Source organism: Pholis gunnellus (genome assembly GCF_910591455.1).
Source record: "Pholis gunnellus genome assembly, chromosome: 11".
NCBI lineage: Eukaryota > Metazoa > Chordata > Actinopteri > Perciformes > Pholidae > Pholis > Pholis gunnellus.
Window position 1 is genome coordinate 5,614,163 of NC_136538.1, and position 72,089 is coordinate 5,686,251.

The 72,089-nt window shown below is 43.5% G+C and overlaps 3 protein-coding genes across 3 annotated transcripts; 1 reads left to right on the forward strand and 2 right to left on the reverse strand.

Annotated features, from left to right (window-relative positions):
- Window positions 1-2,156: 2,156 nt before the first annotated feature.
- Window positions 2,157-12,204, reverse strand: LOC306703182 (L-threonine ammonia-lyase; the record flags this gene model as incomplete). Its single annotated transcript, XM_079169053.1, has 11 exons — window positions 2,157-2,561; window positions 3,894-3,951; window positions 4,085-4,252; window positions 4,667-4,792; window positions 5,094-5,169; window positions 5,292-5,391; window positions 6,539-6,704; window positions 7,471-7,712; window positions 8,599-8,715; window positions 8,915-9,242; window positions 12,089-12,204. 11 exons carry the CDS (start codon window positions 12,202-12,204, stop codon window positions 2,463-2,465), a joined length of 1,596 nt encoding a protein of 531 aa, XP_079025179.1. The 3' UTR covers window positions 2,157-2,462.
- Window positions 12,205-16,257: 4,053 nt separating this feature from the next.
- Window positions 16,258-21,015, forward strand: LOC306703186 (placenta-specific protein 9-like). The gene is made up of 3 exons (XM_079169058.1): window positions 16,258-16,507; window positions 20,234-20,325; window positions 20,731-21,015. The coding sequence occupies exons 1-3, from the start codon at window positions 16,444-16,446 to the stop codon at window positions 20,878-20,880; spliced, it is 306 nt and encodes a 101-aa protein (XP_079025184.1). The 5' UTR covers window positions 16,258-16,443; the 3' UTR covers window positions 20,881-21,015.
- Window positions 21,016-25,267: 4,252 nt separating this feature from the next.
- stk32c (serine/threonine kinase 32C) lies at window positions 25,268-48,651 on the reverse strand. Its single transcript, XM_079169055.1, has 10 exons — window positions 48,518-48,651; window positions 40,444-40,617; window positions 35,039-35,076; window positions 33,947-34,036; window positions 33,255-33,358; window positions 33,016-33,132; window positions 29,753-29,878; window positions 29,292-29,420; window positions 26,480-26,547; window positions 25,268-25,699 (listed from the first exon to the last, which is right to left on the reverse strand). Exons 1-10 carry the CDS (start codon window positions 48,634-48,636, stop codon window positions 25,498-25,500), a joined length of 1,167 nt encoding a protein of 388 aa, XP_079025181.1. The 5' UTR covers window positions 48,637-48,651; the 3' UTR covers window positions 25,268-25,497.
- Window positions 48,652-72,089: the final 23,438 nt, after the last annotated feature.

Consider the following 72,089-nt stretch of genomic DNA (forward strand, 5'->3'; position numbering starts at 1 on the left):
ACCCCGGGGTGGGGACAGTGTTCATCACAGAGTCTGTTAACAAAGAAAACCAAGAGGCCCTGAATAAATTCACATCACTGGGTCTCAATGTAATCTGTGTTTCTACTGATGTTCTATTTGTTCCCTGTTCACTGTTTATATGGAGCCTAATATTATTTATTTTAACTATGAGTTCATTAAATACTCATAGACATCACACAGCAGCAGAGTCCATAAGTGCGTCTCCAATTCTTCGCATGCACGTGGCATGCAGACTGAAATCTTTATTATTCTAATTCAAGCGTTCTTCTAGTTAAATCTAGGAGCTTGTATGAGTCCCATAGCACTCTATACAACAAAGGTCACCTTCCCTTCATTACATGTATGAACCCTATTTGGAGAAGCGTCGCTCCTTCAGGACATCGTAGCAGACCTCCACCACCTGAGGGCGCCGCCGAACAAGACTTGTTTGGGAGAGAAGAGCTCCTAACAGAAGAGGATTGAGAGCAGATGCATACCATCCTTGATGAAGGATCTCAGTGGAAGAAACCTTTAATGACCTCCTAACATTCATATCTGCAGACCTGATGGCTCGTTGTAAAACTAGAGACTCGTGATTCTTTTTAATGATCTACTTAATTCACTTTCTAAAGAGCCAAAGAGCTTTTTCACAGCAGACATGTTGAGTGCTCACAGTGTCTGATCTTAGTAGGAAACGCACAGGTGTTACTGACAACATTAACATGGCTGTGTTGTGGTCAAGTGTCCCAGAGAGCCGTCATTCATTGTCTTCTGTGGAAAAGGCTCATCGAGTCAAAACCGTTATGGTCGGAGCAACTGACGTGGTCTAAAGAGTGAGATAGTCCACACAGGGTGTGCAGGTGTGAAAAGCCACGTCCAAAGCTAACGCTAGAGGGGAACCTAGAGCGTCAGAGTCTGAAGCGTGGGGCCGCTGACCAAGCGTTGGTATTAGACGAGTTGAGAGTGAGAACGTGTTGTCTAGTCACAGGTGTGATCCCACGACTGAGCACCACGGAGGCTTTGACCTGCTCCATCTCAGACCTGGGCCGGTGCTCCCCGTCATAGAGGACCTGGTAATCCTGGGCTCCCCCAGGAGAACCACATCCATACCGGACTTAGATTTACAGTTTACAGTTACTCTTTTTCAGAAGGCAGTGTCGGACCACTCCAATATTTAAAGTCCAATAACTCTTCACTCAACACATTCATGGAAGTTTTTTCAAATATTTTTAGAAAATAATTGATTGTGTCTGTAACTCAGCAGGAACAGCTACTCGTGACAAAAACTGATCATCTTGTAACTGAATAATCACATCTGTGTGATACAAGCAATAGTATTGTTTCTGATAATATATGTATGGTATGTCTAATATCCTTGCTTAGATTTGTAATAGACTGAAATTATAATGATTATGGGATGGGTTATAGTCTTTTATTATGACTCTGCATTATTTAAGCTGCTCTGTGCTCTAGATTAGAACCAACCCAGCACTCTTTATCAGTTTTAATATGAGCGGTAATACGGCCGACAACCCATAAAGGTTTTTAAATAAACTTTGTATTGAAAAGCCTCTGAAGTCTAGTTTTAAAATGAATACATATCGTTTTTATGTGGGGGGCAGAATTTGAACTAAAGCCATGCAATAGGTGAAAAATGACATCGGGTGAGTCTTTATAGTCATCACTTCTATTTTTTATTTTTTTGCCACACAGGTAAACAGTGTGACGTAGTCCGGACCGAACAAGGTTCAACCGGTGGCACGGGGTCATGATGTCCTCTGCTCATGAACGTAAGAGCATTAGCCCGTCTTAAAAAGACCAGTCTCCACTCGAGCCGTCTCCAGCCATTAATCAGGGACGGGCAGCGTAGAAACAACTTCATTTCACACCCTGCCTCACTTTCACCCACGAGAAATTACACCAACCATCCAGAGAAAGAAGTTTTACTTCCCTCCAAAACATCAGAAAAACCATCAGAACAAGACATACAATTTGACCATTTTTATTTGGAGAACACCTACTTTGGATTTGACTCTACCATCTCGGACAGTATAAATACAGAAATATATACAACAGTTGAAAAACAATATAGATTGAAAAATACATCTTTTATGCTGTTGGTTTACGGGAGGTGTAAGTCTGCATCTACAGCGGATACATCATGCTCTGTGATTAAAACATAAGAACTATATATTCATCTTCTGAACACGGCCTCACCACGTTACCGTAATTACAAGGTGCCGTGATTCAAGAGCAACAGCAGCATAAGTAGTAGTAGAAGTAGTATGAATAGTATTCGCTAGGTAATCTCAAGGCTTTTCTGTATACACTTAGGTTTGCTTAACAGCCATTGCCTCTAACAGAGTTCATATATGGTAGCAGTGTATGTTACAGGAAGTCTTGTCTCCTCTTCTGTAGGGGGGTTTCTAGTGTAAATGTTTGTGTTCATGTTGCTGTGGTGATCACCGGTCCAGCCAGCATATAGACGGGTAGCGCTCACTCAGCGTCTTGCGCAGCTGAGCGCTCTGTGTCTTATCCCTGGTTTCCACCACACACTCCACCTGTTAAAACACACACAATTAGCCTTCTGAAATCACACACACACTAGTATATCGGCAGGGAGCGGTTAATTATGCAACACCTTTCACCTTTTGACACGGCTGGTGAATTAACAGCACGGGGCCAATTTGTCAGTGTGGAGCGCAGACGATACGACGATGAACCAGGAGACAATGAGACGGCTTCTTTCGGAGGCAATTTAACAGTTTCATTGGGTTTTGTTTGTTTAAAGCAAGATGGAACGAGGCAATTCTCGTTATCAAGAGAAAAACAATTGGTTGGAGGAGATTCATGAATCATGGAGTCGTCCAGCGGCAGCTTTCTTCCATTTGTTTCGTGGGAAAATAAGAGATAATGTGATGCTATGTAACTTTTGCTGAACAGCTGCCAAAGCTAAAATGCTAACGCTAAAGCCTCATGGTAGCACGTGCTGAGTCACGAAGTCTACAAACTGACTCAGCAATACTGTATCCGGAGTTTGCTAACACAAGCTAACACGAGCTAACATTAGCCAACATGAGCCGCTGGTCACACCAGACCACTGAATATAGCGCAGGGTGTGTTTTAGTGTTTATGAATTAAACTTTTCATTTGTAAGAGGGAGAATATTTCCTCTATCAATTGTTAAAGAGTCCCACTTTAAAACCTTATACCAGGCTAAATTATTTACAATGATTACAATAATATGGCCCCCTATGAAAAGGTTTTAAGAGCTGTAACTAATGTCTTTATTATGGTACATAAGTAATTTGTTGATTTGTGTTTATATTTTATATTTTGTATTAATGCAGTTATAAATATTGATAATCCATTAATAAATGCTCGCTTTGAAATAGGCCATCTAGTCTGCAGTTATAAATATTATATAGGGTTTTGAACCATAACTTATGCAGTTGTAAATAAGTTGCTGATGAATGGATTGTGGTCTGGAGCCCTTTTCCAGATACTGGTCCAACCAGTCAGAGATTTATTAAAAACCTGGCAACCCAAAATTAGTTCTTTTTTGATGGATTATAACTGATCTATGAAGCATTAATACATTATTTTTTAATTATTGATAAATCCATTAGTTACAACTTTATGAAGGGTGCCTTATTAGACAGTGGTACCAGTATTTCTTGCAGTGTAAGCGTAGGTTCTTCCCGGATCTACAGAAAGCAGCATATATATATATCTCTATATTTCACTTGAGTTGTATTCTTGGCCCTCTGAGTCACTACATTTTGTCCTGCTAACTCTAAGCCATAAGTTCCACGGCAGTGACGGAGAAGCAGATGAGCTGATTGAAGAGGAGATCAAAAAGACGAGGTGAAGAGGAGAGATGAGTCGCCTACCTTCGCCTTGAAGAGGTCTGACTTCTCACTTTGTCTCCGATGGCAGACGTCCAACAACCTGGGAGGAAAAAGACAGAGACGGCGAAGAATTCAAAGTGACATAGAGGGTACAATAACGGTCAAGCAGGTCGGACCTCGGCATGAGACAACGGAGCGAAAGATCTTTAAATAGACGGGTGTTGGCTCTGTACCTGACGTCTTCTCTGGACAGGAAGTCCAGCAGCTTAGCCATGTCTCCTGGCCATTCTCCAAGCTGCACAGAGAACTTGCTGACCCGGTCGTCCAGCACCAGGGCTCGGTCCACACACTGCCTCACCAGCTCCAGTTCCATGTTAGCGCTGCTCACCACTACAGCGACCCTACAGCACACACACACACACACACACAAACACACACAAACACACACACACACACACACACATACACACATACACACACATGCACAGGGGAAGTCTTGTTTCATCTGCAGCCAACAGATTAGCTCTGCTGACATCGCCGTAATGCCAAAATGTCAGCTTCTCAGGTATGGAGGAAAATGCCTCGGCCCTCACACAAAGGATTATATTAAAAATTATACAAAGGGTTTTTACTTCTTTGGGAAAAAAAGAAAAAAAACTAGGCCTCCTACACAAGAGAAAACCTTCCACAAACATGAAGTGCTTCAGTTACAAGATGTTGAAAGCAGTGAACGAATGCCGCTGTCTGTTCCTGACTTCTGTCAGAGAACAGACAGGGCTCAGTCAGGTTTGACAATATTAACAAGTCTGACCCACTTTTTGCCTTTCAGCTCTGGTAGTTGTCCGGCCAAGATGGCAGCCAGCCCCATGGCTCCCTCTGTGTCCACCGTGGAGCGTTCAAACTCCTGAAACCGCAGCATCGCCACCAGAGAGTCCTCCTCGCTGTGAGGCAGAGAAAAGGAAAGAAAAAAAGGTACGGCAGCCTTTTCAATTTTCTTTCACAACTGGTAAAATGCAGATGAGGATTTCCACAGTGCATTACTTTTTAAAATGAGGTTTTTGATACGAGAAGATTCTGTCAAAAACAACACTCAATATCTGCATTAAAACACCTGAAATACAAATTCCGAATTTCAAAACAGGCATTGCTTCATAGCAGTGAACCATCATCTGATTTTTAACACATAGGGCATATTTTTTCACACAAGCATGAAAGTGTACAAGTGCTGTGGAGATGCAGTACCTGACAGAGATGACTTTATCAACCAGTTTCTTTGCCAGCTCAAAGGTGTTGACACCCAGCGAACGCTCCATAAGATCTGAGAAGAGACGGAAGATCAACAGTGAAATATGAAGATAGTGATGAAGTTTATTCAACTTTCACACGACAGTTCTGTACTACAAACCAGAACCAACTAGCACATGTTTGAACTGTGTTTACCTCCATAGAGTTTCTTATTGGGTTTGCTCTGCATGTCTTTGATTGGACCATCGGTTTTGAGAGATTGTAGCAGCAGAGGGAAACCTTCTGGTTCAATTCCCTGCAGGAGAAAGCCCCATGTAGTTTCACCATATTACCACATGTATAAACAAGAGTCCTCTGTGAGGCTGTGCAACACAACGGTGCTTTGAGCTACATGCTAACGTATACATTCTAACGATCTTTATGTTCGTAGGTATGTTTACCGTGGTCGCCATTTTAGCGTAACGTGTTAGCATGCTAGTATTTGCAGCAAACAAAGTACAGCGAGCTTTTAGTTTTGCAGGTGTTTTGTCATCACCCAATGTATTGGTAAAATAATATATTTTGACCTGATGGTGGCGCTACATTAAAAGTTAAAGGACCACCAAAGTTATTAGATTTAAACCTGATGGGGACATGAATGTCTCGAACAAATTTCATAACAATCCATCAAGCAGTTGTTGAGATATTTCAGTATGGACCAAAGTGGTGGATCAACAGAGCAACCATCTGTAATTACCATCCACAGAGGCCTTTAGTGTGATTAAAGATATTATCTTCCATTGGAACATAATATATACTCTTCCTCGTCCAGAAGTGGAATCCAGGACTTTTAAAGCAAGATATGTTTGCTTGAATTCACCTGGGATGCATACTCAGACAGACTGCATTTAAAAAAAATTGCTCATGCAACATTAATAAAATGTAAAACATTTGTATGATTACTATGATGAAAACACGACCATCTACAGGAAGATTGGCAGCCTTAATCAGCCTCTAAATTGCATTTAATAATGTTCACTACTGGGATAAACGTCCTCATACACAGGGTTATCTATTCATGACTGATAATAGAAGGACAGGGCTGTTCTGTTCCTCCAGTGTAAACAGAGCTAAAGCTGTCAAGAGTTTCAGCAGTGAGCATACATACAGTGGAAACAAAGGAGACACTTCAAATACATTTATCTTGTTAAGTAAAATCCAAGCAGTAGGGAAAAAAATCACACTTGGATCACCACCAGGGAGATGTAAGAGGAGACTCGTCTTTGCAACCAGAAGTAAAGGTTTATGGGAAATGTGACCTGATTTTGCGAAACAGCACTAACAATACCACTGGTGTGAGGTAGAGGCAGCTCGTCTTATACATTGCAGGCATTGTAGTTCATAAGACGATGATGTACAGATGTTTATGAACTCTAAAGTCTAACTTCTGAGCGTCTACTTACTATGACAAGAATTTGCGAGTTGAGGTGCTTGATGGCTGCAGCTGTACCGGCCAGTAGACCGTACTGTCCGGCAGCGGGAACGACCACTGCATCCAGTTTGGACACTTGCTCATAGATCTCCACGCCCACGGTGCCCAGACCTGCCAGGTACGCTGCGTTTTCATCTCTGGGCAGGAGAAAACAGAGATAGAAAGAAAAAGGAATGTGATTTGAATTTGTCGCAGACTTCCGTTACAGTATGCAAAAGTAACCATAGTGTTACCATAGTAAACAAACCCCTGAAGTTCATTGTGTGCTGTAGCTGTATTTGCATGAAATAGCTCTCGCAAGGACATACCATTCACTACTTAAAGGTACACTGTGCCGTATTTAGGGGGACCTATTGGAAGAAATGGAATATAATATTAACAAGAATGTTTTCTTTAGTGTATAATCACCTGAAAATAAGACTCCTTCTTGTTTTAGTTACACTAGAATGTTTATATCTACATAAGGAGCCGGCCCTCTTCATGGACGCGGCCGCCATGTTTCTACAGTAGCCAAGAACGGACAAACCAAACATTAGCTCTAGAGAGACATTCACTTCTCCCATTGGAGGTACTAGACTCAGGACTGGCCCCTAGTCTCCTAAAAGGGCGTGAGCAGTGGTGAAACCCAGATGACAGGAAATGGCTATGCTAGTAGCGGCTAATGCAGCCTCTGGCCCTTATCCCTTCTTTTTAACTCCACGCCCCCAGAGTCCTTTTACCAGACTTCACACAGCTCCCTCTGGAGCCACAAAATGCTTACAACATTTTTGTCATATGCAGTAGTAATCTTTCTGTAGCCTGTAAACAGGCTTTGATGTAAAAACGTAGTGGTGGTGCTTTTCCTGCTCTGACAAGTCAAAATGTCTGCCTGTTAAATCAAAAGTGAGCATGGTGGGGACTGACTCTTCCAGGTAGAGGTATCCGTTCTCCGTGGCCAGATGGCGGGCGTGGTTCTGCGAGTCGTGGCTGGTGCCGCCGTAGGAGATGACCATGGCGCCGTAGTCTCTGTAGATCCTGAGGCGAGGCGAGGAGCAGCATGACGGCATGATGACGAACACCGGGATCTTCAGCTCCACGGCGTGGTGGGCCACGGCCATGGAGAAGTTACAGTCACTGGCCACGATCACGCCCTTCCTCTGCTGCGCCTAGACGGGATGAAAACACAGGCTTGATATATATTCATAAATCCCAGATATGTACACACAGAAAACATCAATAGATTTGGTGGAGGTCAATGAAGAATCCTCTACAGTGTGCACTGAACAGTTTACTGTTTCACAGGGGGCTATGTACGGGACTCTTTCTTGGCGCATTGTTGCTTTTTACACTTTTGGACGTGTTTTAAAAAGTTTTTCAATAATTGGTGAATCTGACGTACTTGTAGGTGGATTTTGTCAACCAGTTTCCAGTCTTTATGCTAAGCTAAGCTAACCTTATATTTAGCAAACCGATATGAGATTTCCCAAAATGGCAAAACTATACCTTTAAATAGATATTACATTACCACACAATTACCGTTTTTGTTTAGGTGGATTTCTGGCCTTTGCAAGCATACATGTGATATAACCGCTCTCTTAAGCCAGTGTTCCTCAAAATGTAGACCACGATTCCCATAATCCCTGATGCTTCCTGTCACAAAGAAGATCTCTGCGCGGGCTTTACTGACGAGGATAAAGTCATTTTTCCATCCGTGTGCTCAATCCGTCACCACTTGTCCTCGCCAGAAACTCACTAGCTTAAACCTAAGAATTCATAAGGAACCGAGAGGCAAAGTTTTGCTGGTAGTCCATTCATATGATCAAAATTCATCTTAGTTCTTTCACTTGTGTCACTTGCTCACAGAGACACAGCATACGCACACTCAAAGGGACACGTTCCTGAGCCACTGTCCGTTAAAGCTGCAATCTGACTATTTTTGTCACTACGGGTCAGCAAAGTTCACACATGAGTCTGCACGAACACACAGATAGTAGATCGCACTAGCTGGTGACCTGGAGGACAGGAAGGGATCGCTCTCTCTCTCTCTCTCACCTGTGTGAGGGAGGTGAGCAGGTACAGGACTCCTCTCTCCTTCACAGAGCCTGTGTAGTGCAGGTGCTCCTTCTTCAGGTAGATGTCCATCCCGTACTGTTTGGACAGTCTGGAGTACTGCGCACACACATGAAAGGAGAAGCAGCATTTTGAGAGCAGCTCAGTGTTTATGATATTACTTATGTGTAAACTGAACTGTACAGTATGTTAATCTGTTAGGAAATTCCCCATTAGGTGTCATTCCTTATAGCCCTTAGATTGCTTCTATGAAATGGGTTTCTGAGAAACCAGGTAAGGTCACGGCATGCTATTGTACCGTGCAGGGCGTCTTCTGGATCCCCGTCTGGATCCTGAAGGCCGCAGCGCTGATGTCCTCAAAGCGGAGATACTCGACAAGAGGCCTGGGGACGATCCGGAACTCGCTGACGCGTCTGGTTTTGGGGGGCTCCATGAGTATGATCTCGGAACCCCCCACCACCTTGGTACCAAGAACCCTCACATCCCCGTTGACAAGCTCCTCCTCACCAAAGTCCTTCAGTCGCTCTGGTTCAATGAGGGGGGGTCTGCGGCACACGGTGCCGTTGCTGACGTGGCCGCATTTGGACGGGCCGCCGGGCTGACTGGGGCCAAGACGCAACTCATCTCTGGGAGAGAAGACAACAGATAGACGTTAGGAAAACTGACCTGTACTTTTGCAAAAGTCTCGGTCTTTGTGTTGCTAGCTATGACACGGATCACTTTGTGCCCGAGAAGGTGAGATTGTAGATCCGGTTTGCACAACCTTGTGCTCAGGTCAGGGAGTTGGAACCTCCCCAAAAGACCTGAACGCACCATTTTACATCAACTTATGCTTTTTCAACTGTATTTGCATGTAGGAAACCAATTGGCTTCTGAAATGTAGGAACAAAATTATTAATCTAGACTGCTATAGCATACTTTGTTTGGCAGCTATGGGCTATGTTAAGTATTTGCTTTGCATAAAACAAATACATAGACTTGATTCAGAAGAAAGAACCTACCTTTCCAATCAAAGTGTTCTTATACAGAGAACATATTCACTGTACAGTATATCATTTCATTCAAAACTAAATTACAATTGCTTGGATATGAATCAGAGAAGAAAGTAGCAATGTCTCTGTGTGGCCTCCAGCCAAAAATATCAGTGAAACGCTTTCTTGAGAATACACTTTTTGACGATAGCATCTAGTGTCATCAGTCTGTTAGAGCTGTTAACTTGCCTACCCACACATCTTGTTTCACCTAATTCACATTCGACACTGAAACCATGATAACAGGTATCCCTGTTAGAGCTCCCGGTCCTGTTAACATTTGGGTTGGGAGTGACATTTTCTGACCTGATTAAATTGAAAACGAACAGACTCTGCATGAATAGACACACACACATACACACACATACCCCCGATCCCTCAGTCTAAGATGAATGGATTCACCTTTCATGTCACCCCAGCTTCCACCCACTGTGACAGATTACATCTAGAGTAGTCAGTCTATGATTCATTGGGTCATTCAGCTCTTCTTTTTAGGAGATGCACAAACGATTAGAGTGTCAATTTAGGGCGAAAGGCAGGACAGTTTGATTTATAACAGCTCAGTTACATGGCCATTGAATACAATCAAATGGCACAAATCATTTAAAAAGCTTCATTTCTTCTACTGACTCGACGTGAATTTCTCGTATGACGTTACACAAAACTGGATTAATCCTCAGACTCGATTGTGGAAGTTTCTCTGACTAGGCCCTTTACACAGCATGAACAGAATGATAGGATTACACCCTTCGGAGATTACCCCGTCACTTAGCCACAAAAGCAGATCACACATGGTTAAGTTTGAATAAGTTTGTGCAGTGGAGTCATTTTCAGATCCACGGTACATGCAAAAAGGGCAGAGTTTGCTGCATCATGGTAGTCCAGATACAGCTGAATAACTGAAGAAGAGTCAAATTAAAAAGAATCCAGTGATGAAAGTGCTTCAGTGCTTTAGCTTTTAGTGTGTTCAAATACCAGGAGGCCACCAGGTGGAGCAGTTCTTCCAACAACCATCTGAATTGGCCTCACTCTGCAGAGAACATCCTAGTCTATTTATACCCCAATGATCTGCCATAAACAATATGATAACCTTTCACCTCATCTCTACGGTCCATTACTGCCCTCTGCCCCACTTGTCAGTCCATTATATAGAACAGTCAGAGGCTGCACCTGTGATTAGGGTGCTTTGGTTCAAAAGCAGAGTTAAATAAACAACATCAAAGGGACGAAAGAGCAACATGGCAGCCAGTATCAAGCTTTAAAAAGCCTCCTCCAAAGAGATGAAGAGCTGAGATGGTCAAAAAAATAGGCTCTTTTAATTCAAATTGGTCCCCCCCCCCAATAAAAGAAGAAAAGTGGGGACAAAGCAAAAAGTGATGGAGACATTTCAGTCCACCAGGCTTTCTCTCAGCTTCTTCATGTCCCTTTAATGACTAAATGCCCTAACAGACTGCTGTATCGCTTCCTTTTGCTACTGGAACAATGTTCACTTGAGAGGAGAAAATGTCTCCCAGCACTATATGACCCTGATTGTTGGTGTCAGTTCTGCATCTTTCTGTCTGACTCTTGCATTCTTTGTCTGGTTTGTTTTAGCCTACTGACGTATCACAAGCAGCACCAGAAGATTTGGATCCTCACACCAAAGTATTCGAAAGACGTACTTTGTTTTTCTTTAGTATGTCAGTTATGATTGAAGACATGTCCGTCCAAATTCCTTCCGACAATCCTTACAATCATGGTGTTCCTTGTTGGCTAAGACAACCCCCCTGCAACTCCTATATGTGACATTACTTATATATTGCACAATTGCACTAAAAGGGTTCGTGAACAGCCTACCTCTTTGATTCTATGCCACTCTTTCACTTCCCTCTGTCTTTCTCTAAGTCTATGAGAATTACCTGGGGACGAAGAGGAGAACAAGATACAGGACCAAGCGAAGGAGCAAGTCTACAAGGGCTTGGAAGGTTGGAAGTTGCTCTCCTCTAAAAGGAGCAGGAGCTGAGGAGGAGGAGGAGGAAAGAGAAGACGAGGAAATCGAAGATGAGGAGGCCATTTCTGCTGGGGACCTGGATGGAGCAGGAGAAGGTTTGCGGGGAACCATCTGAACAGAAAGATTGTCCGAGGGGAGTTCGTAAAACCTTGATTTGGGGATCGCAGCAGCCAAACACGGAGTTGGAAGACAAGTGAGCGGTTGTGTTGATTTCCTCTCATGGTTAAGGTGAAGAGGAGGTGGCAGAGGAAGAGAATGGAGATCTGAGGGTGTGTCTGTCAGGGTTGGCTGCAAACTAAGTGGGTGAGGAGGAGGAATGGAAGTAACTGAAGAGAGAGGCACTGAGGCTGTCTCTGAACTCCAGGCAGAGGGTAGATCTGTCGCTATGGGACTGAGCTGGTTAGGGGAAGGGTCTGGAGGATCCAAGGGGCTACGTGTTGTAATTTCCCACCTCTGCCAGAAGGGGTCCTTCTCCTCGCTGGCTTTAAGTGCAGGCCTGGGTGAGTACAAACGCTCAAGTCGCTCGCTCAAGTAGCTCGAGTAGAACATTTGGGCCGCAAAGTTCATCCTGGTCGAAGCACTGTCCTCCTACAGTCCAACAAGTCTCTGTATCCGAATCCCTCTCCTCCTCCGACTGCTGTGTGTCCCTGGCATAAGAGGACACTGGCTAGAGCTGCTCCCACGGTGTAACATCCCCTGCGCCAGGTCCCTCCTTCTTTCCTTGCCCTAGGGCTATTTCAGAAGGGATTACCCAGGGACACATGGTGGCTCTACAGTGTCTCTACAGTGGCCTGTCTCCTCCCAGGGCTCTATTCATGGTCCCAGACCGGGATTACTTTCCAATTCTATGACGTAGTGCTAATCAGACAGTCTAAGGAGATAGATGCAGACTTAAGGTTTATCTAGGGAGCAGTGATCTGGAGGCTCAAACACACAGAGGAGACGACAATGGAATATGAGAATAAGGATCAAATAATTGTACCTGCAAAATTTGTTAAAAGGAACCATAAGTAACTCCCATCTCTATGCATATTATGTTGAATCCGGATGCATTGCACCTCATCTTAAAATACTCTCAATGGAATCAGCAATCAGATGCACCTGTAAGAAACTAAAGCATTATGTTGCTGCAGAAGATCAAGGATTTCCTGGATAAGCAGTACATGTGCAGTAACTGTGGAGAGATTCAGGCTACCAGGCAGCCAGATAATAGAGCCTTTAGGGAAACTAGAAGAGGTAAATTGGCTGCTGCCAACACTCCGCAGGCGGTCCAGATCCTATTCAGCTCTGATCGGATGTCCAACGTGTACCTCAAATCTGAACTGAGCAGCGACAGTGATGCCAGCGTTCACTGGACAGGTTCCTTCCAGATAATGAGTGTGCCCCAAATCAAATCACTTCAGGAATGTGTATAATCAGAGATAATCCCTTCAGTAGACATCGCTCAAACTGTATTTGCAGGTAAATCTGAGCGTAGTGAATGGAGTGTAAGATGGGTGGAGCTTACAACCTCAGCATGGTACAGAAAGTGTCGAGTAAAGTGTCAGGCACAGCAAAGGAAATTAGGTTTTTACAAGTTTTACTTGTGACAGTTTAAAATCTCCAGTAGTGATGGTGTTGTATCATCTGATAACATTCCACACACATCTGCCCCAGAAGATCTTCGCCACTGCCTACAGAAACTGACCTGAAATATTAATTTGTGTCATAAAATGAAATTAGAAATAGCCAATGCTATTGCCTTTTAGAACAGATCCAAACACTTTCTACATGTCATACAACCTAGTTTACCAGTGATACTGATGCGTTTTTTTTTATTCAATACCCATCTCGTGGACGGAAACTGTGTCTATCCCACTAGCTAGCTAATCGCCACCGCTCTGCATTGTGATCATATGCCGATCACCGCTGACAATGCTGTCCCACGACTGACAGTGGCAGGACGGTATTTTCTCCAAAGTGTAACACCAATCCTATGAAAGATTTGTCTTCATAATTTGGAAACTATGGTACTATAAGAAAAGGCAGAAAAGATTAGTCCCAGTCTTCTCATCATATAATATTATTATATTGAATCTGACCACTTAACAAACCTTAAAATAGTCCTTTCAGTCAGGCTGTTAGTTTCTGTAAGTACAGCAAATTCACAATAGGATTAAGACGCAGTCAAGGGAAGCCAAAGGTCAACGAATGACCCGTGCTAAAAGCAAAGGGCAGAGCTCTGTTTCTTTTGATGGAGTCACATCTCAGCCAAATTAGATTTAGCTCCTTAAAAAGTGTCAGGAAGACGGTGTATGCCAGAGGCCACACAGGCGCCGGCAGCTGAGCTCACTTCTTGGCAACAACAAGGTGAAGATACCTGTTAGGCTTGATAGACTGATGGTCTCCTTCATCTCTTCATGCTTGTGAGGACATTTGGTCATCAAAGCGACTGGCAGTCATTACATTGACCGAAACGAATAGACAGACGAGGACCGGACAGGAATAGACGAAGACCAAGGTGACCCCGCCTCCAGCAGTCTGTCACACCACAGATCAGCGTGACGGCGGCCCACTGGATGCCATGATCCTCTGGCTCTGTGTTGGTGTCGACGCACACCTGACTGAAGGGTCACAAGATGAACTTTGACATACATTTACATTTGATATCATGCTGGTTTAGAATACTCTCTCGTTTCTACTACGCATTCATACGACTTCGATATTTTTGGTGACACGCTCTTGTGAGAAACAAAACCACATTTGATTTATATGATCATTACATTGATATATTTTGAGCTCTCTCCGTTTACAAATATGTTAATACGCTATGTCACATGACAACTTGTCAACGCTTGGCTCATGAGGATTTTGGGATCTAAAAATATAGTACGCTTTTTGTCTTAATAAAGACTGATATTGTAAACTTTGAACAACTATTTTATTTAAAAGAAATATGTTTCCCCCCCCCCCCCCCCCCCCCCCCCCCCCGGCCATGTCAGCTTCATTTATTAAATATCAGCTTTCTCTCCATCTTGCTCTGCCAAAAATATTCTTTCAAGGAACTAGTCGACAAAAACCGCAGTCACTTACTGTGCAACCCCCCCCCCCACCTAAATAAAAAGAAATAGCAATAGTTATGTAACATTAATACTCCACATTTTACATTAAATGCATATCTCAGATTTATTGCTTTGTTTATTGTATGTTTCTGTTTTGCGTGTTTTATTAGGACCTCACAAAGCAGCACATCGGTGTAGCATTCTTATTATTTTTTTAATTATTATTATTGCTCTGCATGCTTTCAAACCATTTGAATTACCTTTTATTTTTTTCAATATTATCTTCTTTTTTTAGAGTGACCTTGTAATGTCTGTGCCGGGACAGGAGCAGTGCATATTAATGCACGCTGTCTGTGTTACATGTAACTGATAAACGTTTTTTAAACAATTCATGAGATAAATGCGAGAAGGAAATAGCAACCGGCATTTTAAGTTGATCAGCTGAGGAATAGCTTCATTTTCCTGTTAAATGTTAAAAATGAAAAACGTGTCTCCCATTTGTGAGATCTAACAAATCTAATTCATTCTGACATTATGAAGTCATTATTCTGTTACTTAGTAGTGAGCCTTCAAATGTGATTTCTAATCCTTTCGCTTCGCCTAAAAGGACATATGAGTTTCCACTAAGTATAAATCAGTGACCAGGAAGATCGGTCATGTGTGAAAATATATAGAGTAATTCTTGGCACATATTTATATTTCCTTACGTCCTTGGCCTGTACCTCCTCTGGTTTCTATCTACTGACAGAACGACTGCTTTAATCCCTTCGCTCACTTTTTCTCCAGTTTTGTTTTCTGCTGCTTAACTTGCAGATCTGCTTAAGAGGCCGGACAAAGAGAGCAGAAGAAAGCCTGGCTTAATGAAGATAACCACTTTTACGACGTAACAGTCTTGGCTGTGTTGTTTGTGTGTGTTGAGTCACAAAGACAGAGAGAAAGAGAGAGAACGAGAGACAGAGAGAGAGAGAGAGAGAGAGAGAGAGAGAGAGAGAGAAGTCAATTCAGTGAGAATAACAGGAACCAATCAATGCGATTATAAAGGGCATTCTGTGCTGCAGAATTGATTTTTGACTTCTCCGACTTCCTGCTGAACAGAAACGCGGGGCTGATTTTCCCAGAAAGTGCTGGGCAGCTTTTGTTATTCTCTGAATTTCATCGGGGGGGGGGAATACAGTTTAAAGTTATTAAAGAAAAACAAATATAAGCTTGTGTAGTTCAATCTTACCTTGTGTGTAGCTGGAAATAAGTCATCTTTGATGCATCGCTGCATTTCTTTACATTTAGCTGCAGGTCAAAAGATTTATAATACAATGCAATACTGGATTAGGTTATGCATACAACATTGAACAGCTAGTCCCCTTATGTCATGTTTTCTTTATAAAGTCTGTACAAATAATTCTTTTATTAACTTAAGTGTGACCACTATCAAACCACAGCGCCCCTCTTTAAAAGCCAGTCTGTCTGTGGCTGAACTTGAGATCTGAGTCCCCTCCCCAGTACTCCCCTCCCGCCCCTTCCCAGATACTGAGCTTTTTGTTCTGCATCTAATGTTTTCATTTGGAAACTGGCCGCAACCAAGTCCACGAAGGAAGCGTACGAGAGCAAGAGAGCGAGCGCAGGGCAGAGAGCGAGAGTTGTGGAGGAGAAAGAAGTCTTTTTGTTGTTCAGTCTGGTCCTGAATTGGGGGAGATTTCGGGGGCTGTTTGTGCCTTTTCTTTCAACAAACTCTTCACTCTTCATCACCAGCCGCTCGCCAGGTTTCACCATGACCCGCCCCTCCACCTATTCAGTTGGACTAATCCTCCTTCTGATTGGCTACGCTGCGGCAGGTAAGAGACGTAGCCGGGTGTAGTCGGGAGGGCGGAGGGGGGTCGCAGGTCAGACAGGAAGGGCCACGAGGACACACAGCTGGTTCAGTGTGTTGAGTTAACAGAACGGGTGATTTATGGGGTGCAGTGGATGTACATCATCTGATGCCGATGGTGACCGCTCCATCCATTATGTCTTTGTTGCATTACATTTGTATATGTATTTCACAGATGTAAGTGTGTGTAGTGGATGGCTGGGTGAACACACACGAGGCTGAACATCATGGGCGTTCTCACACATACATGCGAGTCTGTGTGTGTGTGTGTGTGTGTTCAGGGACCGCCAGCACATCTGTTACTAATTTCAGCGCAGCTCTGGCTGCACTTAATCCAATATTGTGTCAGCATAGTTTCTAACAATCACTCTCTTCCCTTCACCCATTACGTTCATCTGCCTGCTTCTAGCCAGCGTGCTTGGCTTTGTTTTCCCAGCGTTACTAAAGTGCAATGGAAATTCACAAAAATGTGGGCAAATCCCTCCAGAGCCAAATCTGTGAGTGACGGCTTCACGTGTGAATTACACTGACTTCATACTGCAAGAATGGCCAACTGCAGGAAGCACGCAGCGCAATGAACGCTCGGGGTATGTAGCGAGTAGAGGGCTCACGCTCACAAAGCATCTGACCTCATGTTTCTTAAAAGCTACATTTTAGGTAAACATGGGTGTAATGGTTCCAGTTTAAAGGCTTTTTTTTAATGCTTTTTTATTCTTTTACAGCTACAGTTGCGGTTGTTCTCCCAAAATACCGGAACAATCTTCAAAGACTTTTGTCACTTGGACACAAAAACAGGGTGCAGGTTGAAAAATACCTAAGTCGCTCTGGAAGTGTTGAATTGAAGGCTACGAAAACAGTTGAAGTGTTAAAAGCAGAAATATCAATACAAGCTATAAAAGTTGAAATATCAGTTGGTGTGTTTGAAATAACTAATAAAACATTGAAATATCAGTAGGACTGTAAGCGCTGGAGACAGTTGAAGCGTTGAATAGTTGAAGTGTGTGCAATTTGAGGCGTCAGTTGCCATGCGAGCTATCACAGCAGCTGAAATGTCTGTTAAGGTGTCAGAGCTGAAAGCAGCCGCATTGTCAGTTAAATCGAAATTACAGTTGAAGTTAACACACTGAAGGTGAAGTGTGCGCATTGAAAGCAGTTGAAGTGTCAGTTGGCATGTAAGCACTAAAAAGCAGTTGAAATGTCGGTTTGAGCTGAAAGCCGTTGATCTATCGGATAACAGAATGAAATCAGTTGATGTGTGAGTGTATGCTCTGAAAGCAGTGGAAATGTCCCTTGACGTGTGTGCATTTAAGTCAGCGGAACTGTCAGTTAAAGAGCGCAAGGTGAAGGCAGACGAAATGGGTGAACGCATTCGAAGAGTCACGCCACATTTGTCACACCATATGCAGTTTTTTTCCCCCCACACATTGAAACAGGCCGCCACGCAGTACACACATCTTAGGACGGGATTTCGTCCTTCGTTGCTCATGCTTGTAAACTGCCTTTAATGTTTGGGCGTCTCTCAGATTGTACAAACACCGTTGTTGGGAACTAACGCTCTGACCTGCACTGACTTCTCAATTTTGCACTTGGCTGAACACCCTCTCTCCTGTAGAGAGCCATGACTCTGCACAAACCCACAGAGTACTGCGCACACACACACACACACACACACACACACACACACACACACACACACACACACACACACACACGGTCATTCACCTTTGTCCTCGAGTGGAGTCAGTATGTTAGATCATCATATCTGTTTGCTTTTCCTGTGGTGTGTTTCCTTGGAGTGTAGGGGCTTTCTCATGTGATTGCTCAACCTCCTGGAACAGTTCTGAAAGGGAAAAAATAAAAAAAAGGTCTTCATACCAGCTGGACAAAACACAAAAGCCAACACAAACGGGAACGACCGCCTTCTCGCAGACTGGCGACAATATGAACAATCTCCGCCAGTCAGCTATTTTGAATGGGCCACATTAATCGCATCTGTTCATTGCACACGACACAGACACTTCTTCCTTTTCACAACGGCATTCATCACCAACATCAGCATGTAGCGCTCTGTTGCCGTGTACACACTGATCACACAAACACCTCGACGGAGGCACAGCTGTGGTTTGAAGGGGATTTGTTTTTGTGTGTGTGTGCTGATCGTTAAACCAGCAGCACATTCTGCTACAGCTGAAGATTGTGGTTGTTTTGAAATACAGTAATAAAAAGCGATGTTGTGTTGGAGATCTTCATGAGTTAAACAGACTGCTGATAACTCATCTGTCACCAAAGCAGGCGAGGTCGGCCAAATCCTTTCGACAAAACCTCTATCACGGAGCACGCAACCAGGGCAGTACGTACGGTACCATCCATCCATCCGTCCCTCTTTGCTGGCCGTCCTTCCCGCATGTACTGAACTTTGCACCCCTTCAGTCGGTGTAATGGAGCTTGTAAAATGTTTCCATGGGATTATCCTGTAAAAATCAACGCAGCCTGATGCAAAGGCACGGCTGGACATGGGAGCACAAACGTGCATAAATAAGTTGTGGAATGATTTCTGGCCGCTTTTTATTGCTTAAGAAAAAAACGATGTTCAGACTCGGTAGTGCATTAAATGACTTGTTAGGATGGATACCGTTTGTAGCGTGGTGATCGGCAAAATATACAATTCCTACGTCTTTATCAGTCAAAAAACAACAAAAAAAAAGAAAAATGTCTGCTCATGTAACACAGATTCATCTTCTTTGGTCCGTGCCAGATGTGAATTTGGTGAAATTAACAGCTGCAGTTCTGCTGAAGAGCTTCGAAGACGGAAACCTGAACAAAGCCGCAGTCTGTGTTTATTGACAGCAGTCCTTGGGTGTTTTTGTTTCAAATCAAAATGGTATTTCCAATGGCACATGTTCAGCTTGTATTCCCACGAGGACGGTGAAGCAGAGAGGGCAAAATGAGTAACATGAAGGTATGAAATGGAGGGGAAAAGGTACTGTCGGGAATTAGATTAAACCAGAAAGCTTAAAAATTGAGCAATCTTTCTCTTAGTGCTCAAACAAGTGTCCAATTAAAGCTGTGAAAACCAGTTTGTGGGTGTAGAGTAAAGTTTTTACAGTTGGAAAGCGCTCAAGGTATTCTTGGCTCATTGGAAGTCACTAGCTCACTGTTGGTAATAAGAGAAAGTGTATTTATATGGAATGAGCTCCTAACTTTATTTTTTTAATATCCTTGTTTGGGCATTGGCAAGCAGCCACGCTCCGAGAGGAATGATATTGACAAAATCCCGCTCTGCAGAGGTGACCTATAACACCGACTTAGCAGCGTTAACGTCCGACAGCACCGCGCGCTCTCAGGCATTAGCTTCCCGCGTATAGCCTCCAATCTTTCATTTAAATATCAGCGGTGGCCAGCGTTCAGTAAATGATTTGGAGGGTTCACTCATTTTCTAAAGTATAAATGATATCAATGGGAGCTTGGCCCGCTGCCACCGAGAAGGTGCTAGAAAATGGAAGCAGAGTCCTGCCAGAGAATGCAGCCCGGCTTCTCCTCAAAATATGTGGGCTTCAAAGAGAAACAGATAATGGGAAACATAAGTGTGAGGGGAAAGCAGCAGGAACAATGTATGTTGTGGTTTAAAGCGGCCTGCTTGCGTAGATCGTACACTGTAAATCACTCTGATGTGCATGTTTTCTGTCTGCAGGAGCCGAGACTGACGTGCGGCCTCGGGGGGTGCGTTCGAGTGCCTGTCAAGAGCACACAAACCTTCACAACCGTCTGGATGTGGTGGAGAAGGTGCCGTTTCCGATAATAAAAATTAATAAAATAACTCACATTCAGCACTCAGCAGTTTGAAACCATCAGGGCTCAGGATGTTTTTACCCCCCCCCCCCCCCCCGGCGTGTCAGCTTCATTATTAAATATCAGCTTTCTCTCCATCTTGCTCTGCCAAAAATATTCTTTCAAGGAACTAGTCGACAAAAACCGCAGTCACTTACTGTGCAAACCCCCCCCCCCCCAAAAAAAAAACCCGCTGACCTCCCTTACTTTGACCTTACTTGCTTGTTTGGGTAACTGTAATAATCATATGAATAAGTGATTGTACTATTTCTGGGTGACGACTCTATTATCAACCACAACTTATTAATGCATTATTCTAGTGTCAACCACACACAACTATATGTCTCCCGTCTGCTGCAGAAAGTGGAGGACACGGTTGAGAAGTTGGAGGCTGAGATGGCTGCTCTTCTGGATGCCATCGAAGCCCCACAGTGGCGCCCCCTGTTGGACAACGCGGGAAACACGGCGGTGGATATCTTGGGAGACCCAGGGCAAAAGGTCTTGAACTAACCAGACATCAATGGAGGAGGGATTCAAGGGGCATCTTGAACTTGGACTTTAAAAGGATTCAAACTGTTTCCATGACCCAAAGAAGTGTTTATACATTTACTGTATCTTTTTCAAAATGTTCTTTTTATCTTAAAAGAGGAGGCACAAGGCCGAGCTTGTCTGCGTTTCTTTACTCTTACTAATGCCGTAACAGCATCATCTTCTTTTTCCAGCCTTAGATTCAGTTCCCCCTGCAGTCAATAGTGGTACAGCTCATGTTTACAGTGCTATTCAAAGAGATGAATTCTCTTTACTCTGTCAATTTACACCCCTGCTCTCTGTCGCCTCTACGGTCTGCAGACAAACTGTGCCTCTGATGCTATATTTGAGTAAGAATGACAAAGACACGGAGACACCAAATTACTGGGAGATTTATTTCTTTATCAAAGCAGTTGAAGCAGCATTCTTTTCTTTTTTTTAAACACACGGAGCAGTTTCAGTTGGTACAGTAACAAGGCTTCTCACTGATTCCCCCTTAAAAATCCTGCAGCACAATAACATTATGCAAAGCGGGACAGAGAGGAGGAAAAGAGTGGCACAAATCACATCTTCTTAATCGATTTGTTTTCTCAACAGGGCACTGAGTTTCAAAGTGTATCCACAAAGTTAAGACATCTACAGTATGGTACAACTCGAGAACATCCATCGGGACATGGCTGAATAGGAGACATGCTGTTGCTGGTCAAATATTAGCACAAGGCCTAACATTAGAACACATAAAGAAACATGTCGGGAGGGTTTGCAAGCGAGGAAATTATCACCGATACCAAGGAGCAAATGTTTAAAAACTGTTGATTAGTATTGGAACTCAAGAGAAAAGCGACGCTTAAATGAACAAAATCTGTTATTATCCACTTGGAGATGATTAACATATAATTACACATCCACTTCAGGCCTATGTTGACTCTGACGGCGTGTAGATTGGTTTAATGAGTCTTTCAAATGACTGAGCCTTTTTTCTTTTTTTTCTTCCCACGAATGGAGACATTCAGTGTTTTTAATAATGCAGCAAAGTCTGTGTTGGGGTGAAGTGAAAACCTGCCCCAGTTCCAAATCTTCTTCCTTTGCTGCAGTCAGTAACGCAACACTTAACGCACAACGGAGCGTCACACACACACACACACACACACACACACACACACGAACGCTGACCTCATTCCACTCATCCAGCAAGGGTACGAGCCTGTGTAAGAAGCGTTAAGACAACCTACAGGATGCCAAAAGGTACTGCATATCATCTAAAAAATATCATGCCGTCCATCTAACACTGGGATTATACAATTTTGTACAGTTTAAAAGTTCACAAAACTCAATGTCCAGAAACGGTCACGCAGGCCATACTCTGATTTGGACTGTGTCTATAATCAGGTGCGCTGTTACCAAAAGCTTGTGCATGCACAAATCAGCCAGTAAGGCTCGAGCTCCAGGCTTTGGCAAAAACAGGCTTATACTGTAAAGGTACATGCAACAAACAAAAAACTAAAAGCGCAGGGCTCGAGACTATTCAATTCATCATATATTTTGGCGGACTTGGAAGAGGCCACTTTATATCCCTTTAAAGAAGCGTCTTAATCTAATCATAGTGTATAGTGTTTTTAGAGAAATACCTCGACATTTTGGAAAATACGTTTATTTGTGTTCTTTTTAAAAGAGTGAGATAAGAAGATGGAGGCCACTCTCGTGTCTGTGCTTTAAGTTCGAAACTGTGGCAAGAAGGCGACTAGCCTAGCTTAGCAAAAGAATACTGGAAGCAGAGCAACCGCTGTGACCTACAAGACGAGGGTCACATGGTCGTCGGAAGGAGCCAAGCTAGCACTGGTGCTAGCAAGCTAATCTGCTGCTACATTGGTGGTAGGAACTATTATTACCAGTGCTGGCTAGGTCACTGGAAATGTAATAATTACATATTGAAAATGTACTTATAACACTTTACGAACTACTAGACAGCATAAGTAATTAGCTACATTACTCGATACTCACTCAGCCGTGGTCCTTTAAAGGTGCCTTCTAACAACTTAATGTTAGCCAGCTAGCTTAATGTTAGCCCTGCTGACTGCCTGCAAGACTGGCTATTCCTAAATGTGGATTTACCAGAAGCTAACATTAGCAAGCCAGCTAAGAACACACATGTTAATAATACAACTTTTCAATGAAAAAATAAAACAATATGCTGTGAAATGATTAATAAAATGGAGTTTCTTAATTAAATAAGATGTATTTGGCTAGTCTTTTACTGGGCCCCCCTCATAAATAAGACACTAGAACAGAAATCAAGAACAGAAATGTAAGTTATAGGCTACTGAAGGCAATCGTAACTGTGGTTTTCAAAACAGTTGAGTTGTAGCCCAGCATTACTGTTTGTGTATGGACTAAACACAAGAGACAACGTGTTAATTATATCTAGGGGCTTCTAGCTGCTTTCCGGGCTTTATGTGAAGCTACGCCAATCACCTCTCTGCTCCAGCTCTTAACGCACAGTCATGACAGTGGTATCCTCCTCATATCGGTCTTATAAAAACAACCATTGGATATGCATATTCAGCGTTGCCAGATGGGAAATGTTAAACTATCGTAGCAGTGGCTTAAAATCATTGTATTTCGAAGAAAATTATCATAACCACTAGAACATTTTTACAAAACACGCATTTTAACGACTTTCTGATACACCTACGATGCAGTCCGACAATTTTTGTAATAGTCTACTATTACAAAATTAAATCACAAGACAGCACGACAGGAAGAATGTTCACATTTTGCCTGAAAATAAGCTAAGCTAATTGAATAGATGGCTGGAGAGAGGTCACATCAGAAGAGATGCATAAACGGAGACGTAGGATTCATCTGGAAATTAATTGAAATGACTAAAACAAACTGCTAATAGTAAGCGTCACGATATGGTTAAATTATGGTACATTATAGCACTATGGGTATTATTATTCGTACATCGTACAGTCGGCAAAATTATCAAACAAATGCGATGATTATCGTACATCTGGCAACGCTGGGCGCATTTCCCAAAATGTTTAACTATTATGTTAAGGCCCCCCCCCTTACCTGAAATAGATACTTTATACATAATCACAATATGATTGTATAAATGATAGCATTTTCACTGGCAGAAGGAACATTGACTTTACGTTATACTGGGAAAAAGAGACAGACACTCACACATTCAAAGTTCCTTAGAAATGGTTATGCAAATGGTAGAAAAGCTTTGGCATATTTTGCCTACAAGTTGTGCCTGCACACTTGGAAAGAAGAGCAGAGCGAAGCAGTGTGAAGCTTCACGCAGCTCTTCCTTTAGTTTGTATGTCGAGTTCGCAGTCCCACATAAAACTGTGGTGAGTTTAAGTTACCTACACTGTATGCTATTTACATGGTTTTCATTGTAATAGGCCTTAGGGTTTTAAGGTGAACCTTTGCTACAAGTTCCAAGGCGTTCAGACTGAGGTCTAACGGTGCCACCTTAAACGTACCACTATCACTGTGGCAGCAATAGACTAGCTCATCTATACAAATTTCGAAGTACCGACAGGGCACAGCTACAACATTTAAAGAACAGCCCCGGAACAAGCTCGACCGGGAGATGATCTTCGCGCTAACCAAAGCACTTAAAGAGCTGACGGCGTCTAGAGAAGTAAACGGAGCTTTCTAATAGATTCTTAAAAGACGTGACTGTTGGTGATTGGCATTTACAGTATTCCCCCAGAGTTTCTGAAGTCTCTATGAGTCCACACAGAGCACGGGGGCGGAGCTTAAACACTTCATCTTGGAAACCAAATGACAAGCGAATCCTTTCAATCTGATTGCTGTACTGATTTCCCATAAATGACAGTAGCTTATCATCCTAAAAGAAATAAAAGTTTGGAAAAAGAATAGCTGTCTAACACTTAGAGGAAAATCAAACTAACATTTTGGCTACAATGTGATTAACGAATGCTGATTATCGTCAGCAGGCACCACTTTGAACAGGACGACAACATGAACACTTACTGTAAATGTGTCTGCAACAGGAGGAAGGTTCTCCAGGAGATACAATTGTTCAGAATTAGGGCACACATTACATGAAACGGGGGGGGGGGGGGGGTTTGTTGAGTGAACTGAAGACACAGGCGACAATATAAAGTGAGTGCCTGCTGTGTGTGCTGAATAATTCACTCGTCCCCGTCAGATTTTGAACGGCGAGGCCGAGAGGGGAGGCGTCTCCACCAAAACCGCCAACCTCGCGGACCCCTATTGCTCGGGATGTCATCATGCTCGTGAACGACACCTCCTCGTAAGTAATACCTTATTTGTCATGCTATACCGTAACATTGCATAGAAGTTAGAGCTTACTCTAGGGCGGGGAAATCTCTGTGGAAATCTGCTTTAAGGATGCTACAGGAAAAAAAGAAAAAAGGAGGGAAATGGTGGGAGCCATTTTGGGTCCTGTTGTGCGTCAGGCGCCCGCTTGTGTGCGTTCCCTCGGCTCCCGGCTACGACAGAGGACAGAGTGTATCTATTGGCGTGGCGCAACAACACTGCAGGCCGGCCAGAGAGACCCGCCGCCGCCATCGTCAGCCGCGAGGCGGTGCGGTGCTAGCAGCTGCCGGGGGAGGAGCAGACCGAGCCGCACATGCTCAGTTTGGAGGAGGACTCGGGCTCCGGCTCCGGCTCCGGATCGGGTTCTGGCTCGGGCGCGTCGTCGTCGGTGGCCCCGGCCTCCGCCTCTCCGTCGCCGTCCCCGCTGGCATCATCGCCCCCGGGCTCTGACTGACCCTCCTCCTGACGCCTTTTGAACCTGAGGCAGACGGAGAAACAGACACAGAAACACATATTTAATCACACAACCTGCATGGATATGGATAGGCATACATAGCCTACGCCACATAGACCACTCTTAAACTAATTGTAATCTATTTTAATCTACGGGCAGAAAGAGACAGCAGACTTGAGTCTATTATATAGTACTAATTCCACAAATTATGCCCTCCATTATAAATAGAAGTAGATTGCCATTAATTAGAGCAAAAGGATAAAATAAGACTGAAGGATTTCAGTAGCGCTGCAGTGGCAGGACCCGGTCAATAATAAATGAGGCAATCATTTAGAGCAGCACGAGCCAATATTCCTCCCTTTACATTGCAGAGAGGACACATACTCAATGATATATGAGATTATAGGCTGCATTCCTGACGGACTGCGTATATTGTCCTATAAAAGATTAGATGCTTCGTATTGAGCCACAGCAGGGTGGGCTCTCAAAAGCCTTCTGCCATCTTTGATTTACATATCAAAGTCCTTTCATTGAAGGAGCTCGGCTGTTATACAGGTTTGGAAAAAATATGCAATCCTCTCCTGTAAGAATATACCAGTAACTTTATCGAGACACGCTGCATGCTCTATGGTTTTATACCGGACAAAATTGATATTATAATGGCTTTGTTTTATGTTCCCATGCACCCATAAAGACACTCTGGATTTGTTGGTGTAATGCTCGTAATTTTCCCTCTGTTTTGGTTCATCACTGTGGCTGAACCAACACAGAAAACGTGTGTTTTAGGCGGTCGGCTGCTCTTACTTCTCCCGGTTGAAGATCATGAACTCTTGCTGCACCACTTCAAGGCACTCCTGTAGGTAGTCATTCTCCTGCAGGCGGTCAACAAAACAAAACATCATCATCATCATCTTCCACATCAACCGTGTTATCACTAAGAACGGCGCATGAAACTTCTCATCAACGTGACTCAGTCGACTGCATGACCTCTGAGGTGAAAACGTCTTTTTTTCCTCAATTCCTTTTTCATCCTTCGTTGCTCTTTTTTTTCCCCATGAATTGTTTGCGAGCCCTCCTCAAATTGGATGTTTGGCCCGAGACAAAAATAGAAGCTCATATTTCCGAAAGCACTTGAGGCCATGACAACAGCAGTGAAGGTTTCATAATTTAATAATCTTGGTAATAACAGAGTATGGGCACACACGAGCAGGCGCACACACACACACAAACAGCAAGTCTCATAACCCTGCTATTGTTAGAGGTACACACTCCTTGCACGCGCTGATAAGCGATAACACGTGACGCACACACACAAACAAACACACAAACACACACACACACACACACACACACACACACACACACACACACACACACACACACACACACACACACACACACACACACACACACACACAGGACTGACGTTAATAACACTGATGTCATGATGACTGTCAGATGGGAACGGGCTGCTGCTCATAAATACAGAGAGGATATCTCCTGTCTGTGGTAAATAACGTCTCAACCAAACATAACAAGGCAGAGGAGCCAACGAGACTCCGGTGCCGTAAATAATTCTGGTCCCAGTATACACAGGCTTTATCATTTAATAGTTCTCATTCATCATTTTTAGTATAAAGGCGTCTTCAATTCTATTGTTAAGAAACATTTACACCGGGGCACCCTACTGTAAATTTATTTTCCCCATTGTTCAGGATGGAACGGGAGAAATCACTGTTGGGCCTGAAGCTAACCGATGTTTTCACCATCGGTTCATCCTCGAGGCTATAAAATGTCAGAAGCTAAAAGCAGTATATAGTTGCACTTAAAGAAATATGTCGCTTTCTCACTGAGAGTTAGAGAGATGCAACTCTCACGTCTTTACGGTAAATGTTTAGTTGGAACCAGTAGCCAGCTGGCTACGACAAACTAGCTTAGCTTAGCATGAAGACTGAAAACTGTGGGGCAACAGCTAGCCTGGCTCCATCCGAATGTAACAACAATCCACTTATCTGCACCTCTGGAGCTCACCAATCCCTACTGGGTATCTTTCTATCTTTTTACCTGAAGTGTAAAAATGACAATGTACCATTTATTCAGTTCACTGAGCCGTTGCCAGGCAACCAGCCTGACTCCAGAAATTTGCTGCTCCCAGCCGAGAAATAGTCTGGCACATAACATAAAGAGCGAGACAGACGTGAGAGTGGTATTGAACTTTTCATCCAGCTCTTGCCGATAAAGCCCATCTCTCAAAATGTCTAACTACTTATTAAAGGTGCTTAATCCAAAATTCAGCGCATTAATATGAATAAGGCTAATGCCAATATGATGACCCAAACAGGTGAGAATCAGATAAAGTAAAACGGTCACAACGTTTTTTTACTCTCATCTTAACTGCAGCCTTTAGAGGTGCTACATTTAAAATGAGTACATTAATATAGCGGTAAACTAGTATTAGCTATTAGCTATGTAAAGACGTGGTGGTGGTTTAATGTCATTCTGAGCAGTTTGTGCTGCCGGCTCAGCCGCCGCCATGTTGAGAGCCGTGTGGAGGCAGTCCCTCGATCATAGATGTGCTCTGAATTTTGAACATAGCAGCTTTAAATTTCAAAATCGTTTTGATTTGGTACAATAATTTTGACTTGTATAATGAGTCATGACCTACTTGTAATAATCTTATTTGCCCCAAAACAGGAGCAAAATATACAGTATGACAGTGAAGGGGACAATACTACTTACTTGCATGTTCGGAAATACGTACGATCTGAAAAGATCCAACTAATCAGCGTACTTGCAGGACGCCCGCAGCTAGCATGCTTGTACATTAAGTCTCTTTATATCCAGTCGCACAATTAGCTATTGATTTTGTCTGCTGAGCTGAGAGAATTCACAGCAGCCTAAGGAAAGAAAAGATGCTGTGCTTTGGCTCACTTCCAATCTAAAAATATGCCGTTTTGACAGGAACTGACAGACCGGAGACTGAGGTAAACCTGAGCTGCATTGTTATCTGTGAGACTGGTCCTGCCTCTACTGTATCTATGAGTATCCCTCCTATGCGGCAGGTTATAATTTACTCAGACACGCCGCGTGTGCTGGTGTCCTCTCCATATAATCATTTGCTTTTAGCACTCGCACACTGAAAATCACACTTACCTGATCTGCACAAGCCCTACAAACATCAAATTAACAGTGAAACAGCAAATCATAGCATTGTGAAATGGGAAATAACCATTTTCAAATGTGACCAAAGCTATAAATAGCACGTTCTGTCATCAGAGCGAATAAAGACATTTTGACAGATGCAGTGACATCTTGCATCCCACCTTCATCCTCACAGCTCATACATGAATAAAATGCTTTTAATGCTGCAGCATTTCACCCTTTTATTGCCCGTATCTAAAGTCAAAATAGGAAGATGGTGCAGATTAATCTAATCGGACAAATGTGACCTTTCATTTTAAATATTATTTTAAGAGACACACGTGCATGTACACACAGAGTGCTCCTGTAGTCCAGGACCCATGATGGATAGACATTTGTCTTTCTATTCCAAACCATGTCCGATTTGATGTATTTGGGATTCATAGATCTCTGTGCAGAGGACGACGTCACTCACAGACTGAGAATCCTTGCTGTTGTCACGAGACCGGTTCTTGGCCAGCCGCTTCTTCTTCTTGTGCAGGGGACGCGACTCCAGGATCATCTCTTCCAGCTCAAAGGTGGGGTCGCAGTGGAGGCGGCCTTTCTGCAGAAAGGGAGGTGCGCAGGAGATAATTAGAAATTGCAAACACTCACACACAGGATCATAAATCAGCTGAGTGCACAACCGCATATGTGCACACTGAGCTGAATAGCACACATGAATGCACTCCCATGCGGACAGAAATGTACTTTAAGTCTGTGTGTTCACACATTATAGTAGAATACAACGAAGCGTCAGTTTGCTTTGCATTATTTAGTTGCTACACATGCTCATTATGATCAGTAAATGTTGATGGAGTGCCAGTGTGTGCTTTTAAGTGTTGTATGTACATATGCGTGTGTGTGTGTGTGTGTGTTGATATCTGATCGCCTCACATTAGGAACAAATCCGGCGTCCAACTTCTTCTCGTACACGGCGTCCCAGTTGATGTCAGCGAGGTAGGGAGATGTCTGCATGTCCGACAGGCTGGAGAAACGATGCTCTGGGTTCACCGTCAGTAGCTGGGAGGTAGACACAGACACACACACACACACACACACAGACACACACACACACACACACACACAGCATGTCACCTTCCGAGTAGCAACATCACCTTTACAACTTCTCTCCTCGCACACAGCCAGACTCTTCTCGACAAATTGCAGGTGAAAAAAAATTATTAAAAAAATGTGTTTCTTTCCTTTTTTCAGTGTGCAGTTCACTAAAAACATGTGCCACAGTGCGTGTCTGGGCTTGGTGAAGTGAACATAACAAGAATCCAAAAACATTCCTTTAAAATTGTAATCCTTCCTGGTCTCCCTGAGACTATCCATGTCATAAAAACTTCCACGTTTGATATATTAGATTTTCAACCATAAACACTGTATAAATTCAGATTGTAGGTATTTTTATAGGCAATTCTACTCATTCTCTTTTCTCTGTTTATAAGCATGCACAAGAATATGGAGGACAAAGTGTTATATTAAATAAATACATTTAAAAAAAGACATTATGGGTGCTGTTGTAATTCAACACAGTACACACCTTAAGTAACCCTTCCTAGCTTAACATAACTATGAATGCTACTTAACTTGCCAACTAACTAGCTAGGCATAGTGTGCGAGCTTGGATTATAATTAGCATCAAAGCAAAGAGCCAGTGTTAGCCGTGTTAGCCAGCTCCTGTTGGCTAGCGCCACCACAGACACTTCACAAAGTTTTGTATCTTTCTCAGAGGAACATCTTCAGACTAGAAACTCTCAAAGATAACCAGCTAGCTGCTGCTAACACTGGCTCTTCTCTTTGATACTGAGAAATAAAACAAGCTATATAGTTAGCTTGCTAGTTAGCCAGCTAGGTAGGAAGCATGTGCAGCTTTGTTAAGCCTTACAATCTTTATTTATTATGTCTGTGTACTGTGTTTATTTACTGCAACAGCAAGTTGGTAAATTTATAACTACTCTGATTTTGTTGTTGCTCTAGCTAACGTGGGCTAACTGGCTACATTTCGCAGCAGTTTTTGACCTTGCTGGTCATGTAAAGGGACATTTTTAAATAAAAGGTGACATGAAATAGTTGGAATTAAATTCTATTATGCAATAAAAACAGACTCTTGAAAAAGCTAATTAAAATAAAACGTGTGAAATGAAATAATAAGACTAGAAAACCCAGTTATTATGAAATCAGAATAATTAAAATATTTCACAATAATTTACAGGATTTGTTCATTTATGTGATTATTTATTCTGCAATTACACATTTTTCAAATATCTGTATTACAATGCTGCCACAAAACACTAACGGGAATACTGTATAAATTAAAACCCTTACTGATGAAGTGACCAATAGGGGGCACTATTAATCAAATCAGCCATTCATCAGGTTTCAATCAAAATTGCGATCAAGACAGATGAACGCCACACATGAGTGGAGTTACTTAGTCCAGAGAGGAAACAAAAACTGGTTGTGTTTTTAATGGAAGAGTACCATCTGTTTCATCTTCCTCCTCAGGGTAAACACTGGAAACAATAATGGGTTGTGGCTGCTGTTGTCATGTTAACTCTCAGCCTGTGCTTTATTCTCTTCCTTTGATCACAGGTTGATTGGGTTTCCTCCTGCAGGGCCAGTTACGTCTGTCTCGGCGGAGTCCAGACACGGTAATCGATCAGCAGCAGAGCGCAAGAGCCCAACGCTCCGTCCAGCACACTCAGTCACTCGGACACAGAGCACACATGCTCACGACAACAACAACAAAAAGCCTTTATAACAAGCAACGTTCTTTCATACGACCTCTAGGGGAGGAGATGATTTGTTTCCAGCACCGTTTCACTAGTTGGAATGAGTAAGGTAGATTATTATTTCAGAGAAAAAAGTCTGATTGAGTCAAGAACGTTGCTAAGGATATATTTCCATTTGAGGCAAAGGGAATTATCTCATCCAACTGGCAGATTTTCACTTGCAAAACAAGAACAGTTTGAGCGTCAGTATGAGGTTAAATTACTTGTTAAGATGCACATTATCAGCAGCAATACACTGGTTGAAACACACAGACACACACACACACACACACACACACAGACACACACAGACACACACAGACACACACAGTCTCTTCTGTCAGCCACTTGCTCCGTTTCTGTGCTTCCATCCTTCAGATTCCCATCTGTCGTTTTTCTCATCCTTTGCCCCGAGGGTCTCGGCTCATCCTCCCTCCCTCCCTACAGCACCGGTCCCCCTACAGTACCTGCATCCTCTGTTCCTGTGGCTTCAGTGCTTTTTACTTCAACATGTAACCCAAAACCACCTCTATACCCCCCTGCTCTCCCTCCCTCCCTCCTCTTTCCAGGGACGACCATCTGTGTCCAGGCAGAGGAGTCAGGGTTCAATTTAGTTAAACAAAAAGGCAACCTGAATTTCAGTAAATTAGGATATACATACATACATATATATATATATATATACACTGCAATTTGAATTCCACATTCCTTCATGAATTTATTTTTCCTATTTATTTACAGTATGTACAGGCACAGCCAGCCACATTTAAGACTCATTGACATGATTGTTGTCTTTGTTAATGAATTGATTAATCGTCTTGTACATCAAATATGAGCAAAAGGCTAATCCCAATTTCCAAAGTCCAAGGTGATGACTTCCAATTGTTTAAAATTCAAAGACATACAATTTACTATTACAGAAGACCAAGCGAAGCAACACATGCTCCCAAACGACAAGTTGGAGGTAGGGAAAGTTTGGGATTTGTGCTTCAATGTTTTTGTTTTTTTCTGTCAATTGACAGTTTTAAGATATTTTATGATATTTGGAGTAAAATAAGTCCGCTTTAGCCGCCTAACAACAGGCACATTTATGAAATGAAAAAGATATCTTCCACAAATCATGAGTTAAAAAAGAGACTGGCATGTTATATGTTCATGGGCATCTCTGGCTGTGTTCATTCAATCTAAGAAGTTCTCCTTAATCTAAGAGACATTCACCACTTGTATTGGTGACGTAAAATCAACATCTTAATCACTTCCCTATTTCATGATACTTATCTCTCAGTGGGAAGAGATTTCCAAGTTTTTAAATAATGACGTGATACAACTATCTAAATGACAGAGCTGAACGTGAATGGTACCCCGCTGTGTCCGGCTTACCTTCCTCAAGAGGGAAACCAGGTCCTTGGGCCAGGCCGGGCTGTACTGGACACTGACTGTACTGAAGAGCTGAATCAGCGACTCCACAGAGTTACTGGCGTGGATGTCATAGGGCCTCTGGTGTGGAAACAGGATGACACAAAGAGTAAAAATACACAGGTGAGGACGAATGAATGCATGAATGAAGGCAAGTTCAGTTTTGCAACCCCACAAGATGAAAACTCCCCATGATGCCTCACCCATCCACGCAGCACTTCGAAGATCGTCACCCCTAGTGACCACCAGTCTACATCAATGGCGTAGCCCGTCCCCCCGCTTACGAAAGACTGGAAGATCTCTGGGGCTGAAAGCACAAACGGAGAACCACTTCTGGATCAGTAAAAAGCTTTTCAAACCGCTGCCTGTACATGTGGTAAAAAAAGAAAAAAAGGGAAAGAAAGTGTTCCTTTGCAAAATGTCAACAGAAATTGTTCATTTTCCATCAGCTGTGCAGTGTAATCACAAGACGAGACGGGACATTTTTGCCTCAGCTTTTACACAAATAGACACAAGGTCTGTCATTTCTTCTTCATTTAATTTACACGAGTGCCTCTTTGGTGATGATGAGTGAGCAGAAATATGTTTGGAAAATCAGCAGAGTCTGGCACCTCATCACAGCAGTATCTTATTTGAACACAGTTCATCTACCATAAGCTTGCCTCGTGCTCACAGTTAACTATTCGCATTTTATCGAGGTTGTTTTCTACCCAACAATGTCAGAAACAGTTTGATGTCTAATATAAAGGTACATCAATTCTCCTATGCCAAGAATACGCAGCCTTATTCTTTTAACCTTCCTTTTGTCCAATAGGGACATTTATTTGCACGAAGCAGTCCGACATGAGGACATGGTTGACACGGTGGTTGTGATGCGGCAGCAAAGTGAAGTTACCCATGTAGGGCTTGGTTCCAGCTAAGGCTGTGGCTCTCTCTCCATCCTTTATTATTGTTGCTATGTTGAAATCCGTGAGGTGAGCGTGACCTGAGAAGAAGCAACCACAAAATTCATCAGCACTAAATCCATTAGAACAAAATTTCAAAATTTATAAAAATGTTATTTTTTTATCTTTTAAGACATGTCTCTGAACACATACAAAGGACAGATTTCAATGGAGAAGAAAAGAAAATTAAATGAATGACAACATCTAACATTTCAGTGGTTTTGTGTTCCCTGACTCTTCTGGCCTTTTTACCGTTGTGCCTCATTAGTAGCCTCCAGTGTCTCATTCCTGTCTGTGTACTTTGCACTTAAAAGGTTTTGGCTATCCACTTCTCCCTGATCACAAAGACACTTAGAAAGAGGACTAAACACTTAGAGGTAGATATCAGAACTTCAACTGAATGGATGTTTTAGAAAAAATGCATTACGTACATATTTATATATCTAACCTTTATCTATTATAATTTAGATCAAGATCTCTTTTACAAGAAAACCTCATTACAGCATAAGAAATAAGAAGGTCGATAAACAGCCAGTGTACTGTGCCCACACAGGCACATTCAAACAGCATCATGAACAAAAACATTTCAAAAGAGTTTCAAAATTACAAGTTAAAATCCATCCAATGGGATGAAATGTTGAAGTTTAGAAGTCCTTCGTCATTTATTCCATTTATATGGTGCAAAAAGGTGAAAGGCGGTCTTCCTGAGTATTTACTGGTGGGGTATCAAGAGTTCTGGGATCTGCTCTGATGTACAGTAGTTTTTAATTGCAGAAGAGATGTAATATAGTGAGGCAGCTTTAGTAGGATACATTGATCAACTTAAATAATATAGTGATGTGATAGGGAAATGACACACACGGATAGAAGAAACATCAATTCTAACATGTAATCATGAAACAAGTTCTGAGAAAGATATTTAAACGTTTATATTCCCTTCCTATCCGGGTAGGCTAAAAATAAATGTGGAGTATTATTTAACCCATGTTTGCTGCACACACACAGTCCCACAAACACACAACGCAAACAGTTGACATCCTTACCTTGCTCATCCAACAGGATATTGTCTGGCTTCACATCTCTAAAGGAGAAATGATAGACACACATATCAAAGAAGATTTACCACATAAAACATGAACGAGGCAAACAGGTCAGGTTTTCATCCAATGGTGGCTTCATTTTTAACTGAATGTGCATATTCATTCACCACTGTAATAACAATATTACTAGTATATGACGACACGACACACCCCCCGAGATCATTTTGGGGATTAACATACTTAGCAATGGCAGACTGCGAGACAGAAGGTTAAAATAATCAACCGGTTAGGTGAAATAATTACGAATGATGTCGAGTTACGTTAAGAGGAAAAATGCGGTAGCTCACATTTATAATGTAATAAATATTTTGTGGTGTTTGGACTTTTTTTTTTGCCCGAGTTATTTGATTTTTGCATATTTAACGTGCATGAAAATAGGTGGATGGAACTCATTGAATTGTTGCAATTAGTAAAAGTGTTTCAGATTCAGGGTGTTTGCTAAACGCCTACTTTGGTCCTGTAGCTCTTAGATAAATCCCAAACATACTCAAGTCCTGCAGTTTGTGGTCGGAGAGGAGAGGCTGGCATTAGGTATGTACACTATGTGTGGACGTGAAAGCCTGCAGGAGGTGTTTGTAGGCTCGTGCATGTGCAAATTACCGTACATGTTGGTGCAACAGGGGGAGAACACTTTCATTTCCTGCGTTTCAAACACAGACCATCACCAATTCCCCTGGAGGCTCTCGCAGGTTTGTCTGCACATGCTTATTACACCGGGCAACCCATGCAACGGAAGGACACATCCGGGCACACACACGCGCACACACACACACATCTGGACATTTCCCAGTCCCTGCAAGCCCTCCACAGGCAATTAACAGAGCGCACACAGCTTATTTAATTATGCCAACGCGTCACGCTGATGTGGAGAATACACACACACGGTCCGCAGAGAGTGTCTACACTTCCCGTAGGACGCATTTGCTCGCTGTGGCTGGCTATGCAACGCTAAACTGATGCGAATATCATCTGCCAAAATTCTTGGAGGGGAGTGGTGGAGGTGGTGGTGGTGGTGGTGGTGGTGGTGGGGGGGGGTCCTGATCCAGCACTACAAGGCTGAAGGGAAATGCTCGCAAATGGAAATGCTTACATGTTCACAGGAGGAAGCCCGATTCGAGTGCCAGCCACAGCACCGAGCCATTTTGTTTGATGTACAGAAAATTCACTTAACGCTTCACTCATTTCGCAGCGAGCACGGAAACACCGATCCAACATGAGACGGCATGAAAGTGAATTCCCCCCCCCAACCCCCACCCCCCCACCATGTGTGAGCATCTTAAATACGTTGAGTGCACGATGAAGACACACAAAGCAGCTCGGTGGTCTGCGCAGAGAGGAGGAGAGGGACTCTCTCCACTTTTACTTCCCTTCTTCTCATCGGACCAGTTTTACCTCCTTGGGCACGGTGGCAGCTGACTGTTGCTAGGAGACCGGAGACCCTCTCTTCCTTCAGTTGGTGCAACTAAATAATTGTATAGTATTCTCCTGTCAAAAACTTACAGGGTGGAACAAAATTGTAGAGCTGGGGACGGCCACGGATACCCAGGGATTGGGTTACGGCTCTGGGAGCGGACACAATTGTGTCAAAGGCAGAACAGTCGATGTCAAGGAGAGGGTGGAAAAACATTGGGATGGAAAAAGATGGGAAAAAAGCAGAACCTGTCACCTAATACTAACGGCAGTTCTGAAGTCCTTCGTCTTTTCCAACTAGACTAGGAAAACGAAAGAGACACCTGTCGTGTCGTGAACCGTGGGAGAGTGACGGACCCTTTAAAATGAGCATCACTCGCGCTTGTGATGTTACATCATGCATATGGAACACAGGAGAGTTAAGAGATGATAGGTGACTCACATGCAGGTGCACACAAACAAACAGCTTCCTGCTGATACACCTAGTCGGGAATATGTAGGACGAAGTGCACATGTAAAAATGTGTTTTCATGATTATTATGATGCCTGATGTGTGGATTACTTTGCTTTTAATTAGAGGAATCCTCTTTTGTTAGAGAAGAATATTTATACAACTAACTATCAATGAGTGAGGGAGTCTTGTTGTCGCAACCAGTGTAACGCTCATAGCCTCTGCTGCTTGCCTGCTCACCTATACTCCCGCTCCCGTGATCACAATCACCACTGTTCTCCAGAATCTCCACTGGCTCCCCGTCCCACAACGGATCCAATACAAAGTCCTTCTCCTCACTCATAAAGCCCTCCATAATCAGGCCCCCTCTCCTACCTCACCGACCTGCTCCACCACCACACTCCATCCCGCCGGCTCCGCTCCTCTGATGCCAACCTCCACTCAGGACCAAGCACCGGACACTTCTCCATAGCTGCCCCCTCCCTCTGGAACGCTCTCCCCAAACACGTCCGAGACCGCACCGACCTTTTCCGTGTTCAAATCACAAATCAAAAGCCACCTTTTCAGAACTGCTTTTAATGTGTGACGAATGTGTGTTCTATGTTTTTGGTGTATAGCTTTCTAATGATGATTTTAATGTTTGTAAAGCTATATAAATACATTATTAAATTATCATTATTATTATTATAGCCGAGAAATAGTTCAGCAACAAGTTCAAGTTTTTTGTTTCTACACTTTTGTCCCGGATTTAGTACGGATTAGACAAAGAAGAGATAAGATACTAATTAATGAGTTCTAGAGGTGCTGGTGGGTGTATTTTTACCTTTGAATAAAAGCTGTTCCCCCCCCCGGTTCCTGACATTATGCTAAGCTAAGCTAATCATCTACTGGCTCCAGCTTTATAGTTAACCCTCAGCCAAAAAGTATTCCTTTCAACAATTATGCTCTCCTTCTTTTTATTATTTACAAGTTCTTCTTTTTACCATTTGTCTTTATTCTGTCAAACACAAATGTGTTCTGATCACATTTGCAGGCATAGTGCGTCATAAGTTATGTTGTTATTGTTACTATGCTAAACGTGTAAGTACATCAGATAACATAGGTATGCTTCACTGTCACACAGACAGACACACATGCACACAGTCGTGTTTTAATGCCTTTTGGGGACATTACATTGACTTCCATTCATTTCCTGGAGACTTACACTAACCCTAACCATAAACACTACCAGCCTCATCCCAATCCTAACCCTAATCTTAACCTAAACCGAACATTAACCATAACTTAATCCTAACTTTACCCTAATCTTAAACCAAGTCTCCACCCCTAATATTATGGGGACGGGCATTTTGTTCCCGATTTTGTCTTCAAAAGGAAGGCGAGTCCTCACAATGTGACTGTGTCATAGGATTTATGTCCCCACAAGTCGGGTAAAACCCAAACACACACACACACACACACACACACACACACACACACACACACACACAGTTGTTTGAAGGAAGAAGTGCTGCCCAAATGAGGTTTTTGAACAAGGTTCAAACCGTTCTTCAGCCATCTGTGGCTCTAAATCTGCAGTCCACAGGGATCCGGCTCTTTCACTTACTGGACTGCACAGACACATACTGCTGCGCTCAGCATATTTGGACAAAGAGCCGCGGACAGCTCGTCCCACCCTGGTTGAAGATGACGGATGGTAACAATTACGGGAACAAACATTAGGGCTATCTTTATACATAGAAGGTAACGGAAATAAAAAGAGGGATGCCCAAGTGCCGAGATAAGGTAATACCTGCAGCCCACACCGGGACTCAATGAAAAAGCCTTCAGACACGGGGCTCGCATTGGCTCCTTTTACTTGTTTCGTATATTTTTCAGTCTCATCTTTAACCTCTCGATAAAAGATAACAAACACAGTCACCCGTACACTGTAAATAGCGGCGAGTAGGTTAAAATGGTGCTAAATAATCTATATAAAATATAGAGGGCACCAGGTCCAAAAATAAAAGCATGACTAACCCTTTCTACTACCATTTCCTGAAGCTGCAGGGCACCGTGCACTCCTCTGGAAGAATAATGGAGTGTCATCTGAGCGGACGTGGTCCTAACCGGTGAGGTCGAAACAGGCGAGATGATGAAGGTGGGTATATATATATATATATATATATATATATATATATATATATATATATATATATATATATATAGTTGAGTCATGTTTACAACCTGAAGAACTGCACATAAAGCTAGTTAGAAAGGCACTGTGACCTTCTGGTTCTGAACGCTTACACAAAGGAAAAAGCTTAGTGTCGTGTTCTCTCTGGAATAGAGAGGAGATAAGGCGCTTGCGCAAGTTACGATGCAAAAAAAAAAGACCCTTGACGTTTCCCTTGAATTCATTTTGGAGTTCATACATTCATAAATCACCAATAATAACGCCGCGAGCTGGAGAAGCAGAACACACTGGAGGAAACCTCTTGAATACTAAAAGTTAGGGACAAGACCTTGAGTTGATATTCAGAGTGCTTTGAACTGAAACTGAGGTTTAGTACATTTGATGAAACAAAGCATAATGATGTAATGGCCCGACACTGGTGCTTTGGGTGTATCTGAAAAGTGCTGCGAGTGGTACTTTAATTAGGTTCTTTGAGGGGTAATGTGTCCGTCTCTCTCTGATCTGCTGTTTTGAAGATTTAACCAAAACCCAGAAAATAAGACGTCTGTCCCCACATTGGGTGTATCATTTTATTCAAAGTGAAACACCAGGTACGTAAAAGAGGCCATGCTACTAGGGCTGTCGTGATGTCAGATTTGCACTGCACGATTACAGTGACCAAAAGAATCTGTGATGACAATATAATGGCGATATCTAAAGAAAACAGAGGAATAATGCTCAGTTTAATTGATCTTTAACTTTGTTTATCGTGCATTTTGTCTCTTTTTTGGCAAATGGGTTACACACAAAATATGAGTGTAGGGAGGAGAGCCGGTAACCATAACTGTACAAAAGCATGGTTATTATTCACGATATTATCATGTGTGTATTATGGACATGATATCAATATTCCATTTTTAAAATGTCAAGGTTGTCGCCAATACCGGTACGTTGCAACAATCCAAGATGCTACCTTGACTTTTGCCTATGAAACCCATGAATGTGAGAGAATTGTTGGCATGACATAGCAAACAGTTGTTTGCAGACGGAGTTGGTGACTAGTCGGTGAACATTATGGAGGCAGCTTTGGGAGTTTCAGGGAATGCTGATGTTCAAAACAGTTCCAAAGCAAATGATCGAACTTTCCACATGTCCGTGTTTGACGTTATACAGTTTTTAAAAATGACCGTCATTTTTCTCTCTAGGTAGTCGACAGTAAAGACGGGAAAGACTAGAGAAAGATATGTGTTTTTAATATATATCTGCAAAAAAGGCATGGAAGCTGTGGGAGACCTTTGAATTGAGGTAATAAAAAAAAAGATGAATGCGTACCTATGGATGATGTGCTGGTTCTGCAGGTAGTCGAGCGCCAGCGTCATCTCACAGAGGTAGAGTTTGACAGCGTCCTCGCTGAACTGGACACTCTGCTGCAGGTGGTAGCGCAGATCTCCTCCCAGCAGGAGGTCCACCACCATGAACATGTCCTCCTCGTCCTGGAAGGAGTACCTGGGACCAGGGGGGGGGAGGGGAGACACGGCGCTCACTCACTGTCCAGTGTGGAAAGAAAACACGTGGCAAGACTGAGCACACAAACGCATACTGTGTAGGGGCTTGTGTGCTCTAGCAAGCAGTACACAAAGTACGTTACGCGTTAAAACATCTGCAGACACACATGCATGTTTGTAGAAACAACGAGGACAAAGGCCATGCCTACGAGCAACCGCAGTAAAACACGACATATTCATGCATCCGTCTCTGTCTCATACCTAAATACCTTCGTAACGGCAACCTTTCTGCATAATGCATAGTTATATGTATGTCAATGTATGCTCGAGATGGTTTCTGCATGGGCGTGCACGTCCTAGCAGGCTCTGAACACGCACAATGGACGGATTGTTATCCTGACAAAATGCCACGTCGTTGAACGAAATGTGAAACCGGAAGAAAGTGGTTGTCGAGTTAAATCTTGACAACAGCCCGTCTTTGCATGAAGCGACTTAATCCAAAGAACTGCTCGTGGTCCGCTAAACATTTTTGTCAATCAGGCTTAGTAATCATGCGCGTCAAATTAAAACACAGCCGCTCAGTGATCTGGGTGGGGATTTGTGACACTCCACTCCACAATTTTTGCCCCCGACACTGAACAAAAACATTAAGCCACACGGGTGAACAAACCGGGGTTTTTTTGTAACGGAATCTAATTTCTCATCTCAGAAAAAGGGCAGAATAATATCTTAATAGGCCTCCCGTGACAATTTACACCGAAGGGAAAACAAACCCAGCCTTATTGGTTTCTTCTATTAAATTCGGCTTTAATGTTGTCGCTGCTGAGCCAATTCTTTATTTTCCCATTAAAGCTCCGATACTGTGCCAATATTACTTTTTTTTTTTTATAGCAGCGGGTTCCCTCCGTGCGTCTTCAGGCTTGGCCCCGAACACTCTGGGACATTGTGATTAGACCTATTCAGGTGCCTGCCTCTCTACAAGTAAGAAATGGAGCCTGTGTTTGCTGCAGAGAGAAAATCATTTCATCTCTTCCACGGATTGGCGGTTTTGCCACAGAAGAAAGAAAAGGAAAAAAAAACCCATTTGCAGAACTGTTGGGTCTTTGTTCTTCTCCTAAAACACTGCGTAGATTAATTGATGAAAGGGGCTTCGGCTTTCATGTGATGGGATAGATAATGGCCGGAAAGCACACTCTACCGACTCTGCGAACACAAAGACAACACATCTAGCTTTGTATTACCATCAAAAAGTTTTCTGAACAAGACTCCCACATCTCCTCTTTCTCATTACACACCCTGCCACCACTATGCACTCAATAGGAAATGACAGAAGAGCCACCTACATCATGGCACAGTAAACCAACCTGCCCCTTCAAAGATCAGCCTCACTATTAAAACACAGAGCAGCCTCGGCAGATGGCCGGCCCCGGGATGTTGTTGCCGTTGGCAGGGATTCCTCACCGTCACCTTTTTATCACCTCATTGTCACAGTCTGATTCACAGCATCCAGTTGACGGATGAGCTTCCTCTGAGGCGAACCCTCGCTATCTCAGCGTTCCACAAAACGGTCTTCCCAATCCGCTGCCGGAATATCTGGGCTCATGAGAGAAAGACAGCGGCGGCGGCGGCGGCGGCTCGGTCCAATTGTCAATTCCTTCCCCGCCTTCGCTGAGGTGACAAGGAGACGTCAGATATGGGCCGACAACCGGAGCAAATGAAAGCCAAGCCACAGATGTGCCGAAGTATACAGGATTTGAACGTTTCTCTCAAGCTCCCTTTTTTACTTCTTCAAGTGACTACTTCAATCACTTTTCATGTGTACAATCAAGTGCCTCCCCATGGATAACTTTGAGGGGACGGAAGGTCAGGCGAAAACCTTGTACGAACTGGTCCGTTTCTAGCGTCCTCCAGCCTTAAGCAAAGTAGTCCAGGTTACTTGCTCCCTTTCCACTTACTCCAGCATGTTCCAGGGGGATCCAATGTGTTTTTTCTAGGACAGATAAGATATACAATGTGTCCAGCATAACTCAGCGTCTACTATTCAGTCTACTCCCAGATGGACATACCCGGAATACCTTTTCAAGGACGTGGAGGTGTCCAAGAGGCAGAGGCCTGAACCGCCTGAGCTCAGCCCCTCTCAAGGCGATGAGCAAAGGCTCTCCTTCCAGCTCCCTCCAGATGTCTGAACTCCTCACCCTGTTTCTAATCCTGAGAACCAGCCACCCTACGAAGGAAGCTCCTTTCCGACGCTTGTATCTGCAGTCTCATTCTTTTGGTCACTACCATAAGCTCATGACCACAGGTGAGGGTCATAACGTAGATGAACTGGTAAATCGAGAGCTTTACCTCCTGACTCAGCTCCCTCTTCGTCACAACAGTCCAGCACTGAACCGCCTGTCCATCTCATGCTCCATTTTGACCTCACTCGTGAACAAGACCCAGAGAACTTCCTCGCTTGGGGCATTGATTCACTCCCAGCCCGTAGGGCACAATCCATCGTTTTCCGACAGATAACCATGGCCTCAGACCTGGAGGCACTGGCCCCCCCAGTGTGTGCTGGAGGTCAGGGAGGACATCTTGAACTAGCTAAAGCACTAGCATGCATCAGTCTATCTGCTTGCTCTTTAGTTTTGCTCTAACACACCATGCAAGATGCAGAATTGAGCAGAGGTAAGTCCAATATTCACACTCCTTTCAGTTCTGTGTGTTTCCAACAGCTCCTGAGGTATTTTACTCTTAGGCTGCTAAATGCTTCATTATGTTCACCGGCTAGTCTGCTGTTTGATACAGAGGAAAGGTAGCGTACAGTGGGTTCATCAGCACTTTTCTGTTGAAACAGGAAAGACGATCACGATGAGCAAAACGTTTCACATTACAGTCATTTCATCTTTTGCCAATATAAAATGTACATCTATGAAATAGAGCCGCACACGCTGGGACACAAATGGGTCATGGGTTAAAATAATGTTTTACCACAGATCTCATTGTAGGTGCCCTCTACTGCTCCTCATACTGAAATATTAGCACAATTGCCGGTCAAACCCTTGAGCGTGAGTGAATGCCTGGCAGTTATCTGGCGCCTGGGGGGGGAGCCGTTATTGTCCAAAATCAGGAGGAGGCCATGTGGAAAAAACAGGACGGGACTAGGCTGCGAGAGTCACAGCAACTAAGAGAGGAAGGTTAGCCGGCTGGAAGGAGTACAAGGAACAGGCTGAAATAATCAGGCCACAATGACAAATGAGCGCAGGGAGGCAGGGAGGAGAGAGGGAAAGCAGAAGAGGAGAATAGTTTTGAGGGAACAAGCAACAGGGAAACAAAAGCTTGTGATTCTGTTGGCTCCGGTCGGTCTGCAAAGTTTCAATGGCCTACATAAAGTTGATGATAGAGATGGGCTTGCTGGAACTGGCTGCACGGCTCAATCACGAGACACCCGCGTGCTCCTCTGAGGATTCCGGCAACAATGGTGTGAGTGAACGCTGACTCTCCTCTCAGCGGCCTTAAAGGACCTCCACTGGCCTGCTTTCACAAGGTGCACTTTCAAAGCCGCCGTCCTACAAAAAAAAAGTTCTTCTTTAAAAAGTAGCAGTTTTGGTTGATGTCTTTCAAGGCTGCAAATCCAGGGCAAGATAATCTGGGGATGCACAATGCTATATTAGTGGAACAGACTCCTGTGCTTTTTGGAAATGAGCCCACTTTTTTTGAGGATGATTTAAGGCTAAGCCGCCTCACAGGGCTTGTTATAACTGCTGACAGGGCCGCGTAGAGGATCATGTGCTCCACAGTCTCCGAAGGCCTTGTTCCATGCAGGCCTGAAATCAATATTCCTAATGGAGGCTGAACAGGACACGACACATCCATCCTCACCACTCCTCTTGCCCGCTGTCCAACTCTGATGAAGGGATGGACAGTAAGAAGAAAGCCATGTACCACTCCTGACTCAGAAACCTTTAAAATCCTTTAAGAGGGACTGTGTTTAAAGCTCCGACTGTTTGACGACAGCCGCTGCAACAACCCGAGCTACCCTCGTCGCTCTGCGCCTCGTTTGTTTCCGACATCACTGTGGCAGCGTCCACTTGGTCATGATTCACTGCTGCTTTGCGGGGCCCTCGGGGAGAACGGGAGATGCTGCTTGAGAGTGATCTGTTGTGATGTAACGCCTAAGGCGAAACCTTGCTTTTATAATGATGTACTATACTCCATAGACCAGGGGATCACCGTCTTTGCTATGCCGTTTGAATGCTGGTTATTCCCCGCTTCTGGGTGGGGGGGGGGGGGGGGGAGAGACGTGACCCCTTGCATTACGAGGGTTTCAAACACATGCACACGTGTCACAAATCCTTACAAGAACTTGTGTGGATTCGGTGTGTGCAGCAGATTCTTCCTCCTTCCGAGGTAATCCACTCAGTGTACCCTCGACTCCTACACATCATATCTATGCAGCGAGGGAACGGTCGCAGCAATTATCGTGGGCTGCAAACCTGACATCTGCCCAGCTTAAGGCAGCCTTTACCCGGCTGATGGGATTTCAGTGTGGGCTTTCACAAGGTTGCCTCCTAATGAATTTTCTCTGAAGCTACGGACGGAGCTGTTCAAAAGCACGGCGCAATTCAGGCCGTCTCACTGAAAGCAAAAAAAAAATAAAAAAATCGCTTTGAGACAGAAAGTGTGTCTTTGTGTGTAGGTGAGCGCTGGAGGAAAACCTTATAAATCCTCTTAGTCTCCACATCTTTTTTTTTTTTTTTGACAAAACAAAACAATGCCAAATACTTCTCCTTGGCGCTGTCTTGTGCGCGCACCCCCCCCCCCCCCTCTCTCCTCTCTCTCTGTGTGATTGCAGGAATCGTTACTTCCTCTGACAGCTGTTTGGTGTGTTTTCCCGCATTCTCTTTGACTCTGGCTGAGTGTCTCTTAGGCTCCCTCCTGGCACTTTATCAATAAAAAAAACACTCTTATGAAGCTTTATCAAAGCTGGCGTTTCTCGTGACTGCATTTCTTTTTTGTTGTTGTTGTTGTTGTTGTTGTTGTTTGCCATTGAGAGTAGACAGTTCCCAAAAACCCCAGCTGGTCGATCGCACACCCATTAATAATACGCTGAGGTGCCAAATTGCCGAGCGCCAGAAATCGTAATGATCTGTTTGACAAGCCTATGGATACTGGCAACTCTCCGATCTGCAGGGAATTGGTTAAACAACATACCCACGCGCTGAACCAATTAGGTACCTCGTTGTTATACAGTAAGGGGAGCCGATGGGAAGATGAAGCGGCGCTCTCATCAGTCCCATCTCATTACCTGCCCGGCTGAGACGTCGTCTCAAGCAGCAGCTAAATGAAGCAGACAGCGTATGCGATGCATACAGGTGCAACGCGTTAACAATGCTGTCTTGTACAGACGTTCTCGGAGTGTCGGCGTAAACTTACCGTAGACTCAAGCTATAAATTGATTTTCCTTTATGTCTCACTGTGTTCCCTTCTCTTCTAGCACATCTTTCCTTCAATTATACATTTTTGTGCAGCGAGAAAGCTCAACGCGGGAAGGCTTTAGTGCCAGAAGATGATCCTCAGAGCAGTCCTGTATGAGTCCCTTCACTCGATTAGGATGGAACCAATCCAAACTGTATTTTTGGTTCCCCTGGTTTGCACAATGAGGGGGGGGGGGGGGGGGGGGGACCAAAAATGGTATTCCAGACGCACATTGTCAGTCTCTCTGGTGGCTTTGCGTGGGACCAGTCTGGCGCAAACATCAACGTCAACACAGCTGCTCAAGTTTCTGGGTCCGTGGGCCCGGCGACGACAGATTCATAAAGTAACAGCTGCATCCAGGCACTCTCACACAGCTGTTTTTACGACGCCGTCCCTCTCTTGTCACACAATCTGACGGCGGTGACGACGGATGGTCCTTTTGCCTTCCACGAGCCTCACTATAACGCTGCGTTTGGATTTGACAGCTTCCCTATGCTTTTCAAGAGGGCCACCCAAATACAAGCAGGCGAGCACTGAGCACCAGGGGGGAGGGGAAACACTGCTGTTCAGAAAAGCCGTCGAAGGGCTATTTCATCCCAATGACAAATACTAGACTTGCAAGTATAGGAGGATCCAAGCACCTCGCGTGATTCAGAAACGAAGGCTTGTCGAATCGGGAAGCCAAGAGCATTGCGGAATAAGGCGGCAAAGCGCTTGTAATTTTAAGGTTGTGGTTTAACACACATTTGTTTTCATACTTGGGCAGGCTCAAATGGTTAAATGGTTAAATTAAAAATGGTTTCATTTGGGCGGGAGATTTCTGTCACCATCCGATACAATGGAAGTGAATGGAATTTTGTTTGTGGCAATCATATATTTAAAAAAATCAACACCAATGTCTCCATCCAGAAACAATGTCCGTGTCACTGTATTGTTAATATTAGGCCAGGAATTTGTAACAACCTGCCCATAAGTGGAGAATGAGCTTATTAGCCAACTCTGGCACATTTATATTGAGGTGGAAGCTGAAATGTTGATTAATGTGCAATGGCAGACAAATACATATTCAAGAGTCCTCACGACTCAAAAGGATTTGTCACTGCAAACCATCGACAGTTTGTACGGTGGCTTATCGGGAGCAACAAAGACCAATTCCAATGCTGTGAGCACCAGCAAAATCCAATCCCCCTCTGTTGTATTGGAGCAGAGGCAGAAATCTCCAATCGTTAATAACACAAAAACTCTCTGCATGTATGAATATCACGGGAGCTACATCAGATGTTTTTTTTGTGTAATCAGGGTAAACTGAACCTTTCATGTTTATGGCATTACTCATCCTCATTGTTGTACTTATGGATGTAAATGAGAATGTGGATTATCAAGCGAAACAGAGACTGTTTGCCGAGTACGTGAGCGTCACAACTCGTCTTTTCTGTTCGCGAGTTGTGAAACTTCTCGTTCCCACGTAGCTGCGGTGATACAGTTCCGCATCTTTGTCACTAATGGGAATTGTAAATAGTGCTGGATGGTGCAGAGTATGAGAGAGGGTGAGCGAGAAAGAGCAGAGCAACACATGGGAAACTAGAACACAGAAGGCTTTGGCAGCCATACACTCCTGCAGGGAATTATACTATAAAAAAATACACAGGCCTACTACTGTACGCTCATTAAAATGCCCTCAGTTTGTTCCAGTAGAAAGACTTCTCCAGCAGGCAACAATATCCCGCAGATTAAACTTAAACCTTACAACGACTTGATGGGGGGGAGAAGAGCTTGACTTTTTCTCGGTTCATCTACTCGCCATCTGCGCAGAACCAATCCATCACAGAACGCGCGAAAAACAAAAAATATTCCTCCAGCAATTGCTCAGAGAAGACAGGATACGTGCAATATCATTCTACCAATTACAGTAGGAGTAAAGTGCTTTGTGTAATATGCCGTGAATGCCGTGCCAGGTCCCCAATTACATTTAGAAATGTGTCCCGCTCGGAGATGAACGTTGAATAATGAAAGCAGCCTCCATTCACCCACATATCAGACTCCAGGGAAGAGTAAGGTCATTTCAAACCACAGTAATTATCAAATGTGTGTGCTTCACGGGCCCAGAGTCAAAATTAATATCCAGAAATATATCTCCGCTGTGTAAATTGTTTCTTAAAGTTAACAGCCGTTGGTTTCTGGAGGAAAATTTGCCTCGAGCCTTAAATGAATCGGAGAATTTTTGCTTTTCCACAAAGTGCCAAATGCAGAAGTTAAAGTGCATGCAAAACTAGGAGCAGAATATTCACAAAGAGTGCATCGATTTTAGGGCTGCGGCGGATTTTAGAGCGAGCACGCACTTGTATATGCAAGAAATATACAAAATGCACAGACAGACACAGCAGGCGACCGACACAGGCAGCGCAGACCACATAGAAAGTGTAAAAACAGAGAATAGTCACCAGAGATTTACTAAAAAAACATGTTCAATTTCCTGTAGGATCTCAAGCTCTCTAAAGACGTTTCGGACCTCATCTCTCTCGATGCACTGCTGTTTGTTCATGTACTTCATGGCGTACATCTTCTCGGTGTCCTTCTTTTGCACAATGCATACCTGCAGGGAAGGACAGAGGGGAGAAAGAGAGGAGAAAGAGAGACAAATAAGCATATTAGTACAAGATGAACATGTATTTAGACAGTTTGCGCGCCAAATCTTCATGTGAATTTATAAAAACAAGAACAGAGTGCTAATTGCTGCATTGTATTGGCAGGGAAAGAGAATCACATCACTGCTAAAAAGGTGCCGGGTGCCAAGTTTCGGCTAAACAAATGCGGCCACGCTGCTATGCAAATGAATGTTTTCAAAATGGCCCACGACAGCTGCGATTGTTGAGCTGCATGCCCTGTACCCAATGACACGCTGAGCAACTCCGCTGAACTTCATTCAGAAGTTTGTGGCAGAGACCAACTTCCAAGCAATTTATTATTTATTCATCACAAGTTCTGTGGCTTTGTCAGGAAGTGGCAGTGAAAGGTCAGCAGCGGGACGGGACTCCGGGTCAGAGTCATTACAGTAACATTACTGTGGCAACCGCGGTCATTAAGCGCATCATGTGTCGGCCGAAAAATAAAACCTGCAGACAAATAAGGAAATTAATCTTCACTCATTTAGTTTTTTGTGTTACCTTAAGACCAGATACTTTTAATACAAATTTTCATTGTACTCGTTGCCAATCAATGGTGGTTTGATTTGTTAGGTTTAGGCATGAGGAGTTCGGGTTAGTCTAGGTAAGAATATCAGGGTAAGCCAATCGGAGGCAGAGTAGGGCGGGTCATGCCTTCCCCATCCTAGGAAAAAAGTAACGCCGTGTGTCCGATGTCGTGTGTCCAAAATTGCACCGACTTCAACACTGTGCGTCCGTGGATTCCCAGCAATACATCCCCCGAGGGTGAAGTAGATCGGATGAACGGTTCTCGAGATATGCAAAGTACACACACACACACACACACCTATACGTGCATACAGACAGAGGTTCCTTGCTTGGCAGTTAGATTAGATGGATGAAAAGATGAAATGAAGAAGGATAGGGCAGGTTTAGATTGATACAAAACTGCTAAATGTATGTGGAGGGTTATTGGCTCTAAAAGGTGATTGCTTTATGGCCAGTTTGGAGAGGAGGGAATGAACGCAGCAACCAATAATCTCTCTCAGCATTTGACATTTGTATCAAAATGGGAGTTGAAAAAAATCTGAATCTATCCTTTAATGTGGCTTCTCAGCACTCTCCCAAGGGTGGTTGGATCTAATTTGCATGACTGTGGAGCAGGGATACCACCAACGCTCTGTACTGTCAGTAAAAAAACGCCTAAGTGGGCCGGAGGGAAAACACATTTACAGTGGCTTCAAATACAAAATGACTAACAAGACACACAAAATATATTGTTGGGTCTTTATTTCTTTAACCCGATTTCTTCAATAGCATGTCAATGAGAACCCTGGTTTTCCCCTCAATCGATGAAAGGGATTAAGAGAAATCTGGTTAACTCAAGTTAGATTTCTAATGGAGACGGATGATCGCTGAAAAAAAGACTTTGAGTATCAAAGTGTCACTGAGGCAGCAGGAAACGACATCACTCATCGTTATAACGCACTTAAAATACAGTAGGCTTGGTTTAAAGCTCTGGGAGGGGGGGGCTTCTTCTGCGTGTAAACGTAGTAATTGTGAAACCCTCGCAAAAGACAGGAAGTTCACATCATTATTCAATGTTAAAGTACTTAAGGAATAAATACTAAGCAGCTGTTTTGGCCCTAAAAAAAAAGTGTCCCCCGGTGCCCCGAATGTAGCACTTGACCATCCTGTGAAGCACTAAAAGCTGAACAGCCCCCCCGCTATTCTGGTCATATAAACAGAAGGCCTGAGCTGGATTGAATTGTCCACCAAGGCACAGGTCTCCTCATTACAGTCTGAGCCAGACAGATGGCTGTTTTTACACAGCACTGTGGCCCTGATGCACGGCAAAAAAACAACAACATCTCAGCTCGTCAGTTTCTCATTTGTTTGGTCTTTAAGTCTTGAACGAAATAGAGGAAAGAATGCAAATGGGGGGGAGAACATCTCACTCCCTCCCACGTTTGTGCAGCCGTGCAGATGCATGGTTTAATACGTTTCATCCTACTATTAGTTACTTTGATGTTGTCTGCTATATTCAAAGTACCTCTGTATTACAAACAAATCCAAAAGATGATTGAAATCTGAAAATGCTTTGGTAACAGATTTGCACTGGTGGATTTTCTTCACTTAATTGAACAGGGACAAAGAAGATTTGAAGAATCTAAAAGTAGGTGTTAAATTAGGTGTTAAAATGAACATTTTCTATGTGTTGACATCAGCAAATATATTACGGAGTAAAACTCCTTCTCCTCCTTCTATTTGACTGTGTGCTTGGTTTCCCCTAAAAATGAGTGCCAGGTCTGACTTGGCTGTCTCTCCCGTTTCCTCCTTCTGGATCTCCTCCAAGACCAGAGTCCCCCTACTTCTGTCACATGCATTAGCTCATCAGAGCTGAAATCCATCAAACCTGCCTGTTCCTTCATCAACAGTCTATTGAGAGGCGAAATCCCGCCCCTTCCAGTGGACCAACATGGGACCTTATCTCGAAAAAGAATCTGTACCATAGTCAACAGCGAAAACAAATAATTTTTTGATCCTGTTTTAATCTTGCCGTGAATTGCTCATATGATTTTTTTACTTCCTGGCTGATGAAAAAAAAAGTTTCTAGATAAAAATCGGGTGAGATAACGTTACATTTGTGCATGGAACCTAGCTCAGTTCCCTTGCTACATTGGTTTCACGCAAAACTAAATGGTGCTACAACAAACTGGGACTACGTTGACATGCAAAATTACCTTTTAAATTGAAAAACATTAAACGTGTAATTCATGGTGCAATGAAAATGGGATCAAAAATATATTTGTCTCATGCTGTTGACTTACGTCCATATTTCACCGATAGTTATTTTCGACCAGTTAGAAAAAAGCAGCTTCTCATTTCCTGCCACCTAGGTTTAATCGGCTTTTGCTAACTAGCTAATCAAGCTAAAGTTAGCTCCATGAGTTGGTTGAAAACGCAGAGGCTAAAGCTACATAACCAAAATGTAAAAAATGAAATAAACAGACTGTTATTGTTTTCTAACAGAACAGTTTGGTTGCTTAGCTTATACTTATGCTTTGCATTTTCAAGCAGTATAATATCATTACATAATGCTATCTTACGTTACATTGCTGGGGTTGCTACCGTGCAAACCAAAAATCCAACAAAGAACGGAGCAGCGCCGCTAACTTTAACCTCAACGTTAGCCTCAGCGCTGACAGCATCCACGACGGGCTTCCACACAGTTGGGAAATACTACAAACTATTTGTCAACGTAACCTTAAACGCCACTAACACATTTGTTGGTTAATGATGTAGTACGCTAACAGTTAGCCGGACATGCTACTGTTTCGGTTACTGCTCAAGTTACATTAGAGCAGGTTATTACTGTTTAATCCATTCCTTACACTTTCGTAAGTATCAATAAATCTGTATAGGTATTGCTATCAATATGATTGTCATTATCAGTCCCTGCAGACTTTTAATGTCCATAGGTTTAAATGCCTATACAGAGGACTTCCCATATGCCTATATAGAAAAGATATGATTCCAGGGGAAAAGCCAAACATCCTTCAATTTAAAAAGGTGGAATATCAGCAGAATATGTTGCACATTGCCAGTTAAAATTCTATAATTCTGCTACTGGATTTCAAGTCGCACTATCAATTCAACCATACCCCATACTTCCTTTTTAGACTTTTTTTTTTGCCCCTGGCATAACACGCAGCTCCCGGCCCTCCCTCTTTTTTCCATCTCCCTCATTGAGCTCAACACAGACCCAGTTTCTCGTTGCTCTCAGCCAGGCCACTCTGTACCATCTGCACTGTGCTAGAAGGTAGACCGAATAAAATCCTTTAAATTCCGCAAACTAGAATCCAAAAAGGTTATCTTGCACATTTTCAGCCTTCTGCTGTTAAGGCAAATAAGCCTCTTTCCCATATGCACCTTAACCTATTTACGTTCAAGCAATTCTCTGCATCTGCATCATCTGGGAACAAGAAACAGAGAGGGAGGCACAGACTGGCTCAGGACCTATTTTGGAAATCATATTTATGGCTCGGTCGGGAGCAAAAGCAGCATCATTCTTTAATAGAGCAATGCCAAAAGTATCTTTCATACAACCAAGAGAGCCAATTGCAAGAGGCCTCCGCTGTGCACACTACATGTAACATCAAAATACCTCGTGCAGCCATGTTGTGTGTGAAATAACCTGAGAGGAAATGTTCTCTATGCAGGCAAGCGAGTGATGGATGAATGAAAACCACAACATCATCTGGATAACTCAAAAATGCTGCAGCGCTCAGTGGACGTCACATTTATTTTCTATTACTGGTGCAGAACACATTTCCTACGAGATATGATCTGTTGAGTTGAGGGCACGACTGAGGAGAGTGTTTCTTTTTAAAAATGGTCCCCGCTCGCAACTCCATTACTTTGCGACCGAATGGAATATGGGAAGCGACATGTTCACCGTGGTGGATTATCTATTTAAAGCCAGCCTCTAGTCACGGCGTACCGAGATGAATGGTGGGAAATAAATCTAAAATCTGATGGTCTCATTTAGAAAATGTGAATGATAATGTTAAGTACATGCATGTTCTCAGTTGTAGCAATTTTCATTAAGCCTCATCCTTCAGCTTCATTAGTTCATAGCCTTTCAATTGTTTTGATGTGGCTTCATTCAAATACAGGATGTGCCCCGTATGGTGGCTCTTGAGGATGTTGTCCCCTTTTGGCCCTTTTAGGTGTCCCTCTGATTCAATTAAAAAAGTATTATTACAACTCTTATTATTATCATATTCTTATAATTACTGTTGCAAAAAAGCCAGCCAAGATCCCATTCAACAAGTCATCACTTCAAGTAGGCGTTCAACTATTTTGAAGATTAAGTTGTGTAGGGAATGTAAATCTGTCATCTTCTTGAAATGTGAAGGAACATTATGCATTTGATCTTAATGTAGGTGATTTGCTTAGCAGTTATAGTTGATTTACGTGTTTGTCTGAAGAGTTAAAATCGGAGGCAATTGCAACCGCATGTTACCAATCTCCAAACCCATCGGCTATTGGTCTGATGGCAACTTAGACTTTGGGGGCAACGGACAATATTTGAGGGGTTCAGATCTACGACTGAATTGTTTCACAAGTAGCCAGTTAAACAGTTGATACTGTTTTAGCTAATAAAAACCTAAATCATCCACAGACGATAGCCGATGGTTTCCGAGATTGCATTTCGGCCAATGCGTTGCGCCTCTTTTGCTTGCAACAGGAGCGATCGTTGACCTGCATGCAACCAAAGCCGTCTTAAACGTGATTGGTTAATACAACTCAAATGGACTACAAATGGAAACCTGATACCAAAACCCCTGTCCCATTACCCACAGATTCAGCATTCACATGCAGATATCTGTTTATACACATCAGCGTGTTACTGAATTGATTGTGTAACTTTAGATATCTTAGCTCTGTAAAAGGACTAATGGTTGACTGCGGTTACCCAAGATGAATATAGCTTTACACATGAACTGGTGTTGCACATTTATTGCAGGAACTCTAAAGAGAGTTGACCGAGGCAGATGGAGAAATAATTCATTGCTATTGTTGTGAAATACTACCACTACCCCTCAAAACTCTGTGCACGTCCTTTAGTTCAAGTTCACCTCAGTAAGTTTGTTTCCTATATAGTGAAAGACTTTAAGCATGACCTTGTTTATTTTGAATGGATTCATGTTTTTTCTGATCATACTGTGTTAACCATATTCTCTGTTGTAAAGTACAGAACATTGCATTACATGCAGCTATATTTAGATTTTCTTTATTAAAGACTTATGATTGTGGCAGCTGTGCACAATGTAAAACCCAGAGGTTCGCAACCAATCAGATACCACGCTGTCAGTCATCTCCCAGCAGCCCCAGCTTATCTGGAATCCTCAGGAGCCGGTCAGCAAAGTGAAATGACGACTTTTGAAAAGGATTTATTCATATATTCATTGGGCATATTAGCAATTCAATGCATTAGAGCCGTTTAGTATGGAGCAGAAGAAAGTAACAATTTTGAGGCAGAATGTTTTGCAAGCTATTTGCATATGAATGGAGACATTTTCACCTGGACTGAAACCCCTGTGAGATGGAAGATTGAGGCTACCGCTGTGCCGTGCCGGTCGAAGGGCCGAGGCACCGACAGAGTGATGGCTTCTGAGACCAATTCTCTCCGAGCAGTAATGGACACTAAAGTGTTCCTAATTAATTCTGTAACATTATCTACAAAATGCTAATGGTCGGCATGAGCCAATCTACTGTTAAACTGCAGGCGAGGTTTTCATTGTTAACTTCTAATACGGGAACACCTGCTATTTAGATTACATTTGAATTCTTTTTTTGTCACAGGTAAAGGTCATTTTGTTTTTCCAAAGAGGCAGGGTTGGAAGCCAGGGGCGAGTCCGGGGATGGTGCCAAATTTCTCCGCTGGCTGACTGAGTGTGCACCTGGGGAGAGAGCTGGCTGAAGAACTGTTATATTCACCAGACCAGGCTCTGGATTTTTCTAGCCTCGAGCCAGCACGACTCCGATAAAAAGGAACCCACGGTGCTTTCCATGGGACAACTTGGCCTAAAATCCTAGTAAATAAAGTTTACTTCATAACATTATAAATGGATGACTAATTAAGCTTACAATCTTTAGTATTTATTAAAAGTACAAGACACGAGATTGGGAGTGTTTCGATTGCCTCTTAACGGCTCTCAACATGGCGTCGACTGAGCCGGCGGCTCGTAGCTAACGGTGCAAACAGCGCAAACTATGGCAAACGTGCTGACAGCTAACAGCGTTAACCTGAGAGGGAACCGGAGTTATCGACTGCAACCGACGTATGAGAGCAGTGCAGAGAGGCGTCCGTGAGCTAACCGGTGGAGCACGCTAACATGCACCAAAAGCACGACAGTAAGCAAGACGGCGTACGTCAAAACACACGACTCTGTCTGTGTTCTCTGTAACGAAGGAACATGTCACCCAGTGCAACAGGCCGGCTCACTGATGTGTTTAATAGCTTTTGGACAACAATGGAGCTGTATGGCACAGAGGACTTTTCAGGCTTAAGACAATATTTGTTAATGGAATACATTCATTGCTGGTTTTGGTCTTTTCATGGGATTTGTTGAGAAAAATAAAGAATATCACCGTACTCATCATTCACTGTGCTGCCCTCACTTGTATATCATTTGAATATAAATGGGGCCTTGTTTGAGGAGGAGCACCGAAAGTACACCAGCTGTATCTACATAGTAGAGTAGAACTCGCTGTCACGGTCAAGGTGACAATGAATTCAGCGCCGGCATCCGCCAGACTGCTCCGGCCCTGTGCAACAGGGAACTCGAACGGTGTTGCAGTTAATAAGCAAATACAATTGAAGGGGAGGGGGGGGGGCAAATTATTGTGGGCTGTGTACTGTTTATACTCGGCTCCAGATTCCACGTCTCCAAGCAGCGGGGAAGGACGACAGCGCCGGACCGTGAGACGCTGTCACACCGTCGGCTGTAATCTCTGACCACCAGCTGCACAGAGCACCTGTTTATCGCAACTTAAGAGAGCTCTTTAGAGGTGGTCACACACACACACACACAGAGAGAGAGTACAGTAAATGTAACGATTGCTCTGTGGACGGTGTCAGAAGTGCGGAGTCTTTTGATGCGGCGGAATTCAAAGTCATGGACGACGCACGTCAAGGAATCCTGCACCTGTCCGCCTCCATCCTCGATGTTCACTTTTAATAGTCTTGAGCTCTGGCGCGTGAAACTAAACTTTGTTTGGGGGGATTTTTGCAGCACAATCATTATTTAATCAGTGCTAACAAAGGGGAGGCGGCACTAATAACGAGGAGCTCGGCGAGCTGTTTCCTGGAGTTAATCTCCGTAGGGTCAGCCGGGGGCGCTTGGCAGCCAGAGAAACGACGATTGAACAACACATTCTCGCACTCTAAATAAAGCCACCGCAGTTATTCACCCATATGTTCTAAAAATCTTCTGAGGAGCTCTAATGAGGCAATAGGAGCGGCAATTAGAGCATAACGACGGCAGGTCCAACGTGGCTTGTGATGAGAGCAGCTACTTTTACACTCAACAGCAACAGTGATTCATTAATAAGTCAGCAATTCATATTCAACACATTGTTATGTTATGCACTGTAAACAGCCAACTGCAAGGGGGACGTTTCATATCTTCAATACAGCATGATGTTCATTTAGTAAAGTATGGTCCCATTTTCAGTCAAATAGGTGATTAAAGCAGCTTTAGGGTGTGGCTACCTAGTGATTGTAATTAATTGCCAATTGCTTTTTTGGCTGCCTAAAAAACGTCTTATTCAGCGTTTTCTCGTGTCACTTCTGGTTTCAAAAAGCCAAGATGGCGACGACCAAAATGCGGATCTTATAAACTGTAGTCCATGAACCAATGGGTGACATTGCAATGACTATATGTCCACTTCTTATACAGTTCATGGGTAAAGATTATTTGGGTAAAGATGCTGTAATATATAGTGTTGACATTTAAAGGAGCAATACAGGAGCTATATTCAGACCGGTCATTCTCAGGGCGTCAAAATAGACGTTTTGTCACAGCCCTCTGTGTCTGATACCAACGCACAAGGCACCCTTTAGCATTTGTATAAGACGCACAGTCCTTCAAGTAACTCCAATGTCTTCGGCAATATTAGACACTCAGTCAGGTGACGTAGTATAAAGTCCGACAAAACGGGGGGGACGAATGGGTCAAACAAACACAGGACATTCACCCAGGAGACTGCTGTTCATGTCTCTTCCTAAACCTCACCAGGTAGTTGTTTCCTAAACCTAAGTAATGTCAAGGGGTCCTGAACAAGAGTCCGTATGTGTCGAGTTAAGAATGAGCACGAGATGCTATATTAGTTTTCAAATGTATAAAAAAAACGATGCTACAAAAACATCTCAAACAGCAGCTGTTGTAAAGCGCGATTCTTCCTAAATGTAAAACACTGAGGCTCAATGTGACCCATCTGCTAGTGTCTGAAGACTAATTATACATTCCACTGAGATGCTGTCCGGCTCCAACTCCAGCCTCTTCACCCCGTTGCTGGATGACGTTAATTTGGTAAGGTCACTGGATATTGATCCCACAGGGCATTGGAGAGTTCACAATAACAAAAAAGAATCCTATTTAGTTTGGGTAAGAGAATTGTCTTCTGGAAGTGACGGGCACGACTGAAGCATACCAATTAAAAAAAAAAAAAAAAGGTAATTATTTAGCTCAACTTCATTAAATACTAGAGGTGCTGTCTCCTTCAATTTCATTAAAACTTCAGCTGGACTGAAGGCATCAATAGTCTAATACAAAATAACTTCTGTGGTACGACAGTGAACAGCTCCTTCAGTACTCTTTCATTAACCGAGGGATTCCTAACGCTGGAGTATTACGCTGCCAGAGTTATGAAAGAAGACGAGGTGTGGAAAATATTGCAGCAGACTGACAGGCCTGTAGGCAAGAGCCTCCAACTACGCTCAAAATAGGAAGCGAGGAAGTTCATTACGAGCCTTTAATAATGCGTTTCATCCATCATGGAGGAGATATTAAATCCTACCTCTACAATCTCACATGTATCTGTAACGGATCAGAGTGCAGCGCTTGTTGAAACGACAAAGAAACCGCATATATAGCACCAGCAGGTGATTCGTGGTATCTAATAACAGAGCTGGGTGACATATAAACACATTATAGTTCTACAACACTAGAGTTTGTCAGGGTTTGGTTGTTGTATTATCATGATATAGTTATTTTTGTCTTTTCCTATTCTTAAAAGGTTGAATTAAATAGTAAAAACCATTCTGACTGACTGTTATCTGGCTTTTCTAGTTTAACCGACTCACACCGGTTTTGGTTATCATACTGGAATTATTCATGATTTTCAATCTAAAAGGTTTTACTGTATTTAAAACTCTTCTGAAACAACCACCAGTCGCACCCTTTCCTTATCGGCATTAAAACTAAATTCAAAATCTAGAGGAGAATGTCCTGAATGAAGAGCAAGAGTCTCAGCAATATCAAATAGCCCTAGTTCATGGAAGCCCTTCTCACATCATAGTAGGAAAATGATAAGGTGAAAGATGCCTGCATTCTATTGAGCTGCTTCAGTTTCGGGGTCCTGGTATCGCACGTGCTGGCTCGCTGTCACCCGGTCAGGGTTTCCTGGGACACTTGGACGGAACAGATCCATCATTAATGTTATTAGAAACACTTGTGCTTTTCGTAACGTCCGCTTTGAAAAAGGCTGACTATCCAAACACCTACATTTTCCCTCAGATGATCCTCGTCTTAAAATCATAAAATCAACCCCCTGTGTTCAGTATTCACAGTCATTGGTCACAGTCAGACAATGATCGTCAGATCAAAAGGGCGACACAGGGTCTTGGGAGAGACTCTCTTACCACCTTCCTGTGGTATCAGGTGATGTGTTGGTAGCTTATCTCTGTCCTTGTGTGCCCGGCCTCTGGGAAGGGTGGATCTCGACAAATACAAAAATAAAAGTCCCTTTCTGCCGCTCTAAATCTTTCATATGTTTGGAAACAGTGATCTAGGTCTGCGGCCCCGGAACTCTGCCTCAGCCTCCGGCTCTTCTCCATCCGCTCCGACCTCCCTCTGCTTAATCCCAATGTTATTCCCTCCGTGAACAAATGCACGCTCTAAGTGCTTATTAGCTGAACATGTCACTCGGGCCACAAAAAATAAAACTCATGTCGCGCTTCAAAGTGGAGCATCGCTGTTAGATCCAAAGGGATGGCAGCAAACTGTTTACCTTACCCCGGATCCCCTCCACTGCACTGCTATAGTTAGCGGCCCTATCCGTTGTTGTCAGAAGGTCTAAAGCTCCTGGGACAACACGGCTTGCAGAGAGGAGGGGAAAAAAGGGCGGGGCGTTACATTTAGTGGACTCAAGTCAAGAAGCTGCATATTTTTCTGTTTTCTAGGTCAGGTAACTGCCAAGTCGGCCAGAAGCCTCTGACTGAGACACATGGGGAAACAGGAACAGATAGAAGACCACTGCTCGAGGGGAGGAAGGACAGGGGGGAGAGTGCCTCTCCTCTAGGCTTCAGCAGAGATATTCTCTACGTTAAGTGCTGACATCCATCAATCCCTCGGATTAACTGTCAGTTTGTGTTGTGCTGTCGCAGCAAATGCAAAATAGTTGTACAGGGTTACCCGAAAACACGCGAGCACGCGCACAAACTCTTGCCGATGCTGCATTTGGGCGAGAGTGCTTTGAGAGAGGACGGCGAGGCGAACGCACTTTCAGGGTCTGATGAACATGTCATCTGGGGAGAAGAAGGAATAATTTGATCTTTCATTTGCTTCATTCCGCTGGATGTCTTCTGCTCCGCGGCGGCTGCCGTCAGCCCCGCAGGAAAAAGAAAAGTGTTTACTGAGCTTGGCCGTCCCTTTTTTTTTTTTTTTTTTTTCTTTGCACAACTCCAGGATGCAGCATTACAGCAGGCATGAGCATTAACAAGCACAGTCATGGATCAAATGATGCTTTGTAGAGCATCAGACCAAGTGTGAGAATCACCTCGTACGGATGAATGCAAATGTTGCATAACATGACATTGCACATCAGGGACTTTGCAAAGACGCTCCTCTTAACAGCCTGAGAGTGCTTCAGCCTTCAGAGAAGCCTCCACAGGAAATACGGAACATTATACAGGGATTTCAACCAAATGGCTCCATGTTTAAACATTTCAAATACAAGAATTTATGTAAGGTAACATGAGGCCAGGTCAAGTGTTTCCATCATCTATTAGGTTTCCAATCAATTTCTTTATTTGGTTTATAAAATATCAGAAAATATGTTTAAATCCCAATCGTCATTTCCCAGAGCACAAGGGTTTATCTATTTCTCTATGGTTGCTAAAAAAAATATGTTGCTTGAAAAATAGTTGCCAATTCTTTCAGATTATAATTTTAAAAAGAATCTACTTTTTTGTTTTATTGTCACAGACGTACACAATGAAATCCAGCCTCTGCTTTTAACCCATCCCAGTATTAGGAGCAGTGGGCAGCTACTATACAGCGCCATGGGGAACAGGTTGGGCGGTCGGCTGCCTTGCTCAAAGGCACCTTGGCAGCGCTGGGGAGGCCATCTGGCACCTCTCCAGCTGCCAGTCCACACTCCGCTCCTACTCTACTGTGACTGACTGAATGTATCTTGACATTGACAAAAACAAAAAGAAACTTATTCAGTGACATCGTGTCGTGGCTGAGAGCCAACATGATTATTAAGGTATAGCTCACCTGGTAGAGCGGGCTCCCATGAACTAAGGGCCAAGTACCTTACCGCAGCTTTCTCTCTCGCTGCCTTTCCTGTCTTCAAACAAATCAAATCAATAATCAAATAAAGCAACAAAAATTAATTAATTATTGGCACCGGGGCCGATCCTGTGTATCCAATTGGTGCATCCCTTACAAATATCCCATAAAAGACTTTCAGAACTATTGTTTGCAGAGAATAAAGCAGAATTCTAATTATTGTGTAGCAGTTTTCCAAAAAAAAGAAAAACATACACGAAAAAAGACTTTGAAGTCGCTCTTGTATGAAGGTGGGAAATTATAAGGACGACATGCTGATTACATGCATCCCCGAATGTAAAGGAAACATTTATGATGCACAAAAAGAGCCCGAAGGCTTTTCTCAAGTGTGCTCTCTTTAGCTTTACTGGAGGTGTTAGAGGCGTGACGGCATGTTTTATTAAAGATTACACATCTCATACATATTCATCACCATGATAGAGATACATTTTTTTTTTCATATCCCCATGATGAGCACACCGTTTGATAACAGATACCGTCTGATATAGCAAGAAATCAGTAAGGGATATAACTGACCATTAAAATGATTGACACCCTGCCTGTTACCTTGATCTCTGTCTTGTTAACTAACACGATGTTTCAGTTCAGGTGTCTGACAGCTCGCTCCGTTTTCTGCTTGGAGGTTTCACTCCCTGAGCTCTCCGTTCAAGGGAACGGCACTCGCTTCACCGTCAGTGTGCCTGCGGGACCGACCACAATCCTCACACGTATATATTTGCTCCGCCGAAATGTATGAGCACTTTAGCTCTCACAGTTTATTGACTGAATCACTAAGCCCTGCATCCATTAGTTACAAGCGTTCTGCTCTGAGGTGTACAGCAACTGTGGAGGATTTGCACAAAAAGGTAGACACAAACAGCTTCTCATTTCTAGTTGGTGACCGTCAATTTTTGCCATTTAATGTCAAAATTGTCGTAGCTTGCTCGGTAATTAAGCGTTTTGGTCCTTGATAAAAGTTACAATACAATTTTTTCTTCCCGATATCCATTTTACATTGCTGTGAAAACATCTCCTTCAAACGACCGTGTTTATTCAAGTGTCTCGTCAAAAATACAATTTTCCAAGGATTAAATTTATCATAACGTTATGATTTACCTTTCGCCCCAGTACCCATTTTTTTACTGTGAAGAGCTTGAACGCATCATAATGCAACCTCCGTTAACGTTAAGCTCCGACAGTTAGCCGAGCTGGACTGTGCCGCCTACCTGCTGCTAACAGCTAACGTTAACTAGCACTCCTCCTGCAGATTTCAGCACAGATGTGTTGTTCACAATGGAGCATTGTAAGGAAAAAAATGCACAAGAGAGTTCCTAAGATATGGTTGTACAATCGCTTTTTGGGAAAGGTTGCTAACGGACACCGTTCTATTGGACAGTTATGCTGATAAATGTTGGCGAATCATGCCTAAAAAGATGGAAATGTATAGTACTGTATCTTCAAAGGTTATAATTCACATATCTTCTCATCCATCCAGATGTCCAGGATAGGGCGGTTCTATTGACGATGAAAGGACATTGACTTTGCAGGTTGATGGAATTCTTATCTTAAGCGAGAGTCATTTTTCATTATAGCTCTGTATCAGATTTTCAAAAGAAAATGAAACCATATCCTCAGAAATAACACTGGACACCGTCACACTTTTGCAATTCATTCTCCGTGGAGCCGAGTGAATACCAAAAATGTGGAGGTGGAACAAAACTCTCTGTCCTGTTTCTGGCTAACAAAGGCAGGAAAGTTAAATAATGAGACAGTACATGTGAATACTTCAATTCTGGGGAAGAACGATTGGAATGATAATGAATACAAGCAAGAATGTAACCCTATCATTAGTGAAAAAGCAACAGAAAAAAAAGCAAAAAGCATTTTTACATTTCAAGCAGCTTCATGAGGCCCTGGAACTATTTCATCCATGAGGCCCTTGCGTCCTCTTCTTCTTCTTTGCATTGTAAAGCCTTTAGAGGAGTACTGTAATGGAAGAGCACACGTTTCTGGGCTAATAGGTCGCAGAGGGCTTCACTGCGGCTGGGCTGGACTCTGCAAAACCAACTCTCATATGAGCTCTTCACACCTGCAGCTAGAAAGTAAAGAGGAGGGATGTCTTTATTGGCAGGAGGATTCTCAGGAGTGTGCTGCCCTGCACTGCTAACGGAGAGAAGAAGAAAAAAATGGCAACAAAGCTTTCATCATATCCTGACCTTTAACACGGACGCCAGAATCTTTCCCCGATATGATGAGGGTGTCACAACCTCCCTCGCCATCCTTTTCCCCTCGCTGTATCTTCTCCTTCTCTCTTCCACTCCCACTTATTTTCCAGCATCTGTCTTTCGACTTCAATCACACTCCTAATGAGGGTTCATCCCACTGAAGTGCGCGCGCTACAGGGTACGAAGATGTCGAAACCCACCAGCTGAGCTCCTGCATTGCCTTTGACCCAACCTGTCTCTCTCCATCCCGCCTCCTCTCCTTCCTCTCCGCTTGGATGTTTACCTGTCCGTCGGACTGTTGACGACGAGGTGCTGACATAAACTGCTGTCATGTCCTCTCTCGAGTGTCAACTCCTCGCCTTAATGAGCCCCGTGGCGGAAGCGACGAGATGGGAGCGACAGAGGCGGGCAGAAGTGCGATGCTCCTGGTGAAAAGGTAGCGGAGAGGCGAGAGAGAGATATATAGGGAGAAAGGGCAACGGGGGAGCGAGCAATTATCTCCGACTCCGGTGCCGCGTATGGCCATCCGGCCCTCCGGCACGGCGAGTTACAAACGATCTATATTCTCCACTGCTGTGGAAATAATCACACCAAGCTACTATCACTCTTCACCCCCCCACCACCAAAACCAGGGAGAGGACGGATGCGCCAAAACATTATCGGGAAGAGTAAAGCTTTAAACAATATTAATGCCATCTTTTATTCTCAATAATATTGTATTGCTTTGGCCGAAACAGGTGTCAAGGCCATAAAACACCCTTGAATTGGATTGCGAGAGGAGCGGTGGGGGATCGAGAGAGAAACTAGGCCTGACATATTAAAAAGGAGAAGGTGAGAGAGAGAGGTATCTGTGCTGATATAGAAGGAACGGGGGAAATGGAGTGAGATTCTAGGCAAAACAGAACAAGTAATGATTAGTGCAGCTTTCCCTTTTTCCGGGCAGATTTTTGATTTATAAGACATGAGTCCTTGAGTTGGAAAGAAATCCGCGCATGTACCCATAACAAGCTCGGGTGGTTTTCAAGACATGTCCGGACCTCAACATGAGCCGCCTCATCAGTTTCCAGACAGGTTTGTTTTCATGACAGCCAAAAACAAGAAACAAGATGCACTTGTATTTTGAGTCCCTCGGAGTCGGATACAGGGGATGGAGTGATCAGTACAACTTGTGATAACGACAATCTCACAAGTTCAGTGTATGATGACAATATGATTGGAGACTTTTTTTAGACCCATCTCAAGACTGTATATAAAAACACATCTCTGCTTCCTCCAACTGTACAAATATGAAGCCAAAATATCCCGGATACAGGTGCCGCCATCTTGCGCATTTGGAGCCAGAATCTGCACCTGGTAATGGAGCTGGTAACGGAGCACGGCCACAGCTTGTTAGGTACGACAGCCACCTAGCTGCTACGTTACTTAGCACCATGGTAGCTGTTTGGCTAGAAAGATACAACAACTAACCATAACGTCTCTTAATACATTGACGATCAAATTGATTCGATTGGTCCGACAGAGCTGGCTGCCCAGCGGAAAGCTAACTAGCGACAGGGTCAGTGACTGTATGAGCCGTAGACCCAGACAACCACGGTTATGGAGTTATAGTCACACATCGTCTTGAGGGTTAGCCTCCGGTTCCTTGACTACTTCACTCAGGCCAGCTGTCAATCACGTAAGCATCAAATGACTAATTAAAACCAAACCAATCAGAAAAATGAACACTTGAACATACATCAGCATGATAAGAACTGCAGAAATCGACATGAATCAACCCCAGCGGCTAACGTGGGGGCTTTATGACCTCTACTTTTACTTTTGGGGAGCCGTCATGCCGCCCATCTTTACATACAGTCTGTGGTTGCTAACCTTTATCAGACTGATTTTGAGGATTTTGAACAGCTTTAGCTAACTAGCTAGCTAGCCCTACCACATCTATCGGCATTAAAACAGGAAGGCAGTGGTAAAGTAGTAAAGCCCGCCTCTTGCTTGACTTGATTGGCTGCCTGGGCCAAGTGTGACATTGACGCGGGGTGCGACTCCTCCCCTGGCCCTGAAAAGTTTAGATTACTGCGCATCTAAAAACGGCGGTTTGAGGGCAACGTGTTTGTAGTTGAAGGGAGCGAGGGCAAGAAAAGCGGTAGAGAAAGATACATACCCTGATAGCGTAGCACTTATTGTATTCGTGTTAGCTCGTTGCACTTATTGTATTCGTGTTAGCTCGTTGCACTTATTGTATGCGTTATTGTCTGCACTGTACGTTTGTTCTGGTTTATGCTCTTAGATACTTGTTTAGCAAAGGATATGCACTTATGAATTCTGGTGACTAGTAGTTCTCTTGAATACCGATGTTGAATAAACTTATTGTACATCGCTTTGGATAAAAGCGTCTGCTAAATGACTGTAATGTAATGTAATGTGTACGTATAGCAAAAAGGAAAGACAAAAAATAATCGAGAAATGCAGAGAATTTGAGTAAAACCAGTGTCTGTCTGCCAGGTTTGCAGATGGCTTTCCTCTCACAGCCTCTTCTTTCTCAGCTCCAGCCTACCTCATGAGTCCCCACTGTGCAAGAGCGAGCACGGCAACGCACATTCTCTAACACACACACACACACACACACACACACACACACACACACACACACACACACATCTACAGTACCGCACACCAAAGAGCCCATTTTGTTGGAGCACCTACACAGGCTGGAATATACAGATCATGTTTCACAGCGCTACAGTGTGAGGTAAACACCTCTCTACGTTCTGTGTTCCACTCTTTACATTTCTCTCACACACACACACCACTGTTTTTGTGTCGTGCTTTTGTATTTTATTACGGTTCAAACAGCATTTTAGACTAATATAGATCATTACAGCAACATTTCATTGAGTAAATAATAACGTAACATCAAGATGATGCCGTTTGTTTTGGGTGCAAAAAGTAGACATTTATGCAAGGCGTCAAAAAATAAGTGTTCTTAATCGAAATGATAGTTCTGTCTTGCTTCTGTGCCGACGGGAGGTCGAGGTTTACCCGTCTTCTTTACTAAAGCCCCGCTAGCGCACACCAACAAGGCCTCTGTGTGTTCAGAGGAGAGGTAAAGACTCACGCTGTTAAGTATTCAGGAACAGCAGGGAGCGCAGAGTGTTTTGTGGCCACAGTGGGCCAGAAAAACACAGACAAGATGACCTCCAACGAGGACAAACTTTATATGGACGTCTCTCTGAGCATATGGCCGACTGTGCGAGTGCAGTTTGTCTGCATCAAAGTGTGTGCGGACATGACTGCGATGCAGATAAGTGGAAGCCGCACCTCTTCCTGCATCTTTCTTAGCCAGGAGAGCAGCTTATCTCAAGCTCTTTAGAGTTCACATTTTAAAACTAAAAACATGAATGAACAACTCTTTCCATGTGGCCTTTATTCCAAACGTAATGTAAATAATCTAATGTGTAAAAAAAAAACTTCAGTCTCTGAGGCGAGGCCTGCATGGGGCGTATTTCCCAGCTTGCTGCAGATTCCCCTTCAGTATGAAGAGGGAAGTGGCAGCAGCTTGAGGGAATGAAGCAATAAGTAAAACAATTTACATAAATTCACATGGTAATGTATTCAGCATCGGGCAAGGACTTCCTATATAACGGAGGGATGTGTTTTGGAGGGGGAAAAAAAATTGTCTTTTGAGGAGCGCAAAGCAGAAAGAATTTGCAAAAAGGCGTGCGCAGACACAAGAGTAATGAACAAATATTAGCCGTGATGTTTGGGATTCAAAATGAAGATAAACTATTCCGATCTCTGGAGCCCGACTGTGTGTCGACGCGCGCGCACACACACACCCGCTGCGCCCTGAATTCATTTCTGGAGTCTCATACAGGCATTCAATGGGAACACAAAAGGAATCCATCTAAAAAAATTGCCTTGAAAGTTAATCCAAAATATCTTTTTTTTTTTTTTTTTCAACAATGGCCACCAATGACGATATTGGCAACTGAGACAAGCTTGAAAAGGGCTGCTGTAATTTGGTTCCACAACATGCAGCACACACACACAAGTTTTCCTCCCTGCTGTATTCAGCCGAACCGCGGAGCGCCATGACAAACGCGGCCACAGCATTGTGCCGCTCTGTAATTAAATGGAGGAGTGGGGTCAAAACTCCGAACGGGTCGGCTGGCATGAGATGAAAAGTAAATTGGCTCTCCTCTGAGTGACTTCACAGAAGGAATTACATAAGCCACATTTATAACTATTATTAAAATAGAATCATTATTTATCTCTTAAGCGTTCTGCCCCGGCCTTCGCCGATTGTTCCGCAGAGATAATGACTGTGCAGGTCTACTGAAGGCACACACACACACACACATCCACTGAGTAAAAAAAAAAAGTAGAGGTTACATTACCTTTCCAAAGCTCCCTTTCCCGATGGCCCGTAATATCTGGAAGTGGTCAAAGTTCACTGTGAGGAAAAAGAGAGGGAGGGAGTGAGTGAAGGAATACATCAGCGTGGGGTTCAGCTGTGAAACAAGGAACAGGACATGTAGAGCAATCGTTAAGTATTAGCACAGTGACAGACTTGATGTTGTTTCGGGCCCGCAGTTTGGATTTGGTTTCGGATTTGGATTAACCGTGAGCTTAAGAGTGCCGACTTGAAGCATGAATTTGAGGGAGTTCACATCTACATTATGTGAACAATGCAGGAAATGCAGTTTACACAGCGCCCCCACTTTTATGGGACAGAAAGTAATTGAGCAAGTTAACTTCAAGTCATCGCAGTTAATGGTTCGTTTTCTCGAGGCTGATGCTGCAGAATGTTTAAAAATAACACATTTATTATTCAAAATAACACCATTACTACTGTTCATGAGGACAGTGCCGCGCAAAATCCTGCTATCTGCAGCAGTGATGACTTTAAGAATCATGCCGGCGCAAAGTGAAGAGGAGGAGGAGGAGGAGAGAGTAACGGGGCAGACTGATTCCAGCCGATCTGGAGGAGAACAGGGGCGAGAGGAGGCAGAGGACCTCCCAGCAGGTGATATTGCTAGTGCTAGCTCATGTAGTGACACTGTTAAAAGGAGCTAGTCAGTTAGCAGCAGCACAGCCAATGCCGTACCACTCAGATAACTGAACTCGTGTTCGTGGCGCTCACTTGGGCTGGACTGACACAATACTAAGATTAGCATTAACATGCTAACATGGTCACAATGACAACAACATGCTATTGTCATGGTAAACAAAACACAAAGTATAGCCGTCATTAGGACATGATGATGGCGCTAAATGGAAAAGCACAAGGATTACATACGTTATTACAATTCATCCTCAGGGGAACATGAATGTCTGTAACAAATGTCATGGCAAACCATCCAATAGATGCTGACGCATTTTGTTAAAAAAGAAAATCTAAAATGTTAACCGCACTATGGCGCTAAAGAAAAAGTCGGGATCACCACAGAGCAGGATTCATCCTCTGGGGACCTTGAATGTCTGTCCAAAAAAAATTGCACAGCAATCCATCTAATAGTTGAGATATTTTAGCCTGGACCAAAGTGGTGCACTAACCAATTGACAGAGCCATCTCTGGAGTTGAACACTCGTCAAGCTGAAAATCAGCAATTCATCATAATAGTCGCCATTTCATATGAAATCTATTTGGCTGGAGTACAGAATCAAAACAGTGGAAAACATGTTATTGGTTTAAGAATGTCTGATCATGCCTGCTGCACGATTCTTTCCTCTCATAACTTTATGAGGGCTCTGTTGAACTAATGACATTAATGAAAATGTTTTATCAGAACTTGAAGAAGAAATTTAAAAAAAAGATGATCTCTAAATTAAAATCTTTAATTCGGATCCCTAGTTTATCTATTGGTAATACTGAGCGGAGGCAAAGACAGAGGAGACTTATTTCTGAAAAACAGCCAGCTCACGGCATAGCAATCAATCATCTTTGTTTTGCTATATTAATATGTGTAATGGCACAGTCAGTTGTTTTGGTGGATGTGTGCTCTGCTTACTGATGGAATCGTCCGATATGTGGAACAGAGTTTAAACACGATCTTGAGAGGGAGGTTGGCTGGGTGGGACGGGTGAGGAGAAAAGCCTTGTAAAGAGGGAAAAGAAACACCACGGGGATGTAATGTAACATATTATATGTTTAAATGTTCTGTAAATTCAACTATGTGGTGGGGTGGAAACTGTGAAGGCTCAGCATAAAATCTTTTAGGGTTATAAGCAGTCTGCGAAATGTTATGCTGAAGTCCTACACAGTCTCAATACGCAAAATACATGACTTCATGGATGCAAGCCAAGGCTACTATGCTGTACACACACACACACACACACACACACACACACACACACACACACACACACACACACACACACACACACACACACACACACACACACACACACACACACACACACACACACACACACACACACACACACACACACACACACACACACACACACACACACACCTACGCTCTGCAACAGAATCCAAACAGCACACTCGCCTCTCTTGCTAACTGGACAAACATGCACACGCTAGTAAAGTCCATTACCATCAACTTTGTTTGGCTCATTTTCTGTAAGCATCATAAAGGCTTACTGGAATTAGCTTTCTGAAATCTCCATGGTATTAGCCAGTACTAGCCAATCACAGCCCAGTGGGACTAGCCAGTACTAATCGATCACAGCACAGTGGGACTAGCCAGTACTAGTCGATCACAGCACAGTGGGACTAGCCAGTACTAGTCGATCACAGCCGAGTTGGACTAGTGAGTACTAGTTGATCACAGCACAGTGGGACTAGCCAGTACTAGTCGATCACAGCACAGTGGGACTAGCCAGTACTAGTCGATCACAGCCGAGTTGGACTAGTGAGTACTAGTTGATCACAGCACAGTGGGACTAGCCAGTACTAGTCGATCACAGCACAGTGGGGCTAGCCAGTACTAGTCGATCACAGCCGAGTTGGACTAGTGACTACTAGTTGATCACAGCACAGTGGGACTAGCCAGTACTAGTCGATCACAGCACAGTGGGACTAACCAGTACTAGCCGATCACAACCGAGTTGGACTAGTGAGTACTAGTCGATCACAGCACAGTTGGACTAGTGAGTACTAGTCGATCACAGCCGAGTTGGACTAGCCAGTACTAGTTGATCACAGCACAGTGGTACTAGCCAGTACTAGTCGATCACAGCCAAATAACCAGGACAAGGAAGAACTCTCTTGTGGAAAAGAAAACACGTCAGTGAGGATGCACGATAACTGTGATTAGTCATTAGTAAATCTTAATTTCCTATGTACTATTGAGTGTGTAGTTTATAGGGAATAAGTGAATGATTTTGGACACAGCCCTGGTCTGTTTCTGTAAGAGAAGTCATGCCACTCTATTTGGTGTATTAAAACACATGTGAAACCAGTGGTGACCGTTGCTAGCTTTAAGCTCTCACTTGCTACAGCTTGTTGAAACACAGTTAATTGCTTAAGTTATGATTAAAGTTGCAGTGGTGGTTAGGTGTTTTGTAATATAATGCAAGTATTAGACTTGTAGTGTAAATGTAAAAAAAAAAAAATTCTGCATTGCTACTGAATTAAACCAGAGAAATCAGTCACCGTGTTACTATGTGCTGCACGTACGAATGTGGGCTGATGAGCTACCAGCGGCCGACCTCCCCCTGGTCCTCTGTGTTACTGATTGAGACTTGCCTCTGCTGTGTGTGTGTGTGTGTGTGTGTGTGTGTGTGTGTGTGTGTGTGTGTGTGTGTGTGTGTGTGTGTGTGTGTGTGTGTGTGTGTGTGTGTGTGTGTGTGTGTGTGTGTGTGTGTGCAGCAGTGCCACAGGCAGATGTGAGCGCAGCGGGCCCGTCGCTAACTCATGCAGCTCCTCCTTAAAAGTCATTCAGCATCTGAAGCCCACATCCCGATCTACTCAGCCCCCCCGTCCATGTAGACAAGGAGCGATCATGAGAGACGAGGGCGCACGCCGGGCTCCTCCAGGCAGACCTGCTGCCAGCTGACCTATACGCCCCCCCAGGCTAGGCGGGGGGGGGCGTAGGGGCACAAGGTGTAGTTTGCGCGTTTTTGGAAACTAATCCAGTGAGCATTCTCTCTGCTCAGTCTCTTACACGGCTAATCCTATGCCATGGCACGGCTCTGGTTGCACCCCCGGTGCCGACGCACAGAGATGCTGCGCCGTGAACGAGGCTGCCCGAGAGGTATTAAAAAAGGGAGAAGAAGAATGTGAGGACAGATGTACAATCTATGAACGCGGTGGGTTTATAGATTCAGCAGTTCCTCATTTCAGATGAGGAGGACAAACCAGCGGCAGGTTTGTGCAAAGTCAGCTGGAACAGGATGTGTTGCTTTCCAGCAAAATCAGCAACTGATGCCACAAATGTGATCGCAGTTTACAGAACCTGATCCGGAAATATACACTTTACCCCCACGAGATCCATCAGCCTCCAGACAAAACAAATAACATCGGCAACTCCTGCGAATCTGAGGAGAAACGCTCGATCCATGATCTTGAAAATAAAGAAAAATTTACCCCAATTCTGTGTGCATTACAATATCAAACCCAACAGAATATATCGATGAAGCCTCGTACATTTTTATTTTTATTTATTTAACTAGGAGAGTCCCATTGAAAAAGAAAATCTCTTTTTCAAGAGAGACCTGGCCAAGACCGGCAGCAGCATCAGAGACACATAGTTACAGACAGACAACACAAAACAAGACAAGTTAAAAGAAAGTAAAAGTTAAGAGAGTAACGTAACCGAGTTAATTTAAAAA

What these genes read in the sequence shown, in the direction of transcription:
- LOC306703186 (XM_079169058.1), top strand. Translation starts at nt 16,444, where the DNA reads ATGACCCGCCCCTCCACCTATTCAGTTGGACTAATCCTCCTTCTGATT. An exon ending in GATTGGCTACGCTGCGGCAG is followed by an intron (nt 16,508 to 20,233) that starts GTAAGAGACGTA and finishes TTCTGTCTGCAG; the next exon opens with GAGCCGAGACTGACGTGCGG. An exon ending in GTCTGGATGTGGTGGAGAAG is followed by an intron (nt 20,326 to 20,730) that starts GTGCCGTTTCCG and finishes CGTCTGCTGCAG; the next exon opens with AAAGTGGAGGACACGGTTGA.
- stk32c (XM_079169055.1), bottom strand. Translation starts at nt 48,636, where the DNA reads ATGTACGCCATGAAGTACATGAACAAACAGCAGTGCATCGAGAGAGAT. An exon ending in TATCCTGTTGGATGAGCAAG is followed by an intron (nt 34,037 to 35,038) that starts GTAAGGATGTCA and finishes GCTTCTTCTCAG; the next exon opens with GTCACGCTCACCTCACGGAT. An exon ending in TCGAAGTGCTGCGTGGATGG is followed by an intron (nt 33,133 to 33,254) that starts GTGAGGCATCAT and finishes TTTCCACACCAG; the next exon opens with AGGCCCTATGACATCCACGC.